Genomic DNA, 72,089 nt, shown 5'->3' with positions numbered 1-72,089 from the left:
ACGGACTGCATCACACAAGTGGTCAACCCAGATCCTTCTCAACATCTCTCTCACACCGAGTCCATGATGCATAGAACTGGCGAGTAACCAACACCTGAGCCAATAATCAATTGGTTTCTTCTGCTGTCCTCTACAACTTCATTTTTACACTCAGTGCTTTCCTATTCTAAGCAGAGGGGTTTTTTACTATGGTATTCTGAAAAGATACCACTTCTAAAGTGGCTGCATTGCCAAACCATCTTTTCATTGTACGTTTTCCAGATATAACCCCCACTTTGGGAAACTGTTGATTACCACAGACAATTCTCACCTGGACGAACCAGTTTTCACCTATGCCAAAATAAAAGAAGGCTTATCTCCTTCCTAGCATCCTCATTCTCTTCAGAAATCATTAATTACTTCCCAATTAGTCCTGCACTAGAGTCAACACAGTAAGGCACAAAACAAAGTAGTTGTAATTGCAAAATGTTAGTGTTGCAGCTTTTACAGACACGTGGCAACCTTCTCAGAACTGCAGGATCTACTGAGCCACTGCAGGGATGTATGGTCTGTCCTGACCATAAGCATCTTCCTATACTAGTGTTGAATATATTTTGTAGCTTTAATGACTGCCAGGAGTTCCTTTTGAGTGTTGCAATCACTTCTCCCTAGAGAATTTAAGCTCTAACTGCTTTAAGCATCCTCAATAACCATACCCTCAAGATTTTTTATGTTCTTGTGTCAATACTGCCCCAAACTGCAGGCTCTAGCATCTGTATTTAATATGGAAGGGTTTTCAAAAAAAAATATATTAGGGGAACATTTGCAATGGGCCTTTTCAACTCTGAACCTGCTAAATCACATTTCTATCGATGACTGAAACAGTTTCCTTTTCATCTACAACTTACGTGTATGTTTTGCAACACTGGCAAATCTACCAGTTTACCTTCTGTAATAATAATACCGTAATCCTACAAAACTCTGCACATCTGGTGGGTTTAAGGAGTTCTCCTCAGCTGCTTGTTTTGTTCTTGCCTGAGTAAATTCATTCTCCAATGACTACATCACTGACAGAAAACAATAAATAAATTTTCTATCCTTAAACCAACTCACAGTTCTTTGGATTCAGTTTCAGACTGGCAACCTTATCACAGGTCATTTGTAAACACATCTGTTTCTGTTCATGAACTATAACATTTGCCAGGTTTTCACCTACATATATCAGACAAGCTGAAGGAGTACACCAACCCTTCTCATTAACCTTTTCATTTGACCTGTGAAATGCCAAAAGTAACAAAATGTGCCCTGAAAAGCTTTTTGGGTCTAATTCCACGTGCTGGTGGCCACTTTTAAAAACTCACTGTTGGAACCCAGAAACAACCTGCCCTGTCTCCAGGATATCACCTAGTCATGATACCTGAGAAGAAACTTTAAAGTTACTTTAATGCATTTTCTGCTGTTAGGGGTGCTTTTCTTTTTCCTATGGGCAAAACTCAGGAAATTGTACATTTCCTCAATGATTGTGTACCTCTCCTTTCCTGTTTGCAATAAGTTACCAATGAGATGGAAAGCCCTTGCCTGAGCAGCATTGCAGCTCTGCCTATACCTGTCCACGTCCCCCACCAATCTGTCCCACTGACTTGCCTCCCTGTTTGGCTTTGGACCTGTCCCAACACTATGAACTTTTCTGGTGATTCCTGGCTGAACCAGATTACCCTCCCCAGCCCTGTTCTTTTCACCTCTCTTGGCCACTAAGAGACTGTGCCCTTGTCAGTGAGGCCACTGCCCTTGCCTTTCCTGCCCTCAACATGTTTTTCCTAAGACATTTGCAGAACTGAATCAAGATTTTTCCCACCTTCATTACAGAGAAAGCAACAAAGGCCAAAAGCATGTTTATCTCAATGTCATACAAAACCCAGCACAAAAATGCTACCAAACTATTACGTAACTTGTTCTACTTCTACAGTTTTATTAAACTGAAGTCAGGTTCACTTAGAACTTTTTGGCATCAAGGTAGAGTTGCACACATGCTGCCCAGGGGCTTGTTGCAACATGGACAGAGCTCAGACACTCTTGCTCCTTTTGCTGAAGGAAATTTTCTATCCGTTATGAGCAGGACAGGCTGTATGCACCCAGCAGGGCAGTTCCAACCCAAGGGAGTAAAGGGCAGGGGTTCAGTAACCGCTCTGTCACAATACATAAAAGGCAGCCAAGGCTATAATGAAATGCCATAGTTTAAATACTTAATAGACACAGCAGCCTGAACTCCAAATCATGCTTAACACTTGAGTCTCACTAACACTCTGTATTTGTTAAAAATACATTTTCTTCCTGCTATTCTGTCGTGATTTTACAAAGCAGCAGTTACCCATAAATTTAAGCAATTGACTGTAACCATACTATTCTTTAAATCAGGAGGAAGTAGGTCCTTTGGGCCCATTTTGGACAAAAAATCTCTATTTACAAACTCAGACATGCATGTTTTTAGCAGCAAAGACTAGGTGAATGAACATTCTTCTGCTTTTGGAACAGATGAAGCCAACAAATGAGCAGACATTGGCTCTGTGGGATCACTGCACATGCAGAGATTTATATACCTGAAAGGGGAAAAGACTTGTTCCAGACTGCTTATGTAAAATGCTCACAAGAACGGAAGTATTTCAGCATAGGGAACTGTAGTAAGGACAAAAACATAAAACTGGAACAAATCCCCCAAAACAACAACAAAACCAACAACTCTGAGACTCTGACAGAGAAAGAGCAGAGACAGGCAGAACTGGCGGCATCTCAAAAGCTGCCAGCAAGGTTGCAGCATACGGAGCCCGTCAGTCACATGCTCTTACTTCTGACATTGCCTTTTAAAACAGAAGTGAGAGCAAAATGGCATCTTAGAGTAAATTGTCCAGTTCTGAGATTTACACATGCACACAAACAGCCATGATTTCATGCACAACTAGCAAGGAAGCTGGGTACATGGCTTCCCCCCACCCCGACTGCAACAGCAATTCTTTACCTCCAGAAATAAATGGCCTCAAATTTTCTAGGTATGTGATATTAAGTATAAACAAGGTAATTCAACAACATTCATTCATCCTCATCTTTACACTAAAAATGTTTTTAATAAGATCTCCAATTAGTCTTTTCTTAATTGAGACAAATATTAAGAAACCCTGTTATTATCTCAAAACTCTTTAATCTAATGGAAAAAGACATAGAATGAACCACTGCCTAGAAAAAAACAGAATCTGAAAAAATTCATGCTTTATTAGTGGTAAAAACAATAAACCTGTGTACCAGGCTACCAAAGGAAGTGAGAGGTGTTTTTTTCTGGTTGGTTTGTTTGTTTGGGGGGGTTTTAAAACCTTGGATCAAGACTCCCTGCTTTTTTGAAGAATACCCTTTACTCAGACATATTATTTCTGGTGTTAATACCACATACTTGGGAAAAGATTCCTGGTCTGGACCAAGTGGGGATTGGATTAAGCGAACCAGTGGCTCCTTCTAGCTTTGAACTGCCTTAGGCTATGAAATTAATTTATATAATTTTAAGAAACATATACAATAGCTTTTTTAAATTATGTATTCAATATATGCCTGCATGTGTACACATATATACACACAGAAAGAAATAGCTCATGGCTATATTACAATATCTTATTTAATATTAAAGACTTCATATGACTGTTAGAATAGAGTATAATAAAATAGAATAGAATAGAATATTTGTTTGAAGGGACCTAATTATCTAGTCCAACTGCCTGAATGCTAATCAACCCTAACCTGCTTTGCACATCACACCAGTTTTTCCCTTCTCCATAAAATATGCAACATTCTGAGCAAAGGACAATACAGTGAGATAAAGTATTACACAAAGTATTATACAGTGAGATAAGTACAAGTATTCAGTCTGCACAGGTGTTCTTCCTTGGTAGCACTAGTGGAGATAGCAGTCAAGCATGTCAAAATAATCAGCATTTGCGCTGTTGTTCAAATAAGAAGTATTGGTTTTATTGCTCAAATGATAGTTATTTTCTGCATAGCTGCTATAGCTGAATGAGTGACCATTCAACAGATCACAGCAGGTTGGTCGGCGTAGCCAGTGCTGGGAGGGCTGGATCCGTACTGCCTGCCAATATAATCTCTGGATCACTCTTTCACCTCTTTTTGCCATCCCCCAAACTCCTAGCATACTTCTAAAGTTCAGCTTCAGCCAGCATCACCAGGCGCATGCTCAGTCTCCACCAGACAACCAACAAACTGCTCTGAAAACAGGAGATAAGAATAAACGGCCTCACATCACTACAAGTCTGCATTTCTCTTGCTAACCCTGCTGCAGACTCTGCATAATGAACCAGAGGGTGACAACAGAAAACTGTTGAACTTCCAGCTGTCTGTTACTGCCCAGTACTTTCCTCTGGGACATCTCAAAACCTCTCCCGAGTGACTAACTCGCTTTACTGTTAAGAATTTGCTAGCATTGCCAAAATAAACTTAAAATTGTAAGAGCATAATTGTTTTAATTTACATTAGCCTGAAGCTTGGCAGTCTGTCCCTGGAGTTATTTGGAGGTGGACTCCCCTTCCAAAAAGACAGGAACACACAATGTTAAGCTATCCAAGTGAGTTTGTTTTTGTGTCTCTAACCACTGCTCTGCCCTTGGACTGCTTCGCAGCTTTATTCTGTCTTCCCTTAGAGCAGCCATAATACTGCTGCCAAAAGGGCTGAAGTTAGAAAGCAGTTTCACATTCTGCAGTTGGGTGACAGGCACTAATGAAGACCCAGCACCTCCACTGCACAAAGCTTCTAATCATCACTAGCCAAAGAATTAGGAAATTCAACTGCAGGTCTCCCATCCAGTGTCACATCATACAGTTGGTTAAGCCTCAGAGACATTATTTTTTCTGTGGCTGCACTTCCAAGAGATGTTTCTGGCCACTGCATCTCTCCATCGCTCTCCTTCTCAAGTCCCTTAATTTGACCTAGGCGGAACCCCACTGCAGCAGAGTTCACTGCTACAGGACAGCAGCTGACTATTTTATCAGGCAAACCAAGTTGAATTACGAGAGGCAAGTCCTGCATGCAAAAGGAAGACAATCAGTCTGCTTTCCCCCTGTGGTCAATGCATTAATTGTTGAACCTAGTCCTCTAAAGAGAGAGACTGATTTCTCACTATTTGAAGACTTAGCAAGGGTCATTAAATTTTTGCATTTTCCTGCTTTTCCATGAAGAAACATTTCCTTTTCAAGACCACAGACAATTCTCTTGTTCAACAGCTTAAAAGTATGAAGTAGGACCTACCCTGAAAATACTTTTTCTGTTTCCCATGTGGTCAGAGACTTCTATTTACGCCCTTTTAAAATCCTCATTTGTAGGACTTTGTAGGACTGTCTTCTTCATGAATCATGCCCTTCATCCCTCCTTACCTTTAGATGTCTTCCTATGTAGTACCATGTAGCACTGTCTCAGTCCTCTCTATCTTGTTTTATATCACTGATTATGTGTGTATATTTATGGCTGGATTCTATGCTCAAACAAGTAAATTCCAGTTCCTCTTACTTTCATGCAGTATTTTTGAATCTACAAACATCCTGAAGCTAAAAGGGAATAAGTTTCCAACCCAAAAGGTAGGGCACCTGCCTAACAGATCTTCAGCTTTCAGGTTTTGCTTTGGCTTTTGCTTCAAGCAAGTCCTTTGAGGAAATGCATACAATATCAAAGCACTCCTGGCCTTTACAGATTTTGTTTTGGTTTCACTGCAGTTTTATCACCCCTTTACTCTTTTGTTGTTCTTTCAGGTTTGTTTCTTACATAAACAACTAGACACTGGGACCAAAAAAAGGAAATTGGCAGGGAGGAGTTAGCCATTACCTGTAAATTGTCAGTTCAAACCCACTCTAGGAAACAAGACCATGTCACCTTCAGATATTTTTGTCTACATACACTTTATTTTTGCATGCAAATTCTGTACTATGGACAGAAAAAATGGGAAATATCAGACAGCAGAAGTTCTGTGTTTGTTTTGCTGTAATTTTTTAATGAAACCATGAGCTTAAATAGAGTTTCCTCATTTCAATCTCAGCACCCCCGTCTCTGTTAATATGTCTGCCACACAGACTCTTCTACTTTTGATTTCAAGTTCAGAATAAGGGAGTTTCATCTGTATATATTCAAGCCAGAGAGGCCACATCAGAATTTTAATGCCAAGTATTTCAATATATATTTGGCCTAATAAATACATGTAGATATTTATGTATTTTATAGTTGCCTAAAATCCTGTATACTCCATTACACAGAAGTTCACAGCTGAGTGTGGACATTTGGTATGTAATGCATGGAAAACTGACAGAAAGACTTGTCCCTGTGTCAGAGGTCCTAATGTTTAGAATAAACAAGACACAAAGAAACTGGAGAATTGTGGCAGAAACTGGAGAAATGAGGTAGAACAGAGTGAGATATCTACTCTGTCTAGATCTCACAGAAAACCTGTTGCAGTCTTAGGAAATCAACAGCACATCGGGATTTAGGCCATATTTTCTAAAATATCTAGGAGCCAAAAAATTGCAGATGAGACTAAACTACACCAAGGTAACCACCTCCTACGCAATGCCATGGAGTATTTTTAAGAAGGCCCAGCAGTTGTCTATCCACATCATTTGATCATGTGGTTTTGGCAAGACTTCAAAACAAAGGTTATTTTACATCCTTCTAAAAACTATTTTATCTTCAGGGTAAACTGATGCTTATCGCATATAGGGTCAAGCTCTCAGCAAGTATTCCTCAGTTTGTCTACTATAAACACAGCCCATCTTGCCATGTAGGAAACACGTTTTTCTGCAAGATAAGCATTTAATGAAAAAAAAAAAAAAAAGGCAAATATAAACACTAAAAATTTACAAAATCCTCATATGAAACTGGAAACAAATGAAGTTGTTAAAGAAGTGATAACTCCAAATTTTCTATTCAGGATCTGAATCTGTATTTCTTCTTCACGTAGGAATCCCCATTGAGTTTTGTGGGTAAGAATGTATTAAAGAACTGATTCACCATTCCCAATGTTTTGGATCGAGGTGTACACACTTCCAAACAAAGATGACAACATTAGGAACAAGCAGATTTTAGCAGGGAAATGAAGAATAAAATCTCAAATTTAAAGCAATATTAACATTCCGCCACAGGCCCCTTAATCTCTCCAATCGCAGACATAACTATGCACTCGTACACCAATCCAATTTGAAAGATGTTCAGAGATGGCATTCTTATCAGGTTACCTTCAGTACAATAAATACAATTGATTTTTCCACTGTGTTAGCAGTTCTTCACATTAAATTATTGAAAGCCACACTCACCCAATACATGCAGAAAGCTATTAAATATGGATTGCTCATAATGCTCTACGATCTTTAGTCCTCCATGAAATAGACACTGCAGTGGGTTTTAGCCTGTTGAAAGCTGTCAGCATGCTAGAGCTAATAATCAAACCGTGCAAAAGCACTTCAAGAGTTTTCACAAGATACTATGACAGGAAACACAACTAGACAGGCAGGGTAAAACTCTGCTGGCAAATTCTTGTCCAGAAAAAGTGGGAAGCTTGCCTGGCCAATCTGATATCCTTTTGTGGTCTTGTCTATACCATTATTATCTCAACTGCTAGCTCCTCACCTGACACCCTTCAGTAAAGGTAGTAATAAGAGAAGTTCTGGACACATTTTTTTCAGTTGTGCAGTACTAACCTCCCACAACATAAAAGAAATATTTTTTCCTTCCCCTTACTGAAACCACATTTTCCACCACAATAGGCTCCTGCATTTAGGACTGTATGTCAGAAGTTCAGTATTCGGGGGTGGGGGTGGGAAGATTTAAAAAAAGAAAAAAAGAACACTGGCTGCAAAGGTGGCCCAGAAAACTGGTGAAGAAAGCCTCCATAAGATGATGATGCCAACAGCCACTGTGGGTTCCCCAGGCTGCACAGGGGCAAGGACCCCATCTTGGTAGCTCTGTTTCTTTCACAGAGAAGAAGCAAACCCACCATTTTTGAGAAAAGGATTCCATACACTTGTTCCCAACTCTCCCTAAGAATACAATGGCTCTGTGCCACCATCCCTCCAAACCACACAGACGTCTGCAAGCAGGCTCAGAGTTACAGCACAACTAGTACCCAGGACTGCCTTGGTCCAGCCTGGCCTCCACCAGTGCTATGTTGGCTAGAGAGAGCCACACAGTGGGCAACCCCAAGAAAGAAACACTGTGTAACTCATTCTGCTGCTGGACCACCATCAGAAAAGCACCTTGAAAGCCAGCTGAGCATAACTGCCAACGGGTACTGCTTAATTAACTTTCTCAGTGGAGACCACTTCTCCCATGACCTTCTTGGAAAGGTTACAAACCTGAATGTCCCAGCATCCTTTACACAAGTGTGACAAAATACACTGGAGATTCAGTGCTACATAAAAAATATTTGCACCCACTAAATGAGTTCAGAAAACTTATTTGCGCTGTTTGACAGAATGCGCAACCCCAGCATTTAAGCCTGGATTCAATTAGGGGAAAAATCCCATAACTAGATTCAGGAATGTGAAAAGTTCCTGAAAACACAGGAAAGAATACTCCTAAAATTGAAAGCTGTGCGGATTCTGAAACCTCACAGGCCCTCTATGCATGAAAAATTAAAATATTTCTTTTAAAATAATTCTAGTCCTTGAAAACTTCTGCTCCATAAATTCCAGCCATGAAAAACTGGATGTGGTCTCTGAAAATTAAAACTAACATCATAATAAATCCTGCTAAAATATATTATGTTTCTAGAGCACACTGGCAGCTTTTATTGTTCCTGAGGAACATGGGGAACTTTTCTTTCATGAAGTGGTCTAGAGTCAAGAGAACACATTCCTTCTCACCTTTTTAAACTTTACAGATAAACAACAAGTCTAATTCACCTTCCTTATCCTTCTTCAGAATAGTTCATTCCTCCTCATTAGTATTTTAATCACTGCTGGAAAAGGCTATGCTCTATGGATCCTGAAGGTCTTAAGAACACACAGGTTACAATATCCATTTAGGTGCTCATTTTTGAAATTCAGATTTTTTCATGTGTTGAACTGGTCCTAGTTTCTCTACTTAAAAAATTAAAGATGATTCACACTTCATCTGAAAGTGTACCAAGAATCCTAAATAAATACTTTGATATACAAGTGCAAAGATCTTTTGAAGCCATGAAAGAATCCAGACTCCCAGCTCCATATCCCTTCCTCAGCACAATACAGCCCCATAGGAGAACCACCTTCCTACATTTCCTAATAAAAAATTTATGAAAAAAATAGGCCCTCTTGGGTTTTACACTCTTTGTGGGAATACATTCTAGTTTTTCTAAAGTGAAAAATCACCAAAACCAGAACAATGGGAAATGCACTGTTGTCTTCAGGTATATCTGGAATGCCATGATTAGTAAACTACTCAGAATTTCTAGTCCATTTTCTCATTCTTGGATTTCTCCAAAACTTTTGATACAGTTCCCCACAGCCTCCATCTAGATAAAATGACAGTTATGGTCTAGACAAGTGGTCGGTGTGGTGGGTGGGGAACTGGCTGACAGGCCGCACCCAGAGGGTGGTGGGAAATAGCTCCCTTTCAAACTGGCAACCTGTCACAAGTGGGGTCCCCCAGGGATCGATATTGAGCCCAACGCTGTTTAATATCTTCATAAGCGATCTGGATGATGGGATCAAGTGTAGCCTGATGAACTTTGCTGATGATACCAAACTGAGTGGGGAAGTGGACGCTCGGAAGGGAGAGCCACCCTGCAGGAAGACCTGAACATGCTGGAAGATTGGCTTACAAGAACCTTATGAAGGTTCAGTGAGGACAAGGGTAAGGTCTTGCACCTGGGAAAGCATCACCCAGGAGCGCAGCACAGGCTGGAATCTACCCGGCTGGGATCTGCTCTGTGGAAAGGGACCTGAGGGTCCTGGTGGACAACAAGCTCAACTGGAGTGACCAGCAAGCTGCTGCGGCAGATAAAGCCAGGGGGATGCTGGGCTGCATCAACAAGGGCATCAGCAGATGAGATAAAGAAGTCATCATCCCAGTCTACTGTGCCCTTGTCAGGCTGCACCTGGAATGTGTGTCCAGTTTTGGTCCCCGCTATACAAAAAAGATGTGGACAGGCTGGAGAGGGTCCAGAGAAGGGCCACAAAGATGATCAAAGGGCTGAGCAGTCTGCCATGTAAGGAAAGGCTGAGAGAATTGTGTTTGTTGAGCCTTGAGAAGAGAGGGGTTAGGGGAGATCTTATCACCACGTTGCAATATTTAAAGGGTGGCTACAAAGAAGATGGAGACTCCCTTTCTACAAGGAATCACACGGAAAAGAGGAGGAGTAATGGGTACAAGTTACTCCTGGGGATATCCCGATTGGACACAAGAGGAAAGCATTTCACAATGAAACAATCAGCCACTGGAATAATCCCCCCAGGGAAGTGGTGGATTCACCAACATTGGACACTTTAAGATTCAGCTGGACAGGGTGTGGGCCCATCTTGTCTAGACTGTGCTTTCACCAGAAAGGTTGGACCAGATGATCCTTGAGGTCCCTTCCCACCTGGTGTTCTATGAATCTATGATTCATTGAAGAGATATATGAGTAAAATTAACTGCAGTGGGTAAAGAAGTAGATGCAGAAAGGAAGACACTGTATCTTACAGTTAATACCTCTGTCTTCATAGAAGATGCAGCTGCCTTGTTTGTCAATGCCAAAAATCACTTAAGAATCATATTTAAATAACTGAGTATCACCTGAATAACTGTGTCATGAGCTGAGCTGCTGTAGACACCACATGGCACATGTGAAAATGCCAAAAAAGTCTCTGCAGAAATTATGCTGGAAATATAACCAAAGTTCATGAGACTTGCACAGTCTAAGTTTGGAAACAGGCTGCATACTCACTAGACCCCTATGTACAATCCCAAGGTAGGCAGCTTATTCAGAAGGGCATTTATGAAATGTGTATGCAAACTAGAAGTGTTCCTGAAATTCAAAGAGAGAAAGCCTTTGCAGTGCCAAGAAGTGGCTTTACAGTAATTGATGGGTTTAGAGCAAACTGAGGGTGAAGTTACTGCAGTTGACACAGCATTGCTTCTAGTTTGATTTTATTTCCAGAATCAGCAAACAGGCTGTCATAGACAAACATTTGAAAAGAAAGAGCAATTCTGAAATACTTCACTTCAGGTAAGGTTTTCAGATGGACTATCGAGTCCAGTAACCGGACAAACAATGCCACTTGCAGGCTAAAATGAATCACTGCACCAGCCACCCTATGGAGCTAGTTCAGTGAGAACTCATGAAAAGCGCCTTCATCAAGCCCAAACCCACTCCTCCCCCACAGCAAAAACACGGCTCCAGAACAAGCCTGTGTACCAAAGGCAGCACAGAAAATAGCTGTATCCCTCTGAGTCCACCATGCAGAGCAAGAGGCTTGCCAAGAAGGAGGCTTGCAGGATATTGTTCCCTTTGTGTCGGTTGTTTTGGGGTAATACCAAGCTATTCAGAAAGATAAAGGGTATTTAAAACATCAAAAGGAAAGCATATTTTGTTGGGAATAAGTGTGAAAATGCATTTACAAAGGCATTTCTTTAAAGAGAGGGAGAACCATTGTACTGTATTCCATGACTCCCGTAAATACTCCACTATATATTCTCTGTACTTACTTAGAGGAAGCTTTTTCCTCAAGTTCGTCTGTCTCTCCCTCCTCCCCATGTCCCTCAGGCTCTGCATTTTAGTGACTATCCCTTCAAACCAAAAGAAGAAAGTAATCCAAAACTGCACAACCTTCAGCCAGGGGAGGGTGGGGAGTGGTTGAGAGGGTTCAAGGCATTTCCTCATTGTAGGAGGTGAGTGCCCCACAGCAATTCCTGCCAGTCTGAAGAGCAAAAACCGTCTTTATAGCAGCACAGTGTGCTGCCAGTAAACCTCTGCTCTGGCCCACGTCTCAGCAGTATCTCAGCCATGCACTATTTATATTCCAACCCTTTATCTGTATTTTTTTCCAGACATGCACATTGTTAAATTCTTCGTTCTTTAAAATAATACCACCTTTAACTGGTCACCTTACTGCCATTCTCTAGTATAGTTCAACACATGAAACTGTTTATTTAACTCTAGAATTCCCTTTGCAAAGTCATTTTTTAGAGATTTTAGCATGGGACTAGCATGTCAATTTCTCAGCTCAGATAATGGGAAATTAGGCAGACTACAAGCTCTACAAATAAAAGGTATGGCACAATACGGCATCACAATGAAAATATACTCTGAAATATCTTTCTGTGCTTGAGAAGAGTAGATACAGTGAGAAATCCTCCTAATTAGGAGTGATGATTGCTGCACACTCACACCCCTAACACAGGTTTTTGGAGAATGACAGAGGAGGAAGAGCAGTGCAATCGGGTCTCAGATTAACAATTAAAGTACAGAGCTACCAGCCAATAATTTCACAGGATTAACCAAAAGGTATAAAAGCCATAAGTGAGAAAGACCATAGAAAAAGAGCAAGGGAAGAGGTAAAGGGGTATCTGAGATAAGCAGCCACCTGGTTCATCTCCACAGATTATGGCTCTGTTTCACCGTTGAGAAGCCAGCACTGGTCTCATCTCCCCCACATCATCCCACCCTATACATCACTCAGCACTCACTATCAGATCCTGAAGGGCAGCAACATAAAGCTACACTTTGAGTCCAAAAATTATTATTCTCAACCAATCAGCTTTCACAGCTGCTACTGCACTCAGGCAGATACCAAAGCTTCAAGCATCATGGAAATATATTGACAGTATAAAATAAATATCCAAGCAGCTCAAAATTCCGAGATGAATTACCTTGTCAATAGAGGGGCAAAGCAGAGGTCTTCCTTCTACTATTATTTGTGGGTACAGGGTGGGGTTGTGTGTGTGTCACCAGAAGAGGAATAATCATAGACAAGGTAACAGATAAATTATTACTATCGACAGAACCAGTGAATTCCATTCCAGCACTTGGGCATGTTTCACACAACTATGGAGAGTTATCAGGATATAAAATCAATTCAAAACATAGACCCTGCTTCTGGTAGGCTCTTTACTGCAGCAGATGTTTGTCAATAAACAGAAATTTAACTGTGCCTCGATGGCATTTCATTATCTGGAGCTGAAGAATACCACTAAATACTTCACATTTATATAGATTAATCTATTCTCCCTTACTCTCTGATATCCATCACGATCTAATCTATATTGGCAAGACCTCCCCATTTCCCTGACGGGATGGGTGCATGCTATTAACATGAACAGGTTTTATCTCTATCACAGTACTGGTGGCTCTTTACAAACACACTTTTACTTTACCAAAATGCAAGATTCTCTTGTTTATTAGGGGAAAAAATATTGACTTAGAATTAAACACAACAGCATTGCATTATGGATAAAGAAGGGATATTCTTTTCTTCCTTCCTATTTGCATGGCACTTTAAAATAATTCAGACTTCATGCTGACTTTGGGGAAGGGAGGGTTAAAGTGAAGGACCCCCCTCTCCCCCTCCCAAGTGCTTTAGAACAGTAGATACCTATTTCAACATAAATGTGGTACATAAAATTCCAATTGTGCATAAGCTCAGTATTGCTTCTGTAGCTTTCACTCTTGAAGGAACATCATGATAATTTGGCCTGGTCTCCTTAAAAGTCCTCTCAAATTTAAGCCACTGATTACTACATCTATCATAGTCACTTTTAGATAGGCAACAACCCTTGATTTAAAGGCTATAAACAACGGAAAATTTACCACATCCAATGACTGTCTTTTTAAGTAGTTCTGTTTCCATAATGCCATGAATGACAGCTTATTTTTCATCCAACATGAAGGATATGAAGAAACCACAGGACATGACTGGGTTCCAAATCATGCTGTTTACGAACTATGTGCAAACATACAAACCCTGGTAGCTGAGTGTCTATCCAAAGCCCTGTATCAGACCTCCAGAGCCCAAGAATTACGCTGTTTATACATGTGCACAAGAATTTCATATCCAATACAGAATATGCTTTCCACAAATTTGTCCATAACACTCTTTTCCCTTCCGACTATTGACTGCACATATGTTTCTTAAAATGTGCTTCACATTAGTTTGTTGATGGCAACACTATTTTATAATATTCACTAACTCAGGCTAACCCTGGTGTCCTAAGCAGAAGCTACAACTACTTGGTCTTCCTAGAAAAAGCACTCAACAAGGTTAACTTCACATTTTCACAAGTCAAATTAGAATACATTAAATGATGCAATTTTTATTTTTATTTTTTTTAAAGTGTTTTCACCATATTACTGTGTCCATCTTTTCAGGCAAAGACTGTACGAAGTCTGGACTTGTCAACCCCCAGTGAGACTCAGAGCCAAGAAAATGATTCCTCATTAGAGGAAGAAGTAAAAAGAAGCTCTTGCTTTCATCAACTTGCAGTATTACATGTGATCAACAGTTAGTGGAATGAAGAACTTTAAATCAGACGGACTGTCAATTACTCCATATTAATTCCTGTTAATATTATCAGTTACATCATTTCCCCACAAGCAAAACCTACTTCCAGCCTTTACAAGTCTCTGACGCAAAGCAATAAAATGAATGGGAAATAACACAGTTACACACAACTCGATTTACACTTTTTTTTTCTTATCATTATTTGGGAAGTCAGCAGCATTTTATTTCCAAAGTCTACCCCAGATTTACTCTAAAAAACGACGACAACAACAAAAAGCTGTTTTCATTAAGTGCATTATAGCCAAGCAACAGAGACAGACAAGCAATTTCCTGAAGAGCTGAGCACAAATACAAATACAGTCTACTGGCATGGGTTTTGTCAGTCTAAATATTTTCAATCAAAGCAGCTCTGTATGCAATTAAAAGTAAAATCAGAATAAATCTAAATATTTTAACATCAGGCAACATCCATTCTAAAAATAAATAAATAAATAAAAATTTTAAATCACATGTTCTTAAAAGTCAACTGGATGGCAACAGGAGACCACAAAGAAAAACTCAGTGGAATTCAGACAATGGGACTGTGTTTCCCAGCACACATATTTTTTGTAATTAAAACCTATTAGTCTTGCATCTCTGTACTATGGAGTAGCTTAAGAGGTTTATGTAAGAATAACAACACTTTCTACATCAAGGCACATTATAAACATGAACTAATTAATTCATCAGGCACTTCTGGGAACTGGGAGTTTGCTGTGAAGCTGAGGAGTCAGAGCTGCCACAGGAAGAGGCACCAGATCCAGAACGCCACCTTCTGAGAACTGCAGAGCAACCACAGGCATCTGCTAATCCCTCCCTCTCTTGTATGGTGAGCAACAGGCAGGGCAGGGTCAAAGAAAGCATGACTGTACTCCTCATAATTATGGAGCTTCTTAATTTTGGTGCAATTATGGGCAGCTAGTGGTAGACTACTAGTGCTAGCCCAAAAGCCAGCAGCTCTCCAATCCAGCAGCGCTAAAGAATCTAGCTGGTGGCATGACTCTGGCTTGGTAAAATGAGTAGAAACAACAGAATACAGTCTCCCTTTCAGAAAGACATGGTACTCGGACATGAATACAGAGTACTCAGCATTCAGAGTTATTAATAGAAATTGTACAAGTATTTACTGCACTTCTCTCTAGAAAAGATGATAGTTACTTCTGCACCTGCAGCAGTATGTTCTAGGGTATTACACCAGCCATTCCCAAATGGCTAAGGCAAGCAAGCCGGAATACAACAGTGTAGCCCAAAAGGGCAATTAGCTTTATCTAAACCCTTAGATCTAAGCTGTACCAAGGATCTGCTCAGTGGTATTTAAGCAGACCACTGTGTCACAGGACATTGGTAATTCTTCACAATGTTTTTTCTCTTTAATGATCATAACAAGCTGGAACACTGTTGCACAACTGTGCATGCTACAATCCCTGGGCTTTTATCTTGAAATTCCTTAAACATGTTTATTCTCCCCTCAGAAGCATTTAAACTTGGCCACAATCTTTGTGCTCAACCATGCTATGACACAGCCTCTTTATTTTAAGCTATCCAAGCATATTCAGAGGTCTTGACATTCAATTCAACTTAGTCATGCAAAGACAGAATGTTTACTTTAGGTAGCGAACAGGAAGATGAAATCTCATAAAATAACCAAAGAATTCTCCAATGTTTCCATTCTCCCTTCATCGAACTAGTTTATTCTATGACATTACCTCCAAGGGTGATGTGCCTTAGGTTTCTGTAAAAGCAAGCAACTTTGATGTCATGGATAAGCATTGCGACCGCCAGTTCTAACCACAGTGAAACAGATCTCCTAAATCAGCTTGAGAACCAGTCCAACCTCATCCAATAAACCACCAGCAGAGTTGAGAACACTGCAACTCTAGCCTTTTTCTAGTCCGTGCAAAACTAAGAAATCACTACAGCACTCAATATAATACAGGTAGCAATATTATTATTATACCACTTCCTTACAATGTCCCCCTTTGGCAAGAAGGAGGAGAAAAAGCAGGTTCTGCATGACAGATAACAGTTCTCACCTGAGAAACTACACAAAAGCTCTCGGATGTTATGTGGAGAGAGCAGTACAAAAGCATAGGCAGAAGATAAAACTGATGTGCAGGCTACGCCTTTTATTCTGAAAATACTGTTCAAGTGGTATTTCTACAAAGGATGTAATCACAAACCGGGCCTGTTACACTCTATCCTTCTTACTTGTCTTCCTGCTTGGTTCCTGCATTGGCCCTCAGGAGATGCAAACGAAACATGTTGAAATGACCACCAAGGAAAACCAGCTATATTTGCAAACATTTGTTGAAATAATTAAAGATACTTTTTCAGACTTTCAAGGCACTAGGCCTGACTTCTTGGGCAACTAACAGTGGTGACTGGGAGAGTTAGTAGAGCTATTGAGAAAGATTTCAGACAAGGTCAATGCTGGCCTTGCATTTAGGAAAGGAAGTCCTTTGACAGCAGAGGCAGCTAGCACTGAAACACAACTGGCAGCAAAGCATTAACACCTCCAGCGTCCAACTTTAATGCACTAAGGGTTACACTAACTCTTGCCAACCTCTAAGCAGAGTTCTAAGTGATACTTCAGGGTAAAGTAAGTGGATAAAAACGCTATCGTGGAAGAGGTGAATAGAAAGCATTCTTATGGAAAATCTTATAAATAAATGCTTTCTACTAAGGAGTGATAAGCACTCAGAAATAAATCTTGTGCCATACCATATCTGCTAAGAGAGAAGCTATAAAAACTGGAGCAAGACATAAAAGAAGGAAGAGGCAAAATGAGTTTACTAGCACCCTTTTGAAGGTTTTGGCTTCCTCACTTCTCTCTCATTTCCAAAACCTGAACATATATAAAAACATTGTGAAAAACAGTTCTCTAAGGCATTCTTGCTCTATGGCCACAAATGGCAAGCCGACAAGCACAGAGAGAGGTTTCAGAGATTTTATTCCATATCTCACAGCCTAAACTGTGTTTTAGCCTGCTTGTAGGATTTACCACTGTGGTGAGAATACATTTTTTAAAGAAAAGGCAAACACTGCTATTTACATAGAAAACACATTTCCCTGCCTACTGAAACACGAACTCTTAAGAAAAGTGTTTACTGAGATTTAAGTGTAATAAAGCAGCGGTTCAGTAGATTTCAGGTATTCACTGCAGCACATTTTCCTTCAGAGGTTCTTTGTTTTGCTATCATTCTTGACATTTCATATAGTACGTTATGAGCTTTTGCAGAGGAAGAGCACTTGTACCAGGGCAGCAAATTGCAAGGCTGGAGGAGGTTGATGCTAAACATTATTAAAAGATCTTCCTTTCCAAAATAAGAAAGGAATGCAAAGGCATAAAATCATCTGAAAGCACAAATCCTTTAGAAAAACATCAGAAATAAATGAGGGATATTCTGATTTTTAATAAGAAAGTCACCTGTGCACCTCTCTGTTAGCTCTGCTTACTATATGGGTCTTCAATGTTCAGATGGAACACTGCACCGTGATTTAACAAGACAGTACACATAGTTTAGAAAACTTTCCAGATTTCTGTCATTTATATGTCGAAAGACTCCAGCTGCCATGGCTAGAGCGTGGTTGTCCAATTCCAAGGATTTCTAAGCCTCCATACCAAAATCAAAATCAGATTTTATTTAAAATACAGGCATTAACATTCGCTTTTGTAGCAACACTGAGATTAACATTACTTTTAAATCCTGATAATGGCAGCTTCTGGAAATGATTTGTTGCTCTGCCTCTCCAGCCCACTTGGTGACTGCTTTGATATATAAATTGTTAGCAGATCTATACACTCTGAAATTCTTCAGAGCAAAAGCCATGCTTCTTGTTTGACTTCAGAACTGTCAGAGGCATCTCCCAAATATCAATACATTTTAAAAGAGATTTATGTTGGGGTAAGTCTCCACAAACCTCCACAGGTCTTTTTTCGGTTTGTTTTTGTGGACTTTTTTCTATCTTTCGTTCTTTCTATTGGTTTCTCCCCATCTACAGTCACTTTTCGATTTCCACAACAGAGGTGCATTGTATTTATTTGTAACTTCTTTCATGGATCACACGATCCATTTTAATGGCACACATCTTTTCAAATTACCTTCCTTTGTTCAATTAACATACTTCATCTTATGTTCACTTTCTGCCAAAATCCCTGGGCTATTCAAACATTCTTTACTCTGCATGTTTTCTTTGTAGACAGCAATGAAGCTAGCAGTTTCCATAGAATTTCAAGTTAATAAATCCCTGAGTAATTAATTGACATAAAGTGTCTATACTGAACCATTGGACTGCCAGAGTGAGGACTTGCACCACATAATTTAGCCTTCCAAAAATCCCAGATCCTTAAGTTTTGGAAACTCTTGTATTTACCTAAAGCTTCCTGATAAAGTGGCCTGATCCTCTTCCTGATGAAATCAGTGATGGAACTGCCACTGACCTCTACAGGAACAAGATTCTAATGTCACTAACCTAAGGCTTTATTATTTCCAATTATTTTGATACAAATTACAGGCATTAAGAAATGTATCTCCACTTCAAAATTAAATCATTTGGGTCTGCAGCAGTAGATAAAACCACTTTGCACTGATAGCACTTTCTGTTTCAATGCATTTTACAATTGATTATGCCTTTCAAACCCTTCAGTGAGATAACCACATCATACTACAGACTGGAAAACCAGCACAGAGTTGCTGTCATTTGCCCAGTGAAGCATGGGTGACATTCCAACACCCAGCCCCTGCAGGTCCATGGCCCTCTGCTGCTGGGAAGAAGTGAGCTCACAAGGCTCTGTAACTAATCACCAATTCTCTTTATGAGAACTGAGCTACAGCTTCGTAATCCTGTATTAACATCTGCATCTGTGATCTCATTCCACAGAAGAAAAAAGAGGTTAGAGTTTTACTGTTCAAGGCCGAATCCCAGTCTGCTGAATCTGCCTCGCATGTTAGTGTCCAAAGGCTTCTCCAAGCCAGCTGGGTAGAGCTTAGGCAGTGTTTCTAATCCTAAAGCATGCTTCCAGACTCAAACCTTCTTTGAAATAGGGAGTTCCAAGGCTTGGGCAAAGCACCTGTAATCAGCAGCTTAAATTTCCCTGTTACATGCATGCTCTTCCTCAGAGCTTCCCCTGCCTTTTGGCTTGCCACCAACTTTGGCTACAGTCAGCATATAAAGCAGAACGTTTATTCTTAATGTACAACTAGGACCAGTTGCCTGAAAACCACCGAGTTTTCAAGTCCTTTCCTTAGTGTTCATTCCTTTTTTGCAAGACTGTAATTGTTTCCACTCTTCCTGCCCTTTTTCTCTAAAAAAATATTTCTTTTAACCTGTACTCCAATTCTCACAATACATGCATATCACAATACTATGTGCTTCACAGCAAAATTCTAGGCTGTCCCCTATGTCATACCCACCCTATCTGTGAGTACCCATGTAGAAGAGACACTGCCATGGTCTTCATGGGTCCTGACTGCCAAACAGTAAGAATACCTGGTCTTGCTTTGAATTACCTAGCTTCCTCACCATCAGCAACAAATCTGCAGCATTTCAAAAGACGGTGTAGTTCAGGGCAGATTCTGTTAGCATTAATTGAGCTCCCACACCTGAATTTTGCTGCTCTCCTTACAATCTTGCAGCCACACCTGTCTTATTAATGGCATTAGGATGGCTTCAGTGTTAACACCTAAAAAGGCATCAAGAAACTTGTTTGAACAAAGCAGCTATCTTTTAACACTACAGAATAGACAGTCTTTGGTCATGTCCAGACTTACATCAAAACACAGAGTAAAATTAATTTTGTGGGCTGACACAACCCATGTTGTGTCCTGGGCTTCCCACTGTTTTTGTTCAGTCAGTGATGCCACGGAATATTCAGCTTTCTACTGCTCAAGCAAGTTTGTGACGATTTTCTCATCCTACCCACTGTAAGAAGCTCATAGAGTTCAACAGAATTATCTAAAGTTGGAAGACATATTCTTACAGCAGCTAGATAAAAAAGGTTTATTGCCTGCCTTCATTTCCACCTTGAATTATAGTTACCAATGTCTCACTTTCCTCGCATACCTAAGCTGAGTCACAGTTGGTGAGTTGGTTGGAAATGCCTCACTTGCTCTTGCTTTTTTGCTCCCAACTCCTCTTTATTTCTTGCAAATATATAAAAAGAATTTGTCTGTCTGCATACTTGCTCTCCTACTATTGTGGTGTATTTAAAACTTTAAATAATATGACAAAAATATGACCCAAGTATCTTTCTGACATATGGATGGAGTTCTGGAGGACGCATAGTTGTGGTAAGAAGGGTTTGTTTTCCTTATCTGGAAACACATGAGTTATACATTACCATGAGGTATGTCATATTTACAATTGAATTTGCCCTATTAAGACTTTCATCCCCTTGGATGCATAGCAGAACTGGGCTGCATCAGCCAAGGAAGTTAGGAGACATTAATGAAGCACACTGAATTCTGCTGCTGTCCACAAGAGACCTGATGGTAAACCAACAGACACAGTCACAAGGTTTTGTTATATAATTTTGGTCTTAACTAAAATAGCCAAAATGCCTGACTGTACTGAGAGAATCTCTGTGAAGGAGCTTCTGTTTACCGTGGAGCTTCCAGCATAGGAACTACTGACTGTGACAAGACACCCCTTAAAACCCTTTGGAGCTGAGAAAAAATAGTGAAGAGACCATAGACCTTGTCTGGTGATTAAGAAAGGAATGAGGCAGACTCTAATTTCACTTAAACAGAGTAAGAAAGATAAAGCTTTTCCCACAAAAACTTCAATCCGCATCTCTTCCAAGCTCCGCCCGTTACCAGTCACGCCTCTGTTCGCATTACAGTTGCAGTAGCACAGAACTGGTGCTGCGCTCAAGGACAACTCTGCCCTTGCGCTGGTGCAGCCCCTGCAGACACCAGTGGTGAGGAGGGCGTGGAGGTGAATTGTGAAGGTTGTTACAGGCAAGATAATATAAAAATAAATAAGCTAAGGGTAGCCCTACTTTCTAACTGCTCCCTCCTATCTCAGTCCTGAGGTAATCAGAGACTGGGCAAGGGGCCAGACAAGACTGAATCTCTGCAGCCAAAGACTGCAGAAGTTGTTGAAAGACAATATAGAGGTGTTTTTGTCTCTGCTATCTCAGACAGTCCCACAACACCATTCAGATTGTAGAAAGAGCCTCAAGAGTCATGGCCTTGTCTTATTTAAGGGATATATTGGAAGTCACATCATTTGAGGCTCTTAAACTCAGTTGGATGCTGTACTAACACCTTGAGCAAATGCCTCAGTGCACTGCTAGAGACTTTGGGCATTTATTTACTTTTCATATTAAGACACAGTGAAAACATTCTTCAGAGACCATACTACACTGTAAATTATTAAGAATTTGTTCTAATACTGACAGCTTTAAAATTGCATGGGTTCAGTCATGGAACTTTAGGGCTGGAAGGAATCAAGCTCCTTCAAACACAGGAGCTGGAATGAACTCAGGTAACATCAAAAGACTTAAAATAATTTAGTATACTAAACCAGTTCTCTTTTTTTCTTTCCCTTATTTCTTATTCCATTTAAAACTCCTGAAATCATTACTATACTATGTAAAAGAGAAACTATTTGAGACAATGGATGTGCAAGTGTATAAATCTATTTAAAAATATAATAGTGTACTAACAAATTATAAAATTGTCTACACAAATAGAGAAATCACAGTGCTAATGGCAGTTTCCCATACTAACATTATCACTACAGAAAAGCTTAAAGTTGTGGTCCTTGTATTTAAATGAAATAACATTGCATTTAAAGGGGAAGTTCAAGAGAATAGATACTTTAATTGAAGCAGAGGATTAATGTTAAGAAATGGAAAATTCTGATTCCCTAAGAAACAGTTTCACTATGAGGAAGAAATAAACATACACAATAACCGTTAGGCTATGGGAAATTCTCCCAAAGAATATGCTGAAAATTGCATTATTTGAGGCACTTGACATTCACCTGAATGTAATACTTGTAAGTGTACCATGAATACAACACTTGCACTTGTAGTGGGAGGAATTGTATAAATAACTTTTCCACATCTAGTTTCTGCTGACAATAGGATCTACGGTGGCATGAAATGAACTGACCCTAGCCTAAACTTCCCATAAAACAAAAAAAAGGAGACATAATATTTTGTATAGATCAGTGTGTGTATATATATATATATATATATATAGATAGATAGATGAGTTATCTGACAGCAAGCTGCTTTTTATGACATTTTGCCGTAAGATACTGATCACTTAATAGAGGCTGGATAGAGATGACTAGGGATTTATCGCCCTCTTGTGAGTAGGAAAAAAGTTGCAATCTTTCAGAAGAACGTGCAGTTGTTGCTGCTACTAAAGAATCCTGTAGTAAAAGCACATCTGTACAATTAATAAACATAAATTTGGATTACTAACGGTAGAACGAATGGTTACTGTAATAATCTACAAGAATTTTATCAGAAAATGATAAATTGCAAAATTTAAAACATTTCAAATTAAAATCAGACCAAACAAGGTTATTTTTCTATTTAAGCAGGAAGACAGCAATCTAACTTCCACAAAATCACTGCCTATAGCACTGATGTCAGACGGCATAGACTAGCTCAAAGGTGTGCAGACCCTCCCTCCCTGTTTGCAGCCCCAAAATCTCCTTCAATTGAAAAGGGAGCAGGAGGATGAAACATCTATTTTTGCCATGCAGGAGAAGAGGTGGCCTTTCAGCTGCAATGAATAATCATGGGTCTAAGTCTAACTTTGGAGACCCTAGTGAAGTTCCTAGAGTCAAGACTAGGTGTGTCTTGGTCCAGCACTCCACAGCAGCTCCAGAATTAAACAGGCTAACTCCACACTGGGAAGCCATCAGACCTGTACTGACTTATTTTTTAAGGATCTTCCTCTTTGTGCCACTTCTTTCTTCCCTGATGCTCTGCACCCACTCAGGGTATTGCTGCCCCTTTCCTTTTCTCTCTCCCTCTACCGTCCCTCTCCTTTCCCAAGAAACTATTGAAATCATGGTAAAAGCCATAAAATATTCAGGAAAAGCCACCACCCCTCATTTCAGAAAAATCCAAAGATGAGTGAAAGCAAGGGTCAGCACCAGCTCTTGGACACGAGGGTTTCCATTTCACACCTTGCCCTAAGTCTCTGGCCAGTTACATCAGCCCTTCCCTCTGCTTTGCCCTTCACACACCCTTTACTAACATCTGGGGGGCTGGACTAAATGATTTTAAGAGAACCTTTCCAACATAAACAATTCTGTGATTTCTTACTCCCACATACTTCTTGATGTCCCCTCATAAGACAAAGTGGCCACTATCCACTACTAGTTTCCTCTTAGGCTCAGTCTATCACATAGTGTAGTCTTTCCCAGGCAGGCACAGGCCCTTCCTGGGTGCATGCACAACACATCCACTGTGTTAGTACAAATGAGTTCTGTTCTTCTATCACCACATCTAATAACAAGATGGCTTTCTCCTGTGTCTCTTCAACAAAGAAACTTTACCAAAACTCTCTCCTGAGATTATTATCAAGCTGTAATATCATGAAGCCAAGTACCATCTGATCATGAGTAACAGAGGACTCTCATTATGAGAAGCAAGAATAACACTGTCTTACAGTAATATGAGAGCTTCTGTCTTGGTTATGCTGCCTTCCCTAATTTATAATAAACAAAGCATAAATCCTATCCAAATGAAGGCAGCACCAAGTCCTACTAGCAAAACATAATAACCATTTCCACAAAAAGCTATGTGTTAATACCACTTAGCATAATAAATATTTAAAACAATACTGCAGTAAAGAATACAAATGCACCTATGTCTTTCCTGTTCTTAGTAGTGACACTTAATAAACACAGCTTTATAGCTACTATATTTAAATGTAATTAGTTCCATATATTTCCAGCTTAATAAGAAATAATACATATTCATTTCTGCTCATTAAGAGTCCGTATATAACTCTTAGCTAATGAACATTCAATTATGTTCCCTGAATACATTGTGGGATAAATTCTCTTTTTGTTGCTCATATCAGTTCACTTCAATTCAGTTGCTTCTAATTAAAATTCTTTTGCCTCATGTAGACAAAACTGGATTTTTTTGAGTCCCTGGAGACTTCTTTAAGAGTTCTGTTTTATCTTTATGTACAGTCAGCTCCCTAATTAATGCTTTAAATAGGGTAAACTTTACAGAGGCTCCTGGGTTCAGTTCAAAGGAAAAAAAACAGTTAATTTTATATCTCATTCTCACACAATTCACTGGAGTCTCTCTTTTTCTTGTAAATCTACTTTTTTCTTTTGTCTTCAAGTGAATTCAATAATCAGAGAAGGTGCCAGTTTGAGACCACTGGGAGTTGGAGATCCCCCATCATCAGTCTAAAGCTTTCCTTACCCAAAGAAACAGAAGATAAATTCTTGTCAAGTTGTCCAGTTCGGCAGCCAGCTCAGGTGAGGAACTTTAACAGGAGGATTCTCCAAGGGGACATACCCAGTGGAATCCTTGAGATAATACTACCTTTATTTTCACTCAGCATCAGCAAGACCCAATGTTATTTTTTCCTAATTTGTTAACAAAGCTAGCTCAGCAATCTATCTGCCTGCCTAGGACCAAAAATCTAACACAAGTCCTACTTACTCCACTGGTACTAATAACATACAAGCGAAGCATTTATTTAAGTGACTCCCTTTGTGGAGGTCATTATCAGGCATGACGTGCCAACTGAAGTGACCAGGTTCTTGCCTCTGACTTTACTTGCCTTCTGTCTGTTAGGCAGTGCAAAGAGAAAGGAATTCAGCAGAAGCAGCTTCAGAGAAGCTCTTAGCATGAGGTTGTCCTCTCTGGTGCAGCACCCTAGGACATATTCTTCAACTATTTTACCTATACCTATGGGCTGGATTCTCATACTTAACAGACTGGGGACACCAACTTCCCTCTAATAAAAACAGCTAGAAACAACTCTCAGGTGGAACAAAGCACTTGGAAACTTACCAGGCAAACACTGTGTGAACCCTATGTGCACTATTATAAGGGATCTAACACTAGCACAGAAAGTCTAACACTTAGGGAAGAAGGGAAAGAGGCAGAGAAAGGTTTCTGTAAGAGGAAACATCTAGGAATACCCAGAAGAAAGCTTAGCGTTAAGGGTGTTTCAGTTCTACTTAATACTAAATGAAAACTCCAGGATACACGTATCTCTGCAACTGCGTTAGAAGAGGAAGTGTGTCTGGGTTTGTGTATAGATGTGTGCCCGCTTGGATGGATACATCTATGCCAGTCAGCACATCCTCCAGTCCACAAGTACCTGAGCACTGAACAGTCCAGAACTGCTTTTCTTGTTTGAAGCCACACTAAAACAATAAATTTTACTGAGGGATGTGCAGAGCTAGATTTCCAGCAGTCTGAAATGGATCGATAGAGCCCTAACAAATTACACCACGTGCTATCCAGCCCGTTGAACATTCCCATGGATGGCATTTTTTATTCAATGCTAAAAAGATATTAGTTCTAAAGACTGTTTAAGTAATGCTTGTTTCAGTTACCATCTATAATCAGATCTCATTTTTCCCCAAGGTCTGCCATTTAATTTGTGCTTTATCAGTACAGATCTTGAAACACTACAGGGCGATTCTAATTCCTCTTCCACAGTACGTATTTTGGCTACGATGGCAGCTGATATTGTCTGCACAACAGACCATGTTTATCCCTGTAGACTTCATCAAGGAGACAAGTATGTCCACATAGCTTAGCACTAAGTCTGTATCTCCTCAGAGCCTCACACAATGCCTTTCTGATTCTGAGACATAGCTATGTTTGTGGCTTTTTAGTTCAAAATACCTGTGGCAGCCTGCCAGAGCACCATTTACATAGCATGATACTAAGGTTGTATGTTGCATGGCCAAGGCGCAAAGACCTTGAGGGTATATGGATTACCAGGATAACACTGGAAGACTGTCCCAGGTAAAAAAGACAAACTTGATGTGATTTGCATTACACTTCCTGGTTGCACTGGTCCCTGGAGAAAACATGCTGTCAGCTGCACCCACACTTCGTCTTGGAAGGCATTAGTCGGCATCATTCCAAGAGGGAAGCGGAGACTGAACCAGCATTAGGGCACTGTGGCCTGGAAAGAAACAAAGAAGTTAAACTGACAATGGAAACACACTGGAAATCTATTTCTGTTCTCATACCCATTTTGCACCTGTAGTTCACAGAAGGAAAGAGGAAAATCAGCATGGTACCTCTCATGAAGAAGTTTTGTAGCTAGTCCGTGAGGAAAGGTTGTTTTCCCTAAAAGTGGTTAACAGATTCTGCCCTTTTCTGTGCAGCAGTATTACACGACTGTGGCCACGAGATGGCGGGTTTTTGTCAAAGGAAAGCAGGGAGCAATTCAAATACAAAGCAGGTTTTCAGTTTCTGTATGAAAAAATGACTTTGTGAGCATGTTTTATAAAGGTAAGATAAACAGCCCTAATCAGAATAATTAAATAGGGAAAGGGCAACTTCTTTTACCTTCTGGTTCAACTATGAAGGTTTTAAAAGAACAGAAGATTTTAAAAAACAGATTTTGAAAAAAGCTTGCAAGGACTTCATATTCTGCAGTATATAATTTTGTCTACCCAACATTTTATAGAATTGATATATACTGGAATTACTTTGAAATTACTATAGCTTTATTAAAATCATTATCATGAGATATGTTGGAGTATATTTTTACAATTGTTGGGAAGAGAGAGTAAACTATCCCAAAGGCAGCTATGATGGGCAAAGGTCTTAATCCAATTTAAACTGTATATGCAATTAATATTAAAAACTATAAAGCTGTGTCTGTTTATATGAGAGAAGAATCCCCATCTTACACTATGGAAATGTTTACTGGTTTTTCATACATCTCTAATATGATTCACCTGGATCATGGCAGCTACACCTGCTCCAGAGCAACTATTTTTACAGTCTCTAGGAAGAATCAAGACAATGTAGGGTAAAGCTCTTCAGGAAAAGCATACATCTTTCCAGTGACATTCAGAACTAAAACCTTAGCTTCAACCTAGAAAAATCATTTGTCGCAAGCTAATGCTACTGTTCCCTTAATGCCTGTCTCTAGTACCATATGCACCTTCTGGCAGAGGAAAGATATTCAGGTGGTTCCAGACATCAGTTTCACAACAGCTTGGTGGTGTTATGTGTTAGTAGACCATTGTTAGAGGTTCATTTACATTAGATTCACAGACTAAAAATGAATTGTTATTCAAAAGAGATGCTGGCATCAATTTAGACAAAAAAATTACATGTGATCACACCTTCTCATGTGTTCTAAACATTAAAACTTTTTTTGCACTGTGTCTGTATCTTGCTGCCTGCAATGTTAAGCCTTTTTGATGGTGCTATGGCTAAAGAGCCTTAGAAGACTAAAGTATTTATAATCGGTATCATTGTTTTTAACAAAGGTACAAGTCACCAGAAACAGCCACCTACATAATAAAAGCATCATGTCCGTAAAGCCAGATGTTTTAGTATTTCCCAGTTCTAGAGGTAAGATCACTATCCCCACTGGATAAGGACAAATGCAGTGCTTCTTAAAACTCTATATTGTAGATGACAAGCAATTGTTCAGAAATGGATCTAAGTGTTATCATGAATCACAGTGTGAGTCACAGGGTCAGGCTAGCGACAAAAAAGCAGACACTACTTGGATATACAAACATTTTGTGTTAGACACAAATTAATCTTTCCTGCCCACTCAAGTAGCACTGGTCAGTCCTCCTAGGGAGTAGTATATCTGGCTTGGGTACTTCAAGAAAGGTGTGGACTCACAGGAGAAAGGCCAGAGGAAAGCATTACGAATGCTCATATATATGGAAACTACGACCTGGGAGAGAAAACCTGAAAACACTAGATTGTTTAGTCTAGTGAAGGCTCGAGAGAATCATAGCACTATACAAGCTTCCAAAAAGTAGCTACAAAGAGGAAAGCCAGCATGGCTATAAATTGCAATGTGAAAGACTCTGCTCAGATACAGAAAAAAATGTTTCATGATAGTACCAGAGACGTGGGTCAGCTAGAGAAGTCATGGGGTTTTAAGAAGAGCTTGTACAATCAGCTGTCAAGAACGATGGAGGTAGAATTGATCTTTCTCCTCTGAAGTTCCCCCCAGCCTTACTTGCTGTGACAACTGTGCTGATCTGGTTTGTACCCAGCTCTCAGGTTTTCCAGAGCACAGTGCTGGTGGCAAGGACTGGCACTCACAGGGCAACCCTGGAAACCAGCCAAGGGAAATCCTACACTCCTCAAGCTTCTATTATACACAGGCTTCAGTTAGCCCAAATATATCATTACGGTTACTCCTTAAGCACCTGCAGTTGCAAAGCACAAATAATAATTTGCTCCTAATTAAATTTTATTAATTCTGATGCTATCTCTGTGGAAGCAGTCACGTCAAACTGCGAACTGAACTATGAGACCTTTGTAATTATTTTTGCTACAGCAATACAAACAGTCCAGCAACACGCAGGCTAATGTTGTGTAAGGAAGTGCCAATATTTTTGTGTGAAGGACTGATATGAGGATGGGAAAAGCACCATAACAAAACAGTGTCTGACCCAGTATCACCTAAGAGGGCAGGAGCCAGCGGGCTCAGAGCAGCTCTGTGCGGACAGAGACCGGGGGTTCACCCCCACCGTTGCGGGGGATGACCGTAAGAACGTAAAATCGTGTTTCCTAAATATGGTCAGAATGAAACTTCCTTTTGGGTTGAAACCAGAAGCAGCGGCTTTGCGTCCGAAGGCGCTGGAGCGCGGCGCGTTTCACAGCACCGCCGGGCCGCGGCCGGCCCTGCCCCGGCAGCGCCCCCGGGAACCCCGCGGGAGGTCTCCGGGCCTCACCTCCGCAAGGCCAGAGTCCCGTGCCGGCCTCCCGCAGCGGGGGGAACACATCCTTCTCTTAGAAGCGCCTTCAGCTGCACGCCGCGACCGCGTCTGCCACCCTCCTCCCTCAGATAACTGACCGCGCTGATCCTGAGCGGCCGGGGCTTATAAATAACCAGCGCAGCTGCCATCCCGCAGCGCCCGGCGCTGGGTGTCTATCGCAGCCGTGCGTGGCCGCGGGCAGCGCGGAGTTACCGGGGAGGGGGAGGAGAAGGAGAAGAAGGCGAAGGCGGGCAGGGCTCGGCTCGGCTCGGCTCCGCTCCCGGGGCCGCCTGGCCAGGCAGGGTCCCCCAGCACCACCCTCAGGCTCCCGCCTGGCAGCTGCCGCCTCAGCCCCGGAGCCTCAGGACACCCGCGGGGGCGCCGCCCTCACCTGCCCTGGGGCGGCCCGCCCGAGGCGGGGCTCCCCGCGGTGGGCAGGGCCGGCCGGGCCGGGCCGGGCAGGGGTGCCGCGGCCCCCGGATCCGCCGGCGGCTCATGCGCAATCGCCCGGGGCGGCGGCGGCGGGAGTATGGCGCCGCGGGTGCTGCCGCTGCCCAGGCAGCAGTCCTTCCACCCGCCCACTGTCCCCAACCCCTTCGTCCACCCGGGGCGCCTGGGCGCCAGGGACAAGCTGCGGGTAAGGCTGTGGCGGCGCGGGGGTGAGCGGGCGCCGGGGCTGCCCGGTGTCGGGCTACGCACCGGTGCGGAGGGGAGCCCAGCGGCCGCCCCCCGCCGTGCCGCCCCGGGCGCGGCTTTCTGCGGCTGTCTGAGCCAGCGCTGCTTCCTGAGCCGAGGGACTGCCAGCAGCGCGGCGGGAAGGTCGGCGGTCGTTTAAAAAGACCCGCTTCCGATGGGAGAGGGCGCCGGGGTGGCGAGAGACTGCTTAAAACTGCCGCTTGCTCCGCCGGGGCCGGGAGCGCTCCCCTGGCCGGCGGGGCGGGCGGCGCTGGGGCCTTCCCTGCCGCCCCTCCGCCTCCCAGCCCCGCGCCGGCCGCCGCCGGGCACTGCCACCCTGGCACGCGGGTGAACATCGGCAGCTCCTGCCTGTGCCAGGCAGAGGCGTCCAGTGAGAAGACGGCACAGTCTGCTTCCTGAGCTAGGTAGCGGTAGAGCAGCAGGTGCGTAGGTATGTCAGTGGGCACAGCAGATGTGCAGGAGGTGCTCAGCATAAAAAGGTGACCGTTTTTTGAAACCAAGTTCTTCAGGCCATCGCTGTTGAGTCCACAAACTGCATGCTTGCTCTGCATGCACAGAGGCTTATCGCCTTCAAACTTAAACTACTACCACAAGATTTCCGACAAGTTTCTGAAAAGATTTGCAAGATCATTACAGATAGCAGACTACTCCTAGGGGAAACGGGAGTGCAGTTTGACCCCGGTTTGCATCCTGTTTGAATCGTGAGAACGAAATACCATCCATCTATCCACTATGTCAGATGCCTCAGCTCTAGAGTGAAGATGATGACAACTTGTCTCTGATACGATAAGCTGAAATAGAAAATAACTTTTTACAGTAGTCCTGTTAACTCACTTTAGTCTCATTTTAAGCCTGGGTTGGGGGGGGCAGGGGAGAGTTAATGTCTTAGTTCCATACTGCAGTGTGGACAGCGAAAAAGTATCCCCAGATCCACTGGGTTACTGACTGGTGTCACTGGGTGAATTGAATTAGGCTTCTGAGCTGAATGCTGTCCCAGTACAGCTTGTGTACAAGCACACACAAGACTTACAGGATACTTTTACAATTAAGAAAGCAAACATTATTTCTGGGCTTTGATTTTTAAAACATTCTCTTTAAAAATTGAGCTGATGAACTAAATATGAACTGTCATCTCAGTGAGGACAGTCAGGACATCTGTGTAGGTGAACTTACAGCATTTTCTGCTGATTGTTATAAATACCTGAGGCTGATGGGCAACTAAATATTTTATGTTTCATATTACTCTTCCTCAAGTCATAAACAATGTTTGCCCGGAAGGTAGCTGGGTGGAGGAAATCTGAGAAACCTGGAAAACAATTTCAAATCTTTTTATCCCCTATGTTTTACTAGCAGCCTGAAACACATTTCAAGTGCATCTGAATCAGTAGCTGTAGGCATGAACCCCGAGGTAAGGAAACCAGTTTCTTAATGAGGTTCCAGAAATGGACAGCTCTACTGGCTGCTCTTCCTAGAGGATGCACAGACTCCTTGCAAAAGCTTGTAATTTTAAGCTACAGTTACCATTTTAGCTATAACAATTAATCCTGCTTTTTTCCTTCAGGAGGAAGGGATGAAAATCATGGTATGTCTTAAAGCAAGATACACTTCACACATAACTCCACAATGCACCTGGAAGGAAAAGCACCCAGCTGGCTCAGGGCCCAGTGCTAGGGAGCTCTGAAGCAAAATTGCAGTAGTCACAGCATTTTAAAGCAGAAAGACACAAGAGAGACAACCTTTCTGTATTCTGTGTTGTTTCTTTTCTTTTTCTCCTTATAGTCATAGAGACTAGGATACTTCCTACTGTCTGCTTTACCCTGTAAATGTCTTGCTCTTTTCTTACCCAGCACTGTATGACAGACCAGCTGGGAATCAGAGACTTACCTTTCTCCTTTTCTATACTATGCCTTTAACATACACTGATAAAAACAGATACAGTTTCAAAACTGTCTCTGGGAGCCCGAAGCTGGATTTTCATATGTTGTTCAACTCCTTGAATGTAAAGGCTGTTGGAGTTTGAAAGTGAGACAGGCTAGTTGTTTGCATGTCATTCAGCTTCAAATACAAAAAGAAGCTGTAGCCAGATTGAACAGTGGAGTGAGAAGATACTACAGTTTTTTGTGGGTCCTTGTGTTGCTGGTAGTTTACCAGCTAATGAGATTTTTTTCTTTCTTTAGAATGTACAAAACAAGGATCAGTTGTGCTGTGCTAAACAACTGCATGTGCCAAACAAGATTTTAAGACAGTTGTTCAAACACTTCTGTTTTCCATCCTCTGACTGAAGCTGGCTGCAATTCATTGTTGGGATTTTTCTTTTTTTTTAGTTTTAGTTCTGTTCATCCTGATTTCTCACTTGCCCTCCTTAACTGCTGAACTGCAAAGCACAAATACTAGTCAAGTCATTACTACATTGATTCCACTTTATTCAGGAGAGATGCTCAGTGGATTTATGTAATGGTGAGCTATGTGATAGCACAACCAGCATGCTAAAAGTGGTATTTTTAACTGTGTGCTTGGAAGCAAGCAGCTAGGCTGCCTGGAAGAGCTGTGATGTACTCTGGACCCTCATGGAAGACCCTGTCTTGCTTATGCATGTACTGCTCTGGGAGACAGTCCATCTGATCATGGTTTTCAGATTCAGTTTCAGTTCAGTTGGAGGTGGGCTTCATTCTGGTCCCTAGCCAGCTCTTCTCCTGCTTCCTAGATAACTTGTCAGCAGTTGAACACAATTTCAAACTGAATTCTGTGGTTTCCTGACAGACCTGCTTTTCCCCTTCCCCAGTTGCTCCCATCAGTGAGCATACAGTCCCGTGTACTGCTCCGGGGTCAGCCAGCAGTGGGAGCGTGACCAGGACTGCAGGAACTGCTGCATTGATGTGCTATGCAGTTACTGCAGACACTTTAAATAGAAGGGACACTGGTGATTCCAAATGTGGAAAAAGGCTCTTTGAATGACAGAACAATTCTGTCTTTGTGATTACTGTATACAGAAGCTGGACTGACCCTTAGTAGTTACTAAACTTTGAACCTGTATTTTCTTCTGTGTTTTTCTTCTATATGTTTTCTTTTCTAATCTACCTTGACCCTTCTCTTCTCTGTCCTTTTCTTACCCTACTCTGTAGCTGATGGAGCAGAAATCAACTACCTCATTACATAGTGACCTAGAAAGCCAATAGCTTGCATCAGCAAATCAGTACCACCTGTGCATCTGCCTAAAATAGATTAATGAATTTATTAAAGTTTTGAGGAAGGGATTGTTTTGCTTTTGCTGTTGCTTCCTTTATTTTTCATTGTTGGTCAGTGCATATATATTTTTATTTTTCATAAAGAGTTATTTTAAGTCAAAACACACTGATTTATGCTTATGCTGCCCATTCTGGATAACTGAATGCAGCTGAAATGTTGAACTGGGACTATAGATCATAGTACAAGAGGATGCATATAGAGAAAAAAAGACACATCTGAATTTGGGAGACAAGCAAGGAGTCTTGGTTTAACTTACTACCTAACTTTTTCAGATTTGCCTCAACTGGCACCAAAGAGAGCAGGAACAATAGATCTCCAAGGCTAAATCTGTCATACCCAGCTACTGAACCCATTTCTGTGATCCAGTGCAGTCTTTTTCCTGTTTTCCATGAAGTTATGGCTAAAATTCCATAGCTAGTTATATACAACTGTTATATAAAAGAAGGAAATAATCATACCTGAATGTTCAGATCTCTCCTGGAAACATGTTTATATGGCAGTACTTCCAGAACATAAGCATCAACACAGTGTTGCTAAATTGATAAGCTTCTCATGCTTATCCCAGTATACAACGTGTATCCATTATCATGTTTGGTCTGTTGCCACTGTGCCTTTTGTAACACAGAACTGAGTCCTGAAGGCCCAAAATTCCTGTTAATCCTTGTCAGTATCACAGTTCAGAGCCAGAGGCCAGAGCCTCTCCTGAACATTGGTAAGAGGACATTATGTGAAGATATAAAGGATTTGATGGGGAGGGAAAGGACCATGTTGAAAAACAGATTAGAACCAACCTACTATATCAAAAAATTGGATAAATAATACTCAAAGATGCTTATATTCCAAATGTACTACAAACACTTGTTCCTTTTTAAAGAGGTAGATTAAAATCCACTGTGTTGCTTAATAATCATAGCTCAAGTATGTAAGTTGCAAACTATTTTGTAAATCTTATTTCTAATTTAAAGCCTTGCTTTTTCTGTTATAGTAAGTAGCCCTTGCTAAAGAGCTGACTAGAAAACCTGATTTTGAGAGAGGAACACTGTTGTTCAGTAAAATAGTAAAGCATAACAAATAATAAGCTCATGAGCATAAATTAAACTAGCCTAACTCCCCTTCAATAACTTCTACCATACTTTGGAATGGTGGAGCTGTCAGTCTGTGACCAGCATGTAAGTTTTAAGGGACTTTTAGAAACATAGCCCAAACTTAAAAAAAAATAAAAAATATCACTATTACAATTCTGCTTGGGTGTGTATTGTTTTGTGCATATGTATGCACACAGAGCTGATCCTCATCAGTGAGTGGTGGCTGAGCTGGATTAGATGCCAGAAGGAGTTGGAGTGTTCACTAGCCTACCAGGAACATTAGGCTGCGACTTCCGCAGGCTAACACTGCTCGCCTGCCTCCCAGGCCTATGCTTGCTCAAGCTGCATAGTGCTGTGCGGCACCACAGAGGCCAGCCTTTGGGATATAGTTTATAACCTAATTTACTGGGATAAAACAATTAAAGAGTTTCTTCCTGCTCTGCCCTGCATCCCAGCTGCCTGTTAACAGCCATGTGCCAATACACCTGTTTCCTGGAGCTGTGCACAAAAAAATGAAAGCTAAAAATTCCTTAGTGGGGGCAGGGGATGACATTTGAGGATTATTTGCAACCAGGGCATCCTAGTGTTTTCCTTCCCTTCACTCCCCTTTACAAACATACATGAAAAACTGAACAGGCTTGGATCTGTTTTATACTGTTTTTTCTACGTGGCTTGGCTGTCTATGAATGTAGCTAGCAGAACTCTCTCAATAGTTTATTTCGCTTCAAGTTAAAGCAAGTTAAAGTTTCCTGATTGTGGGGAGGAAAGGGGACTAAGCTTTCTCAATTTATTCTTAAAAATTCAGGGAAGCCTAGCACAGAGGTTAATACCCAAGATGTTTCAAACAGGAAGCAACAAGTTAATCTTCATAATCAGAAGGGTTCTGCTCTGAGTTTGCAGGGGGTGGTGAGCAAACCACTTCCAAAGGCAATGAGCCAAGAGCTGCTACAGCAGCTTCAACAGCGCTGGAAAGTCTGAGCCTTTGCCTTAAGCCACAGGTTCAGTTTTACAGAAACCTCCATTTTGGTTCAGTCTCAGCTAGGGGAAATGAAGTGTTGCACTCACACCACTCCAAGCAGTAGTAGTGAGTCAGCCAAGATTTGTCATTTTGAAAGGGCAAGAGTACATTTTAGTCATCATAACAACTCCTATGGCTTCTAGACAGGGCGCTGGTGACGGAAGGCTCCGTAGTGGAGGTCTGTACCAGCTGGGCAGACTTATCTGAGCTGGTTGTACGCTGCAGACCAAGTCTAAGCATAAACTAAAGCAGCAAACCCTATTTACCCTCTGTCTGACAACATTCAAGCCAAAAACTCAAATACACCGATGTTCCAGTTATACCTGAAATGGGAACCCAAAAGTGAAAATGAAATGCTGTGAATGACTGACTTCCCATATGAACACTGGAATAATTAATGCTTTCCTTACTGAATCACATAGCAGTAATGTATTTTAAAGTTCATCTGCTGTAAATACACAGATAGCAGTGTCATTCCTGTTTATACCATTGCTTAAGATTTTTTCCCCTCTGTTTTTCCAGACTGTTCTTCAGGGAATTATTTTGCTACCCCTCCGTGCCATATGCATTGCATTCATTATACTGCTAGCATGGCTGTTTGCATCAATCGCAACTTTCCGTCACCCTGGAAAAGGATCTGTGCCACTTAAAGGATGGAGAAGGTAAAAGTGACCAATATTTGTGAAAACTGCTTTTTTTATTTAATAACACAAAGTGAGGGGTAAAGATTCCCCCCCCCCTTCCTTCTGCCTTTTGATTAAAGAGGAGTCCTCAGTCAAATCTTAGTTTTACCCATTTAGCTGAAGTAACTTCTTGAAGAGTATATTTTACAGCACAAGTGGAGCTTTTTAAATAGGTAGATTTTCTGTTGTCTTGAGGCTAAAACAAATCTGTATAAAAATCTTTATAAACTATTTATAAGCCAGGATTTATTTTAGTAATAATACCGATAGGTATATTTGAGAAAAGAAACTCAATAGGAAAAGTATTTGGTAGTGGTACATACACTGTTCCTGTGTCGCCTTTGTCATTGCCGCTATGCTATAATTTATGACAAAATTAGCTTTGACAGCTCCTCAGCTGTCAACTCTCTCAGCTATGTTGCCCTTGAAGAAGTATTTTACAGCTGCCTCTGCGGGTTCTGGGTTTCAGTCACTCAGCTTCCTACTGACCTCAGAGTAATGAAGTTCCCTCCTAGCTACAATGCACTGCAGCTGCACGCAGGAGGAGGGGACACAGGAAGGGAATTCTATCGAGGCCAAGAGATTACAGTAAGTCCCATGAAGGCAATACGTATCCTGATCAGGGAACATGTTCCAGTAAAGGAACATTGTTATTTCATCTTACTTGTTTAAAACTGATAGTAAAAGAATAGTATCAGAATTACCTAAGTTCTTACAGAGAGGACACTGAATCTGCTAATTACCCACCCCTCACAATAGTGTTATGCTACAATGCTCTAAGATACTGCAAGAGAAGTAGCGTGCCTGGGTTTAGCAAGGTGCTGTACATTGCCTTATCTTTAAAATTATAATCTGGTTTCAATATGAAAAGGTGATGCTCCCTTCCCTACTTCTACTTCTTCCTCTTCAGCCCTATGCTCTCCCATTGAGTAGTATTGCTACCCTGTGCCTGGTCCCAGAGCTGGTGAGAACTAGGAAATCTTTTATGGGCAGTTCGTTTAAAGTACAAAAGAAATACTAACTGTAAGATGGATGATATTTTTGTGTTTCTGTTTACAAGGAGGATGATCCAGACAACCCTCACATACCTAACTCGTACCTTGTTCTTCGTAATGGGTTTCCAAGTTAAAGTAAAGGGAAAAATAGCAAGTCTACTGGAAGCCCCAATCTTTGTTGCGGCTCCTCATTCAAGCTTTTTTGATGCCATTATTTCTGCCCTAACTGGAATGCCATCAATAGTGTCTAGAGCAGAGAACCTGTCAACTCCGGTATTTGGCAGTAAGTATTTGTGAAAAAAAACAACAACCTAATGTTTTGCGTCAGCAATTTGACATGAGGCCAAAAATCATATATCTGAAAGGGATTTAGGGGCAGACTTTTTTAAATCCTTAGATTCCACAGATACTGACAGATCATTTCCAGTGAAATCTCTGTGACAAGTTATCTTTCTGAATTGCTCAATATATCTAGAAATATGCTGTTTCTTTTCAGGTATGGAATATAATATCACTTCAGATTTTCTTCGTACCAAAAGTATATTTCATAACTACTTAGGCTAGAAGCTTTCACTTAAAATTCTCCCAGTAGGTAGCTTGAAAAATCTGTTTGACTGCTGTCTTTTAACAGTGTGGCCCACAAATGTAGAACATGGATTAGTGAAGGTTATTTCAAAACAGACCCAAACTACAGCAGTCTGGAAAATACCATATTTATAAGTTTAAACTTGCAGGCACTGTTACAGGGGGTTTTTTTAATGGAAGTCAAACCAAGAAAGAATAAAAGAGAAGTTACTCAAAAAGAAAGTGCAGAGAATGAGAAAGATTGGATGACTCACACTTCTATTATTTTCTCCTTCTTTTGGCACAAAAAGAATCCCTGTTTGCGTTATTACTGGAATCAGCTGTAGACTTTCTGCTGGCTGTACAGTAACCCAAAACTAAACACAGCAGGCAACATAGAAAAGTGTCATTGGAGGAAACAAACTAACTGATAATATACTGATATTCTCTTAAAAGTTCAGCAGTGGGACATAGAAAATAATTCTTTGCCAAGTTTCTCATCACATCTTAAATGGTCCACACATTCTGATGTAGACTTCTGATTAAATGAGGGGCTTTTTTTTCTGTAATGTACACAGAAGCTGAACATGCTTTGTAATTGAAAAGGGACATCTTCAGCACAGGCTCAGACTACTTGTTGGTTGCAGTTTGCATGAGTTAGGCCTGAGTGTGGCCCATGAGTAGAGACCTGATCAGGTCTTTTCCTTAGAATTGTGTGGAAATGCCTAGTGAAAAATAACAGCAATATTAGTAGAATGTGTTTGGCTGACTTTGGCATGTTTATACTCACTGCAAATCTCCTCACCTGGCAGTGTAGGTAGGTCTTCTATGTCTTCCCTTTTTGCAGACTGAGAACAATAATAACAGTCGTCTTATCTATTTAGTCTGAAAGACATTTGTGCAGAGTCTGTTTCTTAGCAAAAATTTGTTATTCTCATACTACAAGGGAGCCTTGAACTCATGTGTTTTCTAAGGACTAGTATAAGACAAATAAAAATGTTTATCTCTTTCACAGCAATTTTAAGCTCCCTTCAGCCTGTATCAGTTTCTCGTCAGGACCCTGATTCACGGAAGAATACAGTCATCGAGATAACTAAGCGAGCATTATCAAGAGGCCAGTGGCCACAGGTAATAAATATACTACTATTCTCTTGTCATGTGTTCATATTCCATATTCACTGTGCATCATAATATCACAAGTGCCCAGCTGAATAGGATTCTGTTGATGTGTGAAGATGAAGTCAGCTGTCAGGTATATTAGGAAAGGAAGACGAGAGGCTGGTGCCCAGGAAGAGTTTTATCATGACAAATGCATCGGTTAAAATCCAGCCAGTACCGATTGCTGTTCCAGATGCAGATGCTGTTGACTTTCTCTTTTCTCTATTCAGGTCTTAACATCCTGTCATCAGTGTAGCAGATGACTTGCATTGGTATATGTGAATCAGTATTTTCAAGCTAGCTTATGCCTGAGAAGCTGTGTTACAAAGGTGTACTCAGAAGAGTTAGGGGATGAGCAGTCGATGACATGGGTGACCCAGGCTGTCCAAGCTCTGGCATGAACAGTACTTAAGTTTAAAACATCAGTTTCACATGTGGAGAATAGCTGAGGTGAAGCTCAGCTCACTCTTTAGGTTAATAATGCACTAAACCCAAGACTTTTAGATTGGTCTGAACTGTGGAAAGATTCTAACATGGAAGCAATAGTTACTGATTCTGCACAGTGTTTCCCATGGTCATTCCTCAGCAGCAGGCTGCTATTGCACTTCTAGGCCCTGGATGGCTTTCCATCCCAAAGAGCTAACGGGGCAGGGGTTGCTCAGGAGGAAGAAAAGTGTTGAGGCAGCAGTTCTGCTGCTTTTACAACAGGGAGAGGGCTGGGATGGAAATCTGCATCCTTTGCAAGAAAGACCTGGAGCAGTTGTGAACCTACTGGCATCTCATTTGGCAGTGCCTCTCTGCTTTCTTCTGTTGCATTGACCCTGCTCTCATGTTGCCTTCACATACTACAAATACACTATCATTGCCCTGCTGCTGGAAAATACAGTCAGTGATACAAGACCTTTCTCCAAAGATACCCTGGCAGATTTGTGTACAAACTCATGCTTTGTGTTTTGAATTAGTTCTTGACTTTTTTTCTTAAGTGTTAATTTACTTTAAAACTCAAAGAAGTGACTGGTTCAGTAGCTAAAGTCACAAGATCTCTTTAGTCATCTTCTAAATGACTAAGAAAAGTTAACTTTTCCTTCGCTTTTGTTCCAGTGAATGGCTTTTGAGGAAAGTTAAAAGAGGCATGTGAAAATACAGACTTCAGTAGCAGGTATCTCTATGACAGCTAGACCTGAATGCACTGCTCTACTTTTGGAATAGTCTCTAGAAACAGAATTTTGAAGTAGAGAAGACCAACACTTGCCATTTTTTTTGAAATGGCATTATATAGACATGTCATGCATCATTTTTACTTAGCAAACACTTTACAGAAAGCTTTTTAGTTAGTGTTTAGGCTACTTTCATTTGACTCATAAATGCATTTTTCTTAGATGCCATAAATATGTTTAGAACCTCCAATATTTTTTTTTCAATTTATCAGTTTTATGCAGGATTTTATATATGCACGTCAAAGCTAGGAAGGCTTTCTTTTTTGTAATACTGTGCTTATAAACTATACTGATGCTTGTGATTTTGTAAACTGTTATGGATTAAGTGATTCCAGCAAAGCCCTGGTACACCTAATCACTGCTGAAAACAGCGTGGGGAGGAGCAAAGGGGAATTGTCTCTACACCAGTACTGCACTTGGGATAAAAGCTAATGTATGATGGCATAAATAGTCTGTGAGTCAAGTAATCTGGGAATCTGCAAGACTGAGTCAGGCGTATAACTGGGGCTGTCACTGGGTGATTCTTAGTCCTGTGATCTGGTCACACCTTCCTCCTACTCTTTTTTTTTTTTTTTTTTTTTTGAGAAACTTGACCACAAGATCATGTCTGTCGTATCCTCTTCGGAGTGCCTGGGCTGCATTCTCTCAGCACAATAGAAAAGAAAGAGTAGCTGAATTCCCCCTTCCCTCCTTTTAAAACCAAAACACAACAGTCTGGGCAGCACTTGTGCTTATTAATAGTGTGACTTTCTGATTAGTGCTCTCCCAACCCTGTACCAAAACAAAGGGGAAGGAGGGAATGATTACTTGCTTTTTGGTCAGTCACCAATATGTTACCTGGGGCTTATAACATATGCTAAGCAGAAACATCCATTTTTGTGTCTGTAGCACCAAAGAACAATTTCTGATTAGAGATTGTGTAGTTGAGAACTAACTGTGAATCGGGTATGTGCAGCTGTCCCTCTCACACCTTGGAACAGGTTGTGTCTCCTGCATGTGACCCAGTGATGCCCTCTTCCATCCTGCCTTGACTTTTTCATTCAGACTGAAGTGGCAGCACACCTTGAACACTCTTTTGATCCAGACCACTTCTTGTGCTGAGTGTTATTTAGAATACTGCGTATCATCCCATAGGGATATGAGATACACAAAGCTTCCTTGTGTTCCATACGGGGCCGGATGCAGCGTGTCACGCTGCAGCTCACAGGGCACCTACTCTAGTGTCTTTCAGACGTGGATTCAGAAACCTCCTGGGTATTTGGTGTCTGAGTCACTCAGGTTCAGAGGCTATGTAGTGGTGTGTGATGCTTTCAGAGCTGTGCATCACAGATATACATTTGCTGCTACCCCTCAAACTGTGATCTTCCCATCACAGCTGGCATCTCGCTCACGTTGATAGCATCTGTGCCTGGAAACACCCGAGTACCTTATGCACTTCATGTCAGCCCAGACTCCTGATGCTTGTACACTCACAGTTCAGTGAGGAGCTACCGCAGAGGAACAATTCTCATATCATTACCAACACTAAACATTTCAAGTGAAACATTTAGAGCCTTTTGTATCATATTTCTGAACTCATAAGGGCCTTTCCCCAGAACTCCTCACTTAGAAAGCATTTGTTTTCAAATTAAGATGGACCAGGTTATTATTGCTGTGAGAGTACTTTACTTATTTGTTAATTTACTTTTGAAACAGTGATGATATTCTTGTGATACAGTGTAACATATCACAGAACTTGCATAAAAAGTCAGCCTTTACATAACTGATGCTGAAGTATAAACTTTTTTATGAAATGTGAGTGTATATATGTATTTCTTTCTATTTAAATCCAAGATACTGATTTTTCCCGAAGGCACCTGCACAAACCGATCTTGCCTGATCACATTTAAACAAGGTGAGAGATTTTGTCACATCATTGTTGGAAATAATGTATATTAATTTGGTAGTTCTAGTAAGGCCTATACTTCTCAGGTACATAATCCACAACAGCCTGTAGTAGTGGTTTACATCATTAAAGTTTCAGTGGCACTAAACTCACTATTTTATAGTAGAGAGTTTACTTCCCTGATTTTTGGTATTTTGTTGGATGCAGAATACCTATGATGTATACGTTAGTTGGTTGGGTTTTTTTCTGGGTCAGTTTCCATCTAATTTATTCACCCTGAAACTTACCTGTGATTATTATGAGATGAACTACAAAAATACGTGCTACTTATTATGTTCTTTCAGCTCAACTTACACACATGCCATCTTAGATTCCTGTAAATTTTGCCATGCAAAACTTAGCAACCAAGTTATGAAATCTCTGCATAGTGCTTAACAAGTCAGGCCAATACACGATTTTTAACACAGAAAGGTACTTGAACGCATCACTGATCATTAGACTGTTGTGCTGCACTTCAATTAAAGCCATGTTGCTCTCCTTTCTTACAATGTCTTGGGTAGCAAAGTTACAAAACCAGTATTACATGTTCAGATCCGTATCACTTATGAAGATGATCAAAACAGAGAAGGGTTTGGGAAGTGCTCAACAGCCTTGTGAGCATCTAATCCTTTGAAACAAATGCTAATCAATGGGGACATAATACACAGAAAGTGAATTTGAACAGTTCAAGAATCTTAGACAGCTTTCTCCTTGAATTGGAGACTAGCCCTTTTCCGCCCTGACATCTTGCTAGTTGTGCTGCTGATTCAAAAAAGAAAACAAACCAAAACAACAACAAAACCCCTAAAACAACAGAAAAGCACAACAAAAAGAACACTTCCTGTTCTTCTTGCCCTTTTAAAAAATTCTTCCAGATACCATGTCTTACATTATTTACTTAAAACTCTCAACTGCTGAATATTAGTCGTAACAATCAATTTTAATTTGTGGTTTCAGGTGCCTTTGTTCCACAAGTCCCTGTACAACCTGTGTTGCTCCGATACCCCAACAAACTGGTAAGCGGAACATTCTTCTGTCACTAGTAATATGAAAGTTGAAATCCTGACTTAAATGGTACCTATGATAATTATTTTGCATTGTCACTGAAGAATCTGTTGTCTTGAGCTTTAGCATTGGAGAGCTCCTGGAAGCAACCAGGCTTCCCAAGTGTCACCACTGTGTAGTTGCTATTCTGATTGTGAAAAACTTACTGCTGGGCTTCTTAGTTAAAGAGGGAACACAGGGAAGTATTGCAGCGGAAGTTAGAAACTTCCTGCAAAGCCACAGAGCCTGTACTTTGAAGTCTAAAATGCACACAACTTCCCTACTGGTCATCATTTTTTGTTTAAGCATAAAATGCAAAGGAGCTTGCAAAGCTTATGAACAGAAGCAAAGCTGAGCCATGCAGAAGCTGCACCAGCCCCTCCTTCAGGCACCTCAGGAAGGCAGCTTTGCGGATGGTTCTTTTCATGCAACTTTCCCTTGTTTTGACCGGTAAATGTTTACACTTTCTGCCAAGTTGAGGGGTACAGATGTATGTCTCTGCTTCACTGACAGGTGTAATGCTGGGACATGAGTCTAGCAACTTGTTAACTTTTTTTAAACTATCTGATCATCCAACAAATCCAGAAAAGACCAAATTTTTAATTCCTAATAGTTTTTAAGATGAAAAACAAGTGATTGTTATTGTTGTTGTTATTTACAAAGATTGCTTTGTAAAATCCTTTTACAAATCTATTTTGAAACCGAAGTGAACCACTAAAGGGGACCGGTATCATTTTTCTGATAGGATTTAAGGATCTGCAGTATATATTATAATAATTATATATAAAAAGAAATAAACGTAGAATAAGGAAAAAAAAAAGGCAGAGAAAAAGAATGATAGATTACCTGTGCAGAAGTGTCCTTAAAAACTAAATTGAACGTATCTATGAGGGTGCCTTTCTAAAATCACTGGTGAGGTCATCTGAAAAAGTTTTACTAGATTTTTTTTTTTTCCTACTTCTGTTGTTTGGATCAGAATCAATGATTTTGAATATTTAATAACTATATAAATTTTATGCCCAATTGTTGATATTTTCAAAAGTCTGCCATGTTTGTTTCCAAATTTTTAAGGCAAGAAATCCTAGTTGCCTTAACATCTTTATTTATTTTCACTACAGGATGATAAAACCATCATCTGCTTTTACTAAACTAGTGCCTGTTTTATTTTGTAACTTACCTGCTCCCTAACTGTCATCTGATTTTTGTCATACATTTCTGTGTTTTATTTCTGTTCTCAGGATACTGTGACCTGGACATGGCAGGGCTATTCATTGTAAGTTTCTTAATCCTACTGAAAATTACATACAGAATTTTCTTCCCCCATTGCTAAACAGTCTGCCAAACAGATTCAGCTAAGCCAAGACACATGTTCTTCTAGATCTGTTTTTATGATGGGGAAATACTTGGGAATAATGTTGTCATGATTTCATATCTGAATGCAGCGGATTTCATAGCTGAATGGCTAGAGGGAGGGTTTGCAAATGGGGAAGCATTATTTCCCTCTATCACTGTTTTGTTTAATTTTCTCCTCTTTTGCATGTTACACTAGAGCAAAAGAAAGATTTTAAATTCTTTTGCTTTGGAAAAAAATTATAGTCATCAAAACCCATAGAAGTTTACAGTTTCCTACATAGTATACAAACAAGAAGAAATAAATGTTTTTTATTCCTCCGTCTCATTAGAAGTCATATGAGAGTAAATGAAGAAGGTGGGCAAAACAAGTATTAATTTTCCCCATTCAAATATCTAGGATTCTTCTTTAGATTTTTATTTTTGCCTGACTCAACAAAAGCAATTCTTTTGAGATCCCAGTGAAGAGACTATATATAGTATCTGACATTGAAGTAATGAAATACTGAAAAATATTTCAATAAACCCATTAGGCTATGGATCTGTGTTTATTTCTCAACACAGGTGGCCTTCTAGTATGCTAAAATATTTTATTAAGTATTAAAAAAACCTTTACAGCTGCACTGAAAATGTGTTGAAAATACTTTTCACCTTATAAACATCCATTAAAATGTGGATTTGCGGAATCCATATACCACTTTTTCATGTGAAATATGTAGTGTAAGTACAGTAGTACTGATTTACTAAGTGACTAAAATTCTTAATTTTGAAACATGACTGAACTAGTGGAGCAGATCATAAGCACCTTTTAAGCTATCATTAGTTAATCCTATCCACTGCACACTTACAGAATGGACATTATGAAAGCTGACCTAGATGAAAATGCCTATCTGTTTCCCAATAATTTTTTGCTATTATTATTACTGGTGTTACAGTTATCAGCATATTGAGAGTAATGAACATTGCAAATTCAGTAGCATACTACAGCTTTCCCCTATGAAAGATTAATGCTGGAAGGCTGAAAAGGAGTTATGTCTTCAGTTATGAGAGACTGTATAAGAATAGGTGAAGAAAGAAATTAAATCAGAGGTATTTCTGTGGAAGGGAGGAGGCTGCCCATTCACTAAAAACTGAGAAATTCTCTAAGCTTGGTGGCTGGATGATGAAGGCTCAAATTGAAACCTGTGAGAAGATGAAAGGAACAGTTTAGCAAAATCATGGGAAGAAATGGATGGAGTACAATCTAGAGATTCTTAACAAAAACAACTGGAACCAGGAGAAGAACATTCCCCGCACAAACTTGCGGGTCACAAAATGCAGAACTGTCACAATCTTTCTCAAAATTCCTGGATATTGCAGCCAGGATGGGACAGTACCAGTCTCCTCAGAAACCTCCTGACCCAGTTTCTTCTTTCACTTACTACTTTTTACTTTTGTGTCTTACTGGGAGGAATACATAATGTTATGTGGTAGAAAATCAAGTGTTAAGAGTGGATTCCTAAAGAAAGTAAAAGGAATCCCTTAGCTGTTATCCTGCCTTTTCCTTTTCTCTTTTTTATTTTGTCCAAAAGAAGAACAGAAGAAAGACTGCTTGAAGGTTTTTTGTTCTAACTTGCCTGATTTAAAGTAAAGAGCAAATGTGATTTCTGCTTAAAAATTACAGTGAAAAGAACAAGTCAGAAGTGGAAGTGATTATGCTTATCCTCTTTCACAGTTTCTTCCTCCCCCTACCTGTTGATACTAAAATTTGTGACTTTTTTTAAAAGCACTCGTGGTCCTGAGCATACTGACACTTCATTAACACATTTGTGTAAACACTACTATAATTTGCAAAATGGCTAGCAAATACCAACAAATCCTTGTTTCAGTTCTGCAGAAGTTACTGGTCCCATTTTGCAGATGAGAGAATAAAAAATAAAGTAAAGCTACTTCTCAGAATCAGAGCTCTTAAAGCTTTAAAATACAGTAGGTATTCACCTCTTTAAAGATAAAGGAATATACAGACATGTTGCTGGCCAAAGACCTGTGGAGTGTTGTTAGTATGCGTGACAACAGAGAAGAAGTTGCCTGTCTGCTGAGTAAGCAGTGGGTATATACAGGAGCCGCATAGGAAAAAAGTTGAAAGCAACATTTCAGGCAACTTCGCTGCAGGTACATAAAAACCTCACCCAATGTTGGCTGTGTTTTTGTCAATGCTTTAAAAAGTTTAATCTACCTATGTGCAAATACTTTGTTTTTAAATAAGTAAAATGTGTTTTTCTTCCTCTTTATCTTTGCCTGCAGAAAAGAGCTGTGCGTTATGACACTGTGTCAGCTGTTCACAAGAGTAGAAGTTGAGGTAAGAATGAGAAATATTTTTGTACAAGATTCAGCAACCACTGAATATAAATGCATTATTCACATTATTAGTCACTGTCAATGAATAATAAACAAATGTCTTAGACACAAGAACAGAATTATGGTGACTAATATATTTAAATTTGTTGTCCATATTTATGTAACACTTAATCTGTTGAGTTCCTCGAAGAAAGTTGTCAGAAATGCCTTTATTTTTAAAGCACTGTAAAATCATTGCTTATTATCACCACATGCATTTTACAGATGTTAAAACTAAGAATTATAATACGTTGTTAAAGGGTACAACTTCTTTTTCCCACCTTCTTATTTCCCTGATGACTTCAAAGTTTCCTTGTGTTCCTCACTGTCTTCCCAGACTGAACTCTAAAAGGTTTCTGCAACTAAGAGCTTATTTAAGGACTCTAGTACTTGTACTGAGCCTTGTATAATGAACCGGTTCCCTTGATCATCAAAATCAGCTGCGCACCACAAAGACAGATGAATGACAACTGAAACAACATTCACACTTCATAATACTAGTACACATACTCTAACTGCTCCCTGCCAAGGAGTCAACATTCAGAACACAGTAGTGAAGAGCCAGATAACTGAGGTGCCATCAGTTTAAGTGTTGTACTTCACATTCCTTACCAGACCACAAAGCATTGTCAGCATGGACTAAATTGGTTTAGGGACCCGAGGAATTGGAGAAATACGGACAGGTTTTGCTGTTTATTTGCAGAACACAGAATTTAGGAAAGCTTTGGCTTTGTGAATGCAAGCAGTGTTGCTAGTACTAACAATTAACAATATGGCCTTTGTTGTGAAACAGTGAAATTCATTTTAAAGGAGCACCTTCTAACTGTACAGTACATGCAGTAGACATGTATTTTTAGGTGTACTAAGGAGCTAATTCTCCTAATGATTTTGTATAGAAGGAAATATTTATGTGATTTATACTTGTGGGAGCAAGAAATAGTTAATGTAGCCCTCCCAGTAAAAGGTTTGTTTTGCCCTGCTTCAGAACAGAATTCGAATGTTCCAAAAGGTGAAACTGAAACATGAAAATACATGCAGCTTTCAGAGCAGCATGTGTCCCCAAAGTGGAACTAATTTCTTAGCATCAATGCAGAAGTCCTTCCATTTCTAAAAAGAGAAGAAGCAAATTTGCCTGGGAAGGAGGGAATCAGACTACTCCTTTTAGGAATGGACATTTCTGTTGCTGTCCCATACCGTGAGCGAGTAGCCTCTCCACTCCCATCAGTCTTGTGCTGCCTCTGCCTACTGTGCACCGGCAGCGCTCTACTCCTGCAGTCCACGGGAGTGTGTGTGTGTGTCCAGTCATATTCTAACAAACTCTGGATATTGAAGATTAAACAGTGAACCTGGCAGTGAGGCTTAGGGCTGCATAAGAATACAGCATTTGGCAAATTCTGTAAGAAGAGACAATAGGTCAGAAGCAGATCAGAGAAGTATTTTTGCTACTGAAAGGGCTGTGAAGAATTTTTCTTGCAGGACTGCAATTTGACAGGGAGGGTGTACTGACTAGCCTTCACCAGATAAGCAGCTGGGTGTGTGTGAGATCATGCATGCCACCTCAGGAGGTCAAGAAACCAAATTCTTCATCCCCAGCTGTGGTTTCTGGCAAACTGGTTTTATGAATAATTGTAGGTAGGTTTTTTGAAGGGGACAGAGGTGTTGTTTAACCTGCCAGAAATTTAGGTTGCTGTCTGAGCAAGACCTTAGCCTCAAATGATGTAATAACCATGACCATGACCCATGTTTGCATAGATAAACTTCTGAGTTATAACTTCATCTCACCCAGTGATGACACAGTTTCCTGTGTCTGTACAGTGTGCCTGTGCTTCCTCGATTTCAGAGTTATGTGGCTTCTGAAGGGAAGTTGTAATAGGCAGGGACATATGTCAGACCTTGAACAGAACTGGCAACTGCTTACAGAAGGAATGAAATCTCAAACCTTCATGTGAACATCTGGACCCCTGCTGTCCTTAAAGGGTAGAAGACTTCTAGGTATAAACAGAAAATTGTTGTGGCTATCTGACATATAACTGATTCCATAAACTTACTGGTTTTAATCATAAAGAGGCAGTGTTCCTTAAAAACAAACAAAAAGGCTGTCGAGGATGGGCTGCATATATATGAGACAGTAACCGCTATATTAGTGCATCACCAGCAACTGCAGTATAACTGAAAAAACATATTAACACATAATTAGCAACTGTGTCTTTCAATGAACCATGAGCAACACAACACTTCACACTTAATCTAGAATTGGTGTATTCTTAGATTTAAGGGCAAGATTGCAGGGCGGGGAGTAGCTGAACTCAGATGAATGATAACAAAAACTGAGAAAAGGCATGGTAAACAGGGCTGCAAGCAAACGCTGTAGACTGAAGTATAGAGAACAAAATACTCTTCCACACACATTACTTTGCAAACAAACAGACGCTGATTCATGTTATGTTAGATAATAATTCATCTATAGTACATTTTTAGTGTAATGCTATTTCAGTTTCTTACGTATTAACATTGAATAAATCCTCAACTGTAAATGTATTGCCATTTAGCTATCTAGGGTGTTTTCTACGTTTGGGAGGGTGGGGGGGTGTTACTTTCTGCTTGAAGTTCCAAAATTTTACAGTGTTTGTATCTGGTTAGTGCTCTAATTACAATTCAGAACTAATATTCCTTAACATTTTTATCATGGAGGAAAAACTCTAAAAACTCTCAGGAAACTTATTAGTCACATGCTGACAGATAACAGGTACAAGGTGGAACTGCAGTGTGTATTTAAAAACGTTAAAAATCTTACATACACTGTTCCAGTATGTAACATCACTTAAAAAGACTGTACCATATTTCAGACTCACATTCTTACCAATGTAACATTCAATTTTCTAACTAAGTATGCATTTATTATACTTTCCTTCTTCGGGGAGTTGATTTTTCATATTAAAGCAGTTTCTACCAATCTTTAAGATGTAGTTTTGAACTAAATCTCATTTGTGTGTCTAGGGCACAAGAGCAAGGTTTCTAAGGCGGTTGAGACCTCTAGTGTCCAGTTCCTTTATTGCATGGCTGATTTTTTTCTTCTGTTTTTCCCCCATTCCAAATAACAAGAAATTGTTTATATTGCTAATAAAGTGGTGACTATTGAATTGATTGGATAACTCATCTCTTTCAGTTTCTGCCTGTTCATGTTCCTACTGAGGAAGAAAAGAATGATCCCTTTCTTTTTGCCAACAGAGTCCGACAAACGATGGCAACGTATGTAATCAGTCATGGATAAAATCTCTGAGAATTTTTCTTTTATATTCAGCAATTCTATATATATCCTAGCCATAAAGTACACTTTAGTCAAGTCCCAGGTACTGTATATAGGAATTGCTCTAGAATTTCACCAAGAGGTGTCAAATTCCTATACTAAAACACCCTGATTGTTTTTACATGGAGCATACGGAAGGTTGTCTTACACTGGAACATAGTATGTTCAGTTCATGAAAAGCTGGAATAAGTTTCTCCCTTACTTACCTGGCAAGATTAAGTAGGTGGTTTGTTCTCCAGGGTTACTGGGCTGCATTCACAGGACTGTAAATCTTAAAACATCATGACGCTGCCATAATGTAGTTTCACAGTATGGTTTCACAGTTTCACAAACTGACATGTATTGCTTTATCCTACTTGCAGCAGTGCAAGAATGAATTATCATTTGTTTTGTCTATTAGCACTAAAGTCAAACTGAAACAGAGAAGGAAAACAGTCAACTAAAAGTCATTTTAATACAAGAAATTGATGTTGCTTTTTCCTTAATTTTTTTTCAGTGCTTTGAACGTGCCAGTCACTGATCACACTTTTGAAGACTGCCGACTGATGATTTCAGCAGGACAGCTGACTTTACCCATGGAAGCTGGGCTGGTGGAGTTTACCAAAATTAGCAAGAAACTCAAGTAAGGGCAGCTTAGCTGTTGGTAGCATAATTACTGCAGTGCTGCAGGTTTTGATGGCCATCTACAAAAGGATAAATTACCAGACAACTGACTTGGGCCATGTGTAATTGTCCTGGTTAAACCATGACAGTAATATAGTGTATTTATGTATACAACGTATATACATAAACTATATGGAAATCAGAGATTAGGAAAACCCCTGTAAGAACTAATCCCAAGTAATTTATGTGGCCAGTGTTACAAGAGGAAAAATGCATTTTTCTAATCTTTTATAGATTTATCTCACCAAAAGGTGAGGAAGCTAAAACAATACTTATTTTAGGCACTTGATGGTAATCTTGGTGCCCAGTTTAAATTGCTTTTGTGGAAGTGCACAGGTAATTTGTGGTAGGAAGTAAAAAACCTTCTTTCCAGACCAAGACTTCAGCCACTGGTTTACTGTTCTTAGTTGTATTGTGTAGGCATGTTTCCTAGTGGTGTTGACTGTTTCTGTCTGGATACAGTGGAATTTGAGGACTGAACCACTTAATCATACAATAACTGCATCAAATAACCTGGCATGGCTGTGGTCAAATCTGAAGTATGTGCGCAGTGAATCTTCGTCTTATTACATGTGTGCTATATATCCATTTATAGCACTCCATCTGGAACAATCGTCAATAGTTACATGGCAATACTAATTATTCCTACTGAGGGGCAGTGGTGTATTTCTGCAGAGATCAGCTACTTCTCAGGCTGTAGCGATACTAGCATTTGGGTAGAGAGTTAGCTAACAGAGCCGAGATCTATTAAGGAAATACTCACCCTAGAGCATGATGCAGTAAAATAATGCTGCATCTGAAGTTATGGTACTGCAAAACTCTCTGCTAGACTAGCCTAGTACCTGGACAGATGATTCTAGTTTGGGAAGTTACTCTAAGGAGGTCTGATAGACCGAAGCATAGAACTGCCTGCTTTTAATATTAATAACGGGGGGGAGCAGTCCTTAATTGCTAATTTTGTATAAAATACCAGGTTGGAAGTACAGCATTTCTAATGCTGTACACACGTGCTCTGTTTGGCTATTTTTTTGTCTTTGAACACTGTAATAACTCTTACTGAAATTCCATCTGTCCAAGATCTGCTGTATAGAAATATCTCCTCTCCCTCATGTTTGCATAGCCTAAAATGGAATAATGTCAGAGAGCAGTTGGATACCTTTGCTGCTATTGCAAGTGCTTCCAAAGGGGGAAGAATTGGAATTGAGGAGTTTGCAGAGTACTTGAAGCTGCCTATTTCAGATGTCCTCAGAGAGCTGTTTCTACTCTTTGACAGGGTGAGTAGTTGGTTAACCGACTAGTTGACAATATTTTGTTAAAACGCACATCCCGAAAGGATATTTAATTCATTATGTCCAGCTTAGTAAATGGTTCTTGGTTAACAATTCTTGTAGGAAAGATAGGTGACTGTTACAGTTTCCTTCTTAAGTTTTGATGGAAAAAGGTTGGTCACTTTGTAGCTTGGGAGATGACAACCATCTCTTGGAGCAAGTTGCTGCACCACCATCAGATGAGAATCTTCATGCTGGTAATGGCTGAATATTTCATTTTGCCTACCCCAGATTTTGAGTTTATGTACAATCTGACAGTTTAATTTAGTGATGAAGTTGTAAGTAGATCATTTAAGACATATTGAAAGTGACTAGAGTGTATGTTCCTTCTGTGTTTGTGAAGGGTGCTATTAAACATTATAAGGACTCCTCTTGCCTATCTCCAGCCCTAAAGGAGGTTATGTGTTGATTTGATAATTTAGGCTTTCCCCCATAGTCAGTGGTGATCTCTCACATTTTATACTCCTCTCTGAAGATGAGAAAAATTGCCCTGTGGATGTGCCCCTCTGACTATAGCAGAAGCATTAGTGACTAGAGCATAACATAGAATTCATCTTACTTCTAGACATCCTATGTGTGCTACAATGCAAGCAATGTGTTGTACTTTAAGTGCTTATGAACTGGAGTTTGTTTCTTATTGCAGGAGCTCTCCCAACTCAGCATCACTCTTCCTGATCAAGTTAGCTTTAGCAGTATGCCAGTCTTTGGGAGGTCATTGCATTGTACATGCCGATTAAGACTGTTTCAGGATTTTTCCAGAAAAAAAGGTTTTACAAGCTCTAAAATAGAGAAGAGTCAATTTTTTTTATTCCTTAATTGGAGAATGCGTTGAAGCACTAGTAAAGCTAGGTAATCATCCTTTCTTCATTCTTGCCTGGGGATCTTGGACCATCAGCTCCTGTGAACATGTAGTCTGAGTCCTGAAGCACAGTACATACAAAAAAATGTGGTGTGGCTACCAAAATAATTAAGGGCGATCAAGACTCCTTTCACTTTCCTTATCTGGCACAACAGCATCAGTGACTCAAATTAGCAATGTAAACCTGAATTCAGTAAAAGGTTGTAGGCATAAAAGATTGGAAGAACAAACAAGACCCTAGGACACTTTCACTGCATTCATCTTTAAGGAGGTCAGTTTAACTGAGGAACAGATGCATTAATGTGGCAGGGCTCTTTTCAAATTGCTTCAATTATGAGCACGAGTATTTTGAGACTTCTGCTCTGTGGCTTTCAGCCTCATCTTTTTTTTTTTTTTCTAAAAAGATTCCTCAAATTGCATAAAGCTAACTATGCAGTAAAGCAAAAAAGAAATAGAGGTGTAGCAACAATTGACAGAAACTACTGAGACAACTGGCAGCTGGAGACATGCACAGACATGGTCAAGTCTAAGCACGCAGATAAGCTGTGTTTTGCCCACGCCCAGCTCAGACACAATAAGGCTTCGGAGAGTTACAGAAGCACTGGATCTCTGAGTAACTGCCTTCAAAAAATCTTCATAATGTTCCTTGTTAAAGCTTTGCTGAGTGGAGGAAGTGGTAGTGGTAGTGGTCGTGGAGGGAGCCTTGCACGTGGCCTTGGAGGTCTCCTAACAGGAGGTGGACATGGAGGGAATCTTGGAGGACTTGTTGGAGGTCTTGTCAATCTTATAAGTGAAGCAGCAGCTCAGTATAATCCGGAGCCACCTCCACCTCCTCACAATCATTTCACGAATGTGGAAGCTTATGAGAGTGAGGAGATCAGACAGTTCCGTCGCCTGTTTGTCCAGCTGGCTGGAGATGATATGGAAGTGTGTGCCACAGAGCTACGGGACATCCTGAACAAAGTCATTTCCAGACATCAAGACTTGAAGACAGATGGCTTCAGCTTAGACACATGCCGTAGCATGGTGGCCGTCATGGACAGTGATACAAATGGCAAACTGGGCTTTGAAGAGTTCAAGTATCTGTGGAACAACGTCAAGAAATGGCAATGTGTGTACAAGCAGTATGATACTGATCAGTCAGGCACTGTTGGGAGAGCTCAGCTGCCAGGTGCCTTGAAGGCTGCAGGGTTCCACCTGAACGAACAACTCTTCCAGGTAATTGTGCGCAGATACGCCGACGAGGATGGTAGCATGGATTTCAACAACTTCATTAGCTGTCTGGTACGAATGGACAGCATGTTCCGGGCCTTCAAGTCCCTGGACCGAGATGGAAATGGACAGATCAAAATGACCATTGAAGACTGGCTGCAGCTGACCATGTATTCGTGAAGACACGGCAGGGAAGAATAATCTTCATCTGGAAGATATACATGGAAGACTACAATCGTGTACTGTAGAACTGTAGTCTCTTCCTTATTCTAAGGCAGAAGTAGTGAGTGGTAGATGGTTCAGCTTTAAGTGTTATGATTCCTCTTGTGCATGCATTAGCCTGATTTTCTGAAGGGTTTGTGTAATTTGTCAGTTGAACAGCTGCAGAAGTCTGTCTCAGAAAACTCTACACTCTGAAGTGAGGGAATGTGTTGAAGGATCAAAGCTTAGTTACTTCTTCACGTAAAGTGGCTTGTATATGATTATAACAATTATATAAAAAGCTCGTAAGTTCGGTGTTGATGTTACTGTTTTGATTTGTTGGCATTTGCCAAGCTGCAATAAAGCTGTTTGCCTGAAGGCAATCACTAGTAAAGAGAGCTGTGCAGTTAATTTTAAGAAGGGGAAAAACATGAGGGTTGCAATAACTATAATGATCAATGAATTTACATAATCATATTTAATTTCCTTCCTACTTCTGCTTTCCATGCTTGTCTGCTGAAGCAAAACCTGAGTAGTATTGTCAGCTCTACCTGCTGGCTAGGACAAAATTGAAGACTTATATAAGGCTACTTTTACAACCTTTTTCTCCTTCCTACAATGCTATTAACTAGTCTTTTCTCCCTTTCCTTCAAGCCTTATTATAGTTATAATGAAAACAACTTAAAATACTGCATTTATATTTAGAGACGCTTGCTGTAATAATGCAGCCAGCCAGCCAAAATCAACTTCTGTCCGAGTTATATTTTATCAGGGTGCAGTGTCTCACTCAAGCTAGTTATGCAGTTCTGTCTAAAACATCAACTTCTGAGTAAAAGAAGAAGGAATAACATGAACTGTCAAAGGTACATCTTTGAATTAAGGATTACATAGATGAGAAAACAGCCTTTGCACTGCAGTGTAACAAGGTAGATTTCTCAGCAAGGCTCTGCTGCTTTAAAAGAAAATTGTCCAGGGTGTGTGCTAGCTGACTGGAATGTGAAAGGATGAGTTGAGCAGCACAGCCTTGCACTACAGGCAGTCTCGAGATGTAAGAGTCCACCCCTCCCCAAGGAGACATCAGTGACTAATTGAAAAATACCACACAATACCTGCAGGGCATCTGAATGCTAATGGGGTACTGTGGTTTGGCTTTGTTTCTAAATTTCCATAGCTTTGATTTCTAAGTCTTGCAGTTACACTTGGCAAATAGTATTTTCCAAACTGATGAAATCTCCTCCGTGATATACTTGCAGCAGACTTTTGCTTGCAATTTAGGAAGGAGTAACTTAAAACTTTTGCCCAGACTTTTTGCCTCCTGCACTTTGTTTAACACCAAGCTGGGTGACAGAAACAGTAAAAATATTTGTATTGGCCCAAATTGTAACAAAAGAGTGACCTCTTTGGCATTCACCTCCCTCCCAGTTGTTCAGTGGGAAAGCACAGTTATCCACAGTGGCATCTGGGCTCTGAGCAATAGAAAAGTGAGCACGAGGGAGAGTGTGATACCTCCAGGTAAGCGTCATTCTAGCAGGCTTGTTTCAGAATTTCCCTTTCTGACTAGTTAGAACTTGCATGTAGCAACAGACAGTGGGAATTTTGCCGTTATAGCAGTAGCCTTACATGATGAGCCTGGATATGAACACGAGAGGTGCATCTGCAGTTCCTCTCCAAATGGTCCTGTTGTAGCTTCTCTGTGGTAGCTGTCCCTGTAAGTGACTCAGGGTTTACTTAGCTAAACATGACTGACTAGCGCACACACATACACACTTGATTTCTCCTACTGCCTTACATAGTGAGAAAAACATTTTGAGGCAGTAGTACTTCAGACGTTATTGATTGCATCTGTCTTGCAGTCCTTGTGCAACTGTAAGTGGAGATTGCTTATGACAATACAAACTTTCTTGTTTCCCAAAATGTAAGATTTGCTGTATTATATAAAAAAAACCAATAAACCCCTAGTTGCCATAGCATGCTATAGTGAAAACAGTAGCAGAAAACTAGTTTCCTTAAAGAAAACAAGTGTTGTTGAGGTTACACTATGTTTTGATTATTTTATGTAACATAAATACAAATACCTAAATATTTATGTTCTACTTTGCTATTTAGAGAATTGGAGCTCAGCTCACATGTTGCTTCCTTAAAGTGTTCTTGGTTGCACAGGCTGCAAATGCAGCTAGGTATGTGTAGAAAGACTATTGCAAGTGCTTGTTTGCAGTGGTACTACACAAGCACCGAAGGTTTTCCTGCATTTTCAGTTTAACTCCCACCTCTTTTTCCAGGTAACAACCCTATCATTTCTCCTTTACCAAAATGTCAGAGCATTTGGAAGTTAGCCAGCATCCTAGGGTTTAGTAGAGCTAGTCACAACATGATCTTGCAAGTATAGTAACTTTATTTCCTACTCAAAGGGCTGGAGTTCTGTGTATCAGATTGCACTCAGTTTTGGTTACTGGGTTTTAGCACTTTAGTGAAAGAAATATGACCCTTATTAGCTCTTGTCATTTCTCCATGTGCAGCCACAGCTGTGTTAATTTATGTCAGAAGTTGTTTTGTAATGAGACTATTTTATTTAAAGTTTACTTCCCAATTCTTTTCCTGTGATACATATTCTTAACTTTAAAAATAAATTTTAAAAAATATTCTAGTCACATCAAACAATCCTTTGTTAAGAACACAGTCTATAAAACTGTCCAAAAATAATACTCCATGGAACTTTGAACAATTATTATCTACACTCTTGCCTCAGTTGTTTTAAAAATTTAGGTTTATAATGCTACATTTTTAAGTTAGATGTTATCTCTATTATGAGAACTATGATGTAGCCAAAATATTTAGTCAAACTCTGCAGTATAATGAGAGCACAGATTTATAAATAAAACAGCATTTATGAGAACATTGTCCTTTTCTAATGATTAAAACCTGTCAAAAGTTATATCTGTGAGACACACTTGAAAGTAACTGAAGGACTATTCATCTCTTTGCTAAAAAGTTTCACTGAAATTCACAGGTTTTTAAAGTACAAGATCTTCAAAGGTTGCATGTCTTCAAAAAAGATTGGTTAGACCATTGATATAAAGAAAATAACAGTAGTCTGTTCAAAACAGTCCTGGATTGGTTTTGAAGGCTAAATAAAATTCTATCTTAACAGTTTTAAACACTGTCAAATGTATAGCTTGATAAAGAAAAGTTAGTACTGAACACATTATTACACATACTTTAATCAAGAACTCTCCTAAAACCTAAAATTCAGTAGCAAAAATCCCTATTTCATAGAACTCAGGATTTTCAAAGTACTCTGTAGAGCAGCCTTAACATTTCTCCACTGGCAAGCTCCATATTCCACTATTCAGCTGCAGAAAACCAAGAACAGAAAGGTTAAGGTTGGTATGCTCAAGTGGGCATTAGAAGTTGGTAGGAGAACCAGAAATAGAATCTAGCTCTGGCTGTTCACTCCAGATTTAGCCAGGAGACCACCCCTCTTCTGCTTGGCTGGAAAAGTTTTGTGCTGTTTTCTGACTTAGGGAGTCCACTTTTAAAAAAATCTTTTTCTTCTTGAAATGTGCAACACATTATATCCACAAAGGGAACTCCACTTTACACTTTTGTTTCCTTGTAAAATGTTTTTGATGAATGCCCTTATTGTGAATGTTCCAAACTATGAGCTACTAGTCATCTCTACTGTGCTTTCATTAACTACTCTGTGTCCCACCACCTAACGCTTATATGTGGCTTTTCCCCAGACAGGATGTTTTCCAAAACCTTCAAGAAACTTTCAGTGTGGTCACAGGAACAGTACTGACTTAAGCATAAATGTCAACAGGCATCTGCCATTTTCCCTATCTGCAAATATAATGCAGTTTACACAGAATTAATCACAAATCCCATCAAAGCAAGCTTCAAATGTTTTGTTGATGTAGCTTTGTAGCTAACATATTGAAATGTTGGTTCAGATCAAAACTGGAACTATCAGAGAGGCTGTTACAATTTAATTCATTGCATTCCTGGCTTAAAAGGTAGGACAGTGTATTGGCTTCAGAACAGCATGTAGGGCAATGCTTTTGCTTCAAAGAGAGGCTTAAGATAGACCATGTAGATTTACTGCATCATCAGGCTGTACCTTTGTTGGCATATATTTTATTGCTGAAGGTTCTTTGGAAGAATTAACTCAGGGCAACAGCCTCACTGTTGGCCTGTTTATTCTAGGATGTTGCCAGTCCTACATGAACTGTTACAATTGCCTTAAACACATGTATTCCGGTTCTTGTTAGAGGCTTCTTGGAGGTCATACACTAAAGAAAAACTTGTCATTTGTTTTAAATATTTTTATTTGGGTGTTGATAAGATAGAAATTCATACCAAATTTCTAGCTATTGAAAGTATGTATATTGCTACTTCAGCCCTAGTAGTACATATATTTAATGAGCTCTTAGTATTTTATCCAGGAAGAACAAATACCTCTAGTGTTGTAAGCTGTCTTAGTGCATGTTGTATAGATGATATATACAACAGCTTTTGAAGTGATTTGCAGTATTAACTGTAACTACTGCCATGCATATTTTGGTTACAGAATGGAGATGGCACCATCGACTTCAGAGAATACGTAATTGGTTTGTCTATTCTTTGTAACCCAGCCAACACAGAAGAGACTATTCGCATGGCATTTAAGGTAAGTTCAATTTAGTGTAAATCTACAAACATGACAAATCAAGACTGACTGTAAATCTGTTAGCTTTCAAATCATAAGTTTATAGCTTCAATCTGTTATGCAAATGTGAGTAATATTCTTAAACCAATTGACATTTAGGGTGTGAAGGGGAGGGGGAGAATTGCAGGCATCATAGAAAAGGGTTTCAAAAGCCATGTGAAGGCACTAATGAATATGTAACTTGGCAGGCCAACTCCAAAAATGATTCAGCAGCACATGCATTTTTTTCGCCTGAGGTTTTTTCAGCTGTGGTTCTTCAATGTCACCAGCAGACAATAGATGGAGCAATATCCTCTTGTGGGTCAAGCGCTCAGTAGAGTCACTGTGCTAACAAAGAGGAGGGGGGTAAATCAAGAAGGGCCATTCAAGACTGGCACATCCACAATTGGGCCGCATCTAAGATCTATTGGCTTGTACTATGGTGTCCTGATAGTACAAGCAGGCTCTGTATGACCAGCAAGGCCCAGGTGAATCCTTCAATAAAAGAATGCTTCAGTGACTTTTTTTCAGTAGATCTTTGAAACAGATTCAGTTCTGTTCTAATGATAGAACAGATTCTAATCTGTTCTAATGAACCATATCAAACTGTATATTGAGAGATGGATCATGTTCAACTTAAACTGGGTACTTTTTAGTACTGATGCATACTCAAGAAGTACCAGAATTTTTATGGCAATCCATTATATCCACTGGCTGCCTTACAGATAAGAGCTGCAGCTGTTCTAAATGATTTGTGCTTTTTTAGGGATGTTTTATCCTTACAGATTCATACGAAGAAGCAAACCCAGCAGCTATTGTTGCTGTTTCACTATTTTGTTTTCTAGACTGTAGTCTTCAGTATCTTAACAGTTGTGCTGATTATAAAATTAGTAATTTGTTTTTATGCCCAGTTTCAGCTGATAAAAGCCCGTTTCAGACACGAAATGGAACTATGGGTTTTGCCTGTTGCTTCTTGTTTTATTTGCCACTAAATATTCTTTCCTTTGCAAAGGGAAAGTTTGCCTGTAGCAAGTACTTAAGAATTACATCCATCCATCCTTGTATTTCTCAAGGGGTTGATTCATAGCAGATGCTTACTGTCACTGCACTGGGAAGGATGGAATGATCAGTGTACATCTATTGCCTGCATTCCAGTCACCAGAATTCCTTGTTAATTACATTAATTCCTTAGTGAGTGACCAATCACATATACCAGTATTTAGGTATTTTATGTCAGATCATAAACTATGGCAAATTAAATCTGATGGCAGATGTGCCATAACTTAATGAAAATGAAGACTAAAACCTAAGATGTTCCAGTATAGAGTGGCTGAATCCAGTAGACCCTTATCATAGCTCATGGTGACAATAAACATAAACCTTTGTTTATGTTTTGTTTTCATCAGTTTTGTATGAGTTTTATTACTGAACTAATGCTGTGAGGTTTGTTGGTTGTTGCAGTGTTCCAATCCCAACTACAGCATGTACATTGCTCTGCTAAGTGACTGCTTAGTCTTATTCCAGGGAAAATACATAAAATCTTTTGCAAGAGAAAGTAGCTGAGATGCAGCCAGTCTCTTGAAATCGCAAGCATTGTTTGCAGATCACCTCTTGAATACTAGAAATCTGATACGGATGTGCACAGAAGGTTCCGAGGCAAACTGATGCTGAATTATTTCTATATGTTATGTCTTTTCCAGCTCTTTGACATGGATGAGGATGGCACTATAACAGAAGATGAGTTTGCTTGTATCATTCAGTCAGCCCTGGGAGTGCCTGATCTTGATGTTTCTATGCTCTTTAAAGAAATAGATGCAGATGAAACCGGGAAGCTGTCCTATGGTAATTTACATCATTTGAAACAAAGAGCACTCTAACAGTCATATTGACAGCAAGAGTTTCCTATCTTTTTTTCTCCCTGAAAATATCTGCTGGTTCTCATACCATATTACTGGGGAAAATTGTTGAAGCACAGACCTAGATACTTTGTGGGATATGCCTGAGATGCTTCAGAGGAAAGTAACTGGAGATCAGCTTCAGTAAAATGAGCAGGCACTGAAATGTTCTCTGATCTGTTGTTGCACTATTGTATCTGTATCACTTGTATTTTTCAGATGAGTTTAAGGACTTTGCACTGAAGCATCCAGAATATGCCAAGTTGTTTACTACATACCTAGAGCTACAGAGATACCAGTTAGATATGTTGGAGGAGGATGACAGTGAGTCACCTGAAGTCAAACACAGTCCGGTTAGGAAGACAACAATCCCAGTCTCAGAAACACCAATTGCAAGAAATAAAGTCTGTCCTGAAGGCAATGAAGAGGATAACTTGAGTACCTCTGACAAAAAGGATGACTGAGAAGAGTTAAAGAATCCAGCTCTTGAATTCTACAGGATTTTTTTCCCTAACTATTCATAAGTACAATGGCTATAGAATAGAGATGGAAGTTACAATTAAAAAAAAGATTTCTTCTTGTACTTTCATAGCAGGTGGAATAGAGATGGATGTTACAATTAAAAAAAAAAAAAAAAGGTTTCTTTTTGTACTTTCATAGCAGGAGGAGTTACTCCTGTTTGACTGTAAGGGAGAAAACCACTGTAACTATTCTGTCCTTGATGTCAGTATCACAATACTGGGAATGTTTTTCACTGTCTTCCAAGATGAAGCTTCCACAGAAGTGACAGATGTGCTAAGAGGGGTAAGAGGCTCCAGCACTGCAGTGTTATCTCAGAGAGAGAGGAGACTGAGGAGTCCACTTGTGTAAAAACAAGTGGAATTTTTGATGCTGCTCAGTTCCTCTACATCCCCAACATGTCTTAAGGGAAAAAATGATGCCAGAGTGTTTTAATTTGCAATATCCCTTAGCCCTTCTCAAGTTTCTGAGAGACACAGATGAGTTACAAGAAGCTGGTTGTTCTATTTTAGCTGTCCTTAGATTTCCCTTCACTACTTGTGAACTATAAAGCTTATGCTTCTGAACAAGACATGCTGATTCACTGATGTTAACAGAAACAGCTTCAGGCTTAAAGGCGAGTTAAAGATGGAAATGACTGTACTTCTTACAACAAAAACTAATTGGAATTCCCAGATAGCAGCTCACAGTCTACAGGAAAATGCGGACAATAAGACCCAAGAATTAATAGACTTATTTCAAAATAAACAGAATGTTGTTTACAGTAACAACTGTTCAGGATCACATTAGGAGGAACATTTTGAACTTCAGCATTTTTTATTCTAGTAATTATCAACAGAGGAATGTGACCTTGCTCTGCAAAACTTAAGAGGCAAATAGGCTGTCAAGCCATAATTCTAGTAGTTAATATCTAGTCTAAAGTTGTCTCCTAGAGATGATATTTGCATTACTGTGCCATTACTCAATTCTTAGGGTCTGATTCAAACCCAGTCTCTTTCCAGTCAATTATTTGAGTATGTTTTGCCTCAGTCCCCTCTAGTGCACTGGAAACTGGGCCTTTACCTTTTTCCATCCTTCATCTGAATGCACTTTATACAATATTTAAAATATTAATTAAACAAAAAGTATTTACACAAATACTTCTAAATAAAAACTTGGAAGGGGTGGAGTGAGAGGGCATACTGAGATGAGCACAGTCTAGAATTTGTAGTACCAAAAATAACCAATTTTCAGCAGGTTTTCAAGTGTGAAATGGTAACCTCTGCCTCTAAGTTATTGCTTGTATTGTCTGGCTGCAAGTTCATTGCCATGTTTAATCTTTCTGTGTTTATAATGGTGCCTATCCTGATGTTTCATGTGCTTAAAATAAATCTATATTTTTGAAAGACTTTACCTGAACAGCTAAGTCTTTTTAGTAGCGTAGGAAGGATAGTCTCTCTACATTAAGGGTCTGGGGGGATTTCCAGGAAATCATCCTTAGGATGTTTTACCTCAATAGACACAATACAACCTGAAGTTGGCATTGTTAGTTCTGACTGTGGTGGCACTTTCCTTTATGGTAAGGCTAGAAAATTAAGTCAGGACTGATGCTCTCGTAAAGAGCTACTTCTCTTGACTTCCTCAGCAAGAGGAGATATAATACAAAGAAGATTTGCGGGTATGGGGAGGGACACCTCCTTATTCTGACAGAAAATAAGGCTTCATTTACAGGTAAAATTAGTTACCTCAAGCACAGCTGAGAAGTAACAATCATGGCTTTGTGTAATATAAACATTAGGAGAGGATTTTCTTTCACTTTAAAGAAGAAGCAGGAGTTACCCTGACCTGGCTGTATAATTAGCTGGAATGTATGTTAATTCCTTGGCAAGGATGCTTTTACCTAGCATGTTAGCTGAAGTCCTCAGCTTTTCAACCAGTAATCTTTTCAAAGATTACTTCTATTCCAACCAGTAAGAAAAAGATGGGTGGGCGAAGATGGCAAAGACAACCACTTCAAGGTCATGGAATGCCAAGGGTGCCTTACACATGCTCCTGTTGAATCCAGCCACATTCAACAACTGGAGCACTATGTTGCCCAATAGCATAGCGTATTTAGGACTGATGATTTTATAAAAACCTGCAAGTCATACAAGGGCTTTGCAATTAAAGCTAAAAATATTGTGTATATAAATGTACATATCCCAATAGTTTAAGGAGGAAAGGCCACAAATGGGTTTGGTATGTAACAGTGATTCAACTATGCCCTGAAAAGAAATCAGCTAAATGTTAGAGACACTAACTTAATATACACACATCTGCTTGATGTGCGGGAAGGGAATACATTAATTTCTAGGCATCATTGTGCCTCAGGGAGCTTTTAAAAGGACCAAACTAAAAACAGTCTGCAATAAATGAGCATTACATTAAGTGACAGAGCAGGAACTAAACAGAAGAAGGTTAAAAATACTAAACAGAAAATGGTCCTCAATCAGGCATTGAGGGATGACACCCTTCTCCTGAGACTTCCTGAGGTGCAAGTTCTCAAGTCTACAGGCTGCTTAAGGATCATATTGAGTCCTGCACAGTAGAGCTAGTAGGAAGGTATATTTGGTCCCATGTCACTGTAGAAAACATCATTTATTTAATCAGCACTTCTCTGTCATGCTATAACATGGATTTGATGATAAATCCTTCAGAGATACCAAAATAAGACACTGTAAAGTATATAGAAACTCCAGCAATCTTAACAAGGGTGAGAATCAGAAGAGGACAAGTCTGTTACAAGAGGAAAACACAACTAATTCTCAAGAACAGAGGCCCATGGGCTGCTGTTTTTCATGTTTTCTGAAAACTATGTCCATACACTACGAATAAATCTCATTTACATTTTTTAAAAGCTAGATCCTGTTTCTGAACACATGAAAGGCAATGGCAGGCCACCTAGAAAAGGAGACCTTCCTTGTTCACCCTGGAAAAAGGAAGATATTAATACCGTTAATCCTGATCAATTTGTTTAAGGAAAGTGAACCAACAGGGTCTCCACTGGCCATACCAGAATTTGATTTTGGAGGGAAAGATCTTCTGATCCAAGAAAATTAAAACTGTATTTGTACTTCCTTTGCTGTATCAGTGGCGCTGCCTAAAAAATGCAGAAATAGAGATAACACATCCAGGTTTCATGTCAGATCACACTGCTACAAGATCTGGTCCTAAACTGCCAAAACCACATAATTCCTGGCTGGTTACTGTCCATCAGTTGAACTATGAGGAGCAGTAACACTTCAATGGAAAGCATCCAGGAAATGGATCTGTTTTCACAGTCAGTAGCTGTGCAGCATCAGTCAGAGGTACCAAGCCAGGCAGTGGCGGCTGCTTCTGAGCGTTGCAATGTTCCTGTGGGTGTTACGTCCTCTTCCTCATCAGCTTGCTCCATAACACAGAAGGGAAAAAAGTTCCGTGATTCCCAAATGGTTTGCAAGGGAACTTTTGCAAGATAGCTGTGTGCTCTACCTCTTCAACCCCTCTCAAGAACTCAGCAGGACTAAGAGCCCTGGGAGTCCAAAGAAGGGGGGTGGTGTGTGACAGGTCATTCATAGGACTGCTGTCCAGGGTAAGGGCTGCTTGGCTACATCTGTCGTCTGCCTAGCAATTCCCATCTAAAACAAAGTGTTCCCTGGGAATCAGAAACCTGAGAAACATTTGCTGAGGTCTTTTTTTCTATGGTGGTCAGCACACCCAGGCCCTATTCCTGGGTAATTCCTCAGGCACTATGCCAGTGCAAATAAATACGCCTTTCTGCCTGAGCAGGCTTCTGGTGGTGTTTGCATACAAGCCAAGGGCTACTCAGAACGCATGGATGTGGAAAATCAGTCTGAAGCTTAGAAACTAAATGTAAAAAATGTCACTACGTACAAACACACACTCACACTCCTCTGTGGACAGTCTGTCTGTGAACTGTTTGACCATAGCCTTCAACAAGGAAAGTAGCTTGAGATTTCATGCTGAGAATTACATAGCTCTCACTCTCAGAATGCCACAGGAAAAAATTTAAAATTGATTTTAAAGAAAGGCTTGGGAGGTTTGTAGTTACACTCTGTATGATTTGCTAGGAAGGTTGGATTCTGGTCAGTGGCCTTTGGCTTACATTTTTCCTATTGATTTTGCATCCCTTGGAACAGCCTACCTTTCTCCCTTTCTCCCTTCACATTTCCACCTAAAACATAGCTACCACCCTTAAAAGCTGTATTCCACAAAGATTAAAGTTAAGAAATTGTATGATTAAAACATACAAAATACCGAGTTGGGTGGGATTCAGGTGCCACATGCAGTCTTTAGGAACTACTTTTACTGGTCTGCAGTAAGAGCAAACTTGTCAAAGGTTGCAAGGGATTTTAATGACATTTAATTAATTAATTTTCAATCTTTACTCAATGAAATAACATTTGTTAGACTGACTAGCAGTAGGGAGACGTTTGTCAGCTGTGCTTAAGTTGGCAGACTCTCTGTTACTATACATAGCCAGAGAGGCAGAAAGTAAACATCTTATAGGATTAGCCGCTATGTTCATAGCTGAGATGAAATTTGAACATTTCATTAGTATAAGATTGATTCTGACATTTCATAAAGCCAAAATGCAAACAAAAAAATGTGTCTGATATAAATACAGTATGCGGCACTTACTCAGATAAAGTTCAAGAAGCGCAGCAGGTTTAGTGCCATGACAAAGGAAATACAGAAGGGTCATTTAAGGACCCAACTTCTGCTAAGCACTTAAGTGTATGCTTAATCCTGTGGGCATCAACCAGATACTTTGTACTTATTAAAAGCACACAATAATACTAATAATTAGAAAACAGGGAAAATTTCCATGGCTAGTCATTAATGGTGGTAAACATGACACCACCCTCACCAAGGAAAACAATATCACAATTGATTAAATTTAATTCAAGTTTTCATTTATTGTGCCATCCTCTTAGTTTAAGATATTCTGTAACCACGGCTTGACTGTGAGTCTCCAGAGACACATGACAATTTTATGATAGGAAATACTTCATTACCTTAGCTAGGCACTACCTACCATTGTCATTTTTTAAACCCCCTATGCTGCAACAGGTATAAAGCAAATATATGCCCCTCCTCTAGTCTCACATCATAATTGTTCTATGTTTTCATGCTATTACATGCCTTAATGTGCTGAAGGTAAATCAATGATATTAACTTTTTTAATCGGTTAATTTTTATTAGACTATCTATAAAATAGTATATTGAAAATGTTCTTTAGCATGTTATAATGAGGTTTAAGCAAGGCTCATCTCTAAAGCTACACCTGCATGCACACTGCTTTGTTCCAAACAAGGGGGCATAGGTAAGAGCACAGGTAAGAGCATGTTTCTAGAAGTTTCTAGAAGTCTCCTTGAGCATGTTATCTCTTGAGGTTGCACAATGGTTGCATGAAACTTAATTTAGTAGTGTAATAGTACTACAACAGGAACCATTCAAACAAGTCATGGGTTGTATAAAGGAGACTGGGGAATTTGTATTTTCTAGGAATTGCGAGCAGAAGTGAGGCATTTTAAGAATGCTACTTAGTTGATTTTTCATTGTGAATTTGGTATTAGCAAGAATACCCAATGAACACATGCAAAAAATTATCCCCTTCCTATAAACCCAGCAAATAGAATCTGCTTGCAGAGGAAGACTGCACAGCCTCACCAGACTTCATTGCTTAACAATTTCTACTGTTTGTTAGAAGTTTTTCTCGTGGTCTAACCTGAATACTTCTGCAGCTGAAGTCACTAGGTCTTGTGTTCCCCTTGCTCAAGGAGAATGGATTAATTTCTGTTTCTCTGCAGAGTAACTACTTCTATCTGTACATACCTATATCCAGAGCTTATCATCACGCTTGTTTCATTCTTGCATCTCTCAGCCTGCCCTTCTTAAGCCAAAAACCAAAATCTCCTTTCCTTTCTCACACGTTGCACTTTCTAGACTACTGATTATTTTCATTTAGGTTCTCCAGAGATAGCACTTCAGCTCCAGCCCTACCATTCCTCAGTAGATTAGAAAGCTTTCCTTCTGTAGTTTGCAGCCAATATTTCTGCTCATACACATCCTGCGTAAGACTTTGTTTTTCTACAACACCATAGCATTGCCCACTCATACACAGATATTGCTGATCTGTAAGCCTTAGATCCTCTTCTAAAGAACTGCACCTTAACCAGCTTCCTCCTTTCTCCCTTCCAGCAACTGCTCATTCCTGCCTACTGCAGTATCTTAGCTTTATCCTCACTGAATTTAAAAGACCATTTTATCAAGAACATTTTGATCAGCTCAGATTATTATTAAAAAGAGTTTTCTTCTAAAAAAAAATAAAAATTACTTCCCTTTGTTAAAAGGGCTTCCTATAACTTCACTAAGCATCTGACAGTGCACTAGAAGCAAAGCACTACAAATTAGGGAGACATGATGAAAGCTTAGAGACTATAATTGTTCAAAAAGAATAATTTCCTTTTCAAAGGTAAACAGCCTTGCAGACAAAGATAAGGCCAAGTGCACAATTAGATACGCCAGTCTGTATCTGCTCCTATCTCCTGATATCAAAGATTGCAGGAAAATTCAAAATGTTTTCTTAAAATGCAAAAAAGAAATGAACAGGAAAAAGTGTAGGAGACTAGAAGGAGTCATACCAGAACTGCCAGCAGCTTTTAGGAAAGTTGTTTTCCTCAATGCCGGAAGTCTTTGAAATGGGAGATAACCAGCCATGAACTACAGCAGCCATTCAAAGCAGAAATAATTTAAAATGTTTAGATTTTGTACGCTGGTCTTTCAAATGAAAGCATGCCAACCTCCATAATGTTATTTAATTACATGTCTTTGACAGCCTGTCTCTTGTAAGCAGAAAAGTATATTGTCAACATACACTGGGGAAAGAGAAACAGTAGCATTTTCACCCATACAGTTTGAATGTAGGCTTGAACTATTATTAACTCAAAGCTACACTAAACCTAAAACAACCTTTGAAATAAATACGAGCAGGAGCCATTCTTTCTACCTTTGCTATTGTCAATTTTAAAGGCAAAAGTCTATGCTTTATGTAGTGGAAACTTCTCTTTTAGTAGAAAATATACTCTGTGGACCAAAGAGAACCAGTCCTCCAGATAATAACAAGTAATAGGAGACACCTTTGACAAAATTCTCCATTATTATTCAATTTATTACAATGGACTTTGCAGCTCTGACAGAAGAAACAGCCATTGAACTAAGTATTGTATAAAACACATAATAAAGGTTTCTACCTTTCATGGATATTTAACAGTTTATAAATAGATGAGGCAAAAGGAAAGCAACTACCTTGCCAAAAGTTACACAGGAGGGTACAGGCACAAGAGAAAAATGCAAGAATTCTGACTAAATGAATTACCCCTGGGTGCTCATGGTGTCCCAAACCTCATAATCAAGTCTGACATTCTTTGTTTTAACACTCTCATTGGTTTTTGGTTTGTTTGTTTTTTTTTTTTTTTCAGATGCAAGGTGAACCGAGAATCAATAAATTAGCAATTAAACAGATTTGATCATTTATGGCAAAAAGGTGCATTTGGACTCTTCTAGCATCTTTTTCCCTATCAAAATACTTACATTTCTTACCTGCAGCTATCTCTGACTTGTTTGCTGCCACTAGGCATTTTCAGTGATATCAAGCCTGATTCTTTCCACCATGATTTGGTGCATGCTAAGGTGCAAGAAAAAGAGACGTCAGGTCTCCATAGTGTTACACAGGGGTACGTAGGCAAGCTCTGCCCTAGCAGACAACTGGCCTGCCAGCACCGGTCAGCATCTGACCTTCTGGTGGAGTCAGTCAGTCTCAATTTACTCTTCTTCCAGCCTAATGTGAACAATTTCACAGTAGATGAAAACCCCCTCCCCTCCACCTAATCTCTTATTATTTTCCCAAGTGGAGTCCATCTAGCTTACATCAAAGAACTGGTCTCGTTAAGCCATTGTTTTATAAAACTGCTAATATTTTTCCTGTCCATAATACAGAAGACACTGCTGATAGAAATATGTCAACAGGAAAACAAACAGGCAGCATTTGACATGCTATTAGTCCAAGTCTGGGTGGATAAATAAATCATAGATCAAATATTCATAAGGGGGAAAGCACTGTTTATTTCCACTGGATTCATTACGTACACATCTCCCATACAGCATGGTGGCAAACACATCCCACAAAAAGGATGCCACAATGTATCCAAGAAAAGGCTGTTGATGTGATGAGGACAATGTAGTCCCTCCTTAGAAAGTGCTTCACTCTTTTGGGAACATATCACACCAGTCACACAAAACAAAGCCAGTTAGAAGTGTCCTTTAGCTATATCACAGTATAAGGCAGGGTAATTCACCCAGACTTAATCACTTCTAACCACTGGATAGTCCTCTGAAAGTAATTTCTGCTGTAAGTGCAAGAAATATTAAGTATTTTGCCCCTTTCTTTACATATTGAACCTCCCTGCATTCTTAGATTCAAAATATATTCTGATCCTACATCAGGCCTACCCATCAGAGAATCCCACCATTTTCTATATGAGAAAATATAAAACACCTTAATCACATTAAGTTGTGAGCCATCTACATACATTTCAGCTCACATGCTCTCCATAATAAATTATACTGATACAGCAAACTGAACCAAATTTATTTTGGTGATGGTTCCTAATTAAAAACATCAGTAAAGATGCCACCTTTGCAACTGTTTCAGATGCAGCCTTAACTATAATAAAGCCAGGATGATAAGGTTAGCATCTCTTTTCTCCTAAAAATAGTGCAATTGCAATCAGGTCACCCAAACACTAAGGAATAAAACTCTTACAGATATGGAGTCTTCAGTTACTAGAACTCTATAGCTCATGACTTCAGTGGTGAAATCAAGCATCAAACAAGAATAATCATTTTGGGTTAGAAGTTTGCCACTAGACAAATGCCTGTGACCCACTGGTGGCACTCACTTTCAGAGAGTGGAGAATGATTAAAAAGAATTCAAGAGCACTTTTCTATTTCTTCAGAAGCAGTTACTTCAGAAGAAACATCTCAGATAGGTAAAAATTTAACTTGATCACTAGATAAATGCTGTGTGGAAGCACCCAGAGACAGAAGGTCATGTTGTTTAAAGCTCAAAGGAGCATCTGTGACTAATTTTCCAACAGCCACTGACAATTCAGAGGACCAAGTATCATTAAAATACATTTTCAGTATGTTTTTTCAGAAAACACTGCCCAAACAAGTGCAAGGCACAAAGAGGGTGTGATAGAGGAGAAGAAAATCCCTAATAACTCCATTTTGATTGTGAAAAAAGCTCTCTGGAGGACCTAAGCACAGGACTGGTAAAACACCCCAAACCGCTCTTCCCCCGCCGCCTCCTTGGAGCAAGCATAGGCTGACAAGAAGCCAGGCAGCATTCACAGTGCTGGTGGAAGAACAGCTCTGGTCCTGGTAATTAGGCAACTGCAACTAGAGGCACAGCAGCAGCATGACACAGCCTTTTTGCCTAACAGCAGTAAGCCAAGTAATTTCCAGCATGGCTATGGGGATAACGGAAGGTGTTTGCCACCCAGTGCAACAAACCCCATGTATTTTCTTCGCTGAAAGCCTCATTTATGCATGAAGAAGCTCATCTCATAACTGAGTTACTGCTACTGAAAGTCAGGGCTGGCTCACAAGGTGGGTCTCTGTGTAGGCTTTTTTCCAGCAGTGGCAACTTCAATTCTTTCATTATTCAGGTCTGGGTGAGGGAACATTGCTACGGTGCCATATTTTGCTCTGGCCTCTTCTTGCGTATGAGCTTCTACTATAATTAGTCAGAGTTCTTCACCATAGTCATTACAAGTTTTGTTTCTCATTAATTGATAAATAGTTCAAAAGCCAGTGCTGGTTTTCTCTGAATCCCCATCATGAGAGAGCATCTAATGAATAGTTTTAATTGAACACATTCAGCCCTGGGTTACACTGCAGACCATCTTAGAGAGCTTTAGCCTTACTCATCACTCTTGCTATGTGGCTGCAATCACATGGTTTGTCCCCTACTCCTTGATCGGATAAAAGCATTTCTAAAAATTCCAAACTATACCAAAAAGAAGGGAATACGAACCACTAACCTAAACCACAGCCCTTCAGGAAATATTCATGCTCTTCCAGGCAATATTAATGCTAAGATCAAGGTAACTTTAGTGGCATAACTGTTTCAATGAATGTCTTGCAACTAGCAATCTGAATTTCATTCGTTCCTACAGCATATAATAAACTGAACTTAGTTCAACAGCTGAAACACTTCCCAAATGGGTGCTTATTCCTCCCCAATTTAGTCAGCATTCAGTCGTTCAGATCATATCTCTTCTCCTTTACCTTCACTCTCTCAGCTTCTGTCTCTTCCCTGTACAGAATATTAAACACTGGAAGTAACAGGTACATCTGCATTTCAAATAACTACACTTATATATATTTTTTATTGAGACTATACACTAGTCTCAATAAAAAAAAAAACCTACTGAAATCACATCTGTACATCACAGTAATATGTGAAAAACAAGAAATCAATGAATGGAGAAATGCAGCAAAAACTATGCCCAATGTTAAACAAATGGAAATGCCCTATTACCCCTTCCTT

At 39.9% G+C, this 72,089-nt stretch overlaps 2 protein-coding genes across 3 annotated transcripts; both read left to right on the top strand.

Annotated features, from left to right (window-relative positions):
- Positions 1 to 29,948: 29,948 nt before the first annotated feature.
- LPCAT2 (lysophosphatidylcholine acyltransferase 2) lies at positions 29,949 to 62,841 on the top strand. Of its 2 annotated transcripts, XM_074913494.1 has the most exons (15): positions 29,949 to 30,066; positions 35,997 to 36,136; positions 37,218 to 37,435; positions 38,732 to 38,844; positions 41,925 to 41,985; positions 42,973 to 43,031; positions 44,298 to 44,332; positions 46,693 to 46,747; positions 49,952 to 50,034; positions 50,589 to 50,714; positions 51,876 to 52,029; positions 58,923 to 59,021; positions 60,740 to 60,881; positions 61,154 to 61,232; positions 61,293 to 62,841. In XM_074913494.1, exons 1-15 carry the CDS (start codon positions 29,959 to 29,961, stop codon positions 61,396 to 61,398), a joined length of 1,578 nt encoding a protein of 525 aa, XP_074769595.1. In that variant the 5' UTR covers positions 29,949 to 29,958; the 3' UTR covers positions 61,399 to 62,841. The 2 variants fall into 2 exon arrangements, with proteins under 2 accessions (XP_074769595.1, XP_074769594.1); XM_074913493.1 differs by having other exon boundaries at positions 61,154 to 62,841.
- Positions 53,482 to 54,738, top strand: CAPNS2 (calpain small subunit 2). Its single transcript, XM_074913495.1, has one exon. It carries the CDS (start codon positions 53,582 to 53,584, stop codon positions 54,332 to 54,334), a length of 753 nt encoding a protein of 250 aa, XP_074769596.1. The 5' UTR covers positions 53,482 to 53,581; the 3' UTR covers positions 54,335 to 54,738.
- Positions 62,842 to 72,089: the final 9,248 nt, after the last annotated feature.

This window comes from Athene noctua, chromosome 9 (genome assembly GCF_965140245.1).
Source record: "Athene noctua chromosome 9, bAthNoc1.hap1.1, whole genome shotgun sequence".
Lineage (NCBI taxonomy): Eukaryota > Metazoa > Chordata > Aves > Strigiformes > Strigidae > Athene > Athene noctua.
The sequence above is the reverse complement of the archived record's forward strand: the minus strand, read 5'-3'. Positions and strand labels throughout refer to the sequence as shown.

What these genes read in the sequence shown, in the direction of transcription:
- LPCAT2 (XM_074913493.1), top strand. Translation starts at nt 29,959, where the DNA reads ATGGCGCCGCGGGTGCTGCCGCTGCCCAGGCAGCAGTCCTTCCACCCG. An exon ending in CCTGATCACATTTAAACAAG is followed by an intron (nt 41,986 to 42,972) that starts GTGAGAGATTTT and finishes TTGTGGTTTCAG; the next exon opens with GTGCCTTTGTTCCACAAGTC. An exon ending in CTATTCGCATGGCATTTAAG is followed by an intron (nt 59,022 to 60,739) that starts GTAAGTTCAATT and finishes TGTCTTTTCCAG; the next exon opens with CTCTTTGACATGGATGAGGA.
- CAPNS2 (XM_074913495.1), top strand. Translation starts at nt 53,582, where the DNA reads ATGTTCCTTGTTAAAGCTTTGCTGAGTGGAGGAAGTGGTAGTGGTAGT.